At 36.0% G+C, this 58,789-nt stretch overlaps 1 protein-coding gene across 1 annotated transcript; it reads right to left on the bottom strand.

The window, feature by feature from the left end:
* Positions 1-12,228: 12,228 nt before the first annotated feature.
* Positions 12,229-50,483, bottom strand: LOC148954499 (inactive fucosyltransferase B-like). The gene is made up of 2 exons (XM_089086554.1): positions 50,380-50,483; positions 12,229-15,787 (listed from the first exon to the last, which is right to left on the bottom strand). Exon 2 carries the CDS (start codon positions 15,785-15,787, stop codon positions 14,399-14,401), a length of 1,389 nt encoding a protein of 462 aa, XP_088942680.1. The 5' UTR covers positions 50,380-50,483; the 3' UTR covers positions 12,229-14,398.
* Positions 50,484-58,789: the final 8,306 nt, after the last annotated feature.

Below are 58,789 nucleotides of genomic sequence, written 5' to 3'. Positions count from 1 at the left end.
CAACTGGTTGGCTGTGTTACATATTTTGTTCTGGCTCCAAATTTGCTTATAAAATAAAAATATACCATCAACAAATGAAAAGAAAATCACAATACAAGTTTACGAACTAAAGTGGAACCACTCCCCCCTTCAGACCCTCTAAAAGACAACTGTTACAAAAAATGATCAAACAGATCGTGGTATAACAATGCAGTTTTACAAATAAAAGTGGAGCCACCCCCGCCCCTCAAACTCAATAAATGGGTGTTGTTACTTACGTTTTACTGAAAGGTAAAGCATGAAGATCGTGGTGACGAACTACAAGTATGGAGCGACTCTGGCTTATAACCCCCCTAAAAAGGGAGAAAAACCCTAAATTGGCTTTTGATCTTGATGAAAATTCTACCATTCAGTTGTGCAAACCCAGGAACCCTATAGTGAAGGTTGAAGCTCCTATCAGCAAAAAAGTGGAATTTTACATTTTTTTTTCAGAAGAAAAATCACGGATGCGCGTTTATTTTTTTCCCAGGGGTAATTGTACAGTACCAATGGTCTGGAAAAACGGTAGAGTGGTCATTCAAATATATATATATATATATATATATATATATATATATATATATATATATATATATATATATATATATATATATATATATATATATATATATATATATATATATATATATATATATATATATATATATATATATATATATATATATATATATATATATATATATATATATATATATATATATATATATATATATATATATATACATATATACATATATATATATATAGGTATCCTTTTCTCAGACGACACTGCCTTTTTATGACGAACAAATAAACATCAAATGGGGATAAATCCAATTATTTAGAAGGTGGAAACAGGTACAAAAGTCTAGATATTTTGATCACATATGCAGCGATCGTCATCAGTAGAAATACTGAAGTATTAAAATAGAAACTAACATATTTATATAAAACAAAATAATTAACTTTCAGTTCATTCACAAAATAATGAATTCTCTTGTAAATGACCCGGTTGTTCAATTGCCCTCTAGGCATTATGAAACTAATTAAAACGCCTTTTGAAACTAGACTGATTACACTTGGCATTTTATACTTAGCTGTTTCTTTTGTAATTTCGCATGGGTGATAAATATAAAAACGATACTTTCACTCGCAGGGTGGGGGAAATGATGTAATTTTACTCTTGAAATGTACTCATAAATATGACGTCAATTATGATTTTTCTTTTTGTTATTAAGTCTCTTGTGTAATTTTGCCTGCTTCATAGACACTGAAAACGATACAACCCCTACTGAGGTAAATCTGACGTATGTATGCTTTTCGAATGTATTCATAGATATGAGGTCACCGACATAAGTCTTTTTTCCAAAATTAAGGCTCTTAACGAATTTTCTCAAACTTCTGACCTATATAGATCGTTTTTTAGGCCAGAAAATCCCAGGACGCCAATTTTCCTGAAAAAATATGGAATCATGTTCGAGAGAAAATCAATACATGCATACATAAATATATAATTGTTGCTCATTTTAAGAGATAGTGTAAACATATTCGAAAATGTATTAATAAGTTATTCTGAAACTTGGCACACAAACACTTCCTGGCCTGAAAAATAAAAGTCATGACGTAGATAGGTCAGGAATTTTGGAAAATTTGTTTATATGCTTAATTTTAAAAGAAAAAAAATTAATGACATCACAATCCTATTCATTTAAACAGCAACTTACATTATTTTTCCTATGGGTGATTGTTACGTTTTTGGCATTTATGACACCATCAAAATTATACAAGACGACGAACGGCTCCGATCAGCTAAAGCAATAGGTATGGAACAAGCAACAGCGAGAATCACATTAAATCACAAACGAATATGTCTCTACGACCAATTCTACGGTTAGAAGAAAAACCAAAATTACAATGGGCAAAGGAATATTTGATTTTAGTGCCACTAAAAAAAGAAGTGAGTAAAACTAAAGTTGAGATCGTCCATCGCCTCCCAGGAGAATATAAATCTTATGAAAGTTATGTGTTTGTAAAGGATCAACAGGAAGGAGGAATAGGGTTCACGCCAGAATCTCTTAATTCAACTGAAATCGCTTGTTTGCAAAGTATTGAGTTAAAACTAAAGAGTAATACGATAATTACGCCAACTCAGGATTTAGATATTTCAGAGTGTATGTGGAATGGAACAAGCCTGGTTGTTTCTGAATTTTATAACACTAATTAAAGGGGAAAATATAATTACTGACGAAAAGCTGGAAAGGAATTTTTTTGGTGTCTATGCTGCGATGCAAAATTTTACAAGATGACTAATGATCTGATTAGCTGAAGCAAAAGGTATCAAAGGAATGCCTGAGGTAATTATGAACGAAAACGAAGCATAACATTGTTGTTCCTCTAGCATAAGTTGGAAATCGAGAGATATGGGGTTAGAATACATGCGATGAGAACCACATTGAATTACAAACGAAAATGTTGTACAGCAAAATCCGATGTTAGAATGTAAATAAAAATTATAATGCAATAAAGGAACGTATCATTTAGCGCTGCTCAAAAAAGCAGTAAATAAAATTAATATTGAGATTGTCGATTGCCTCCCTGGGGAATAATCCTATTAATCATAGTAAAATCCTATAAGGTTATGTGTCAGTAAAGCATCAACAGGAAGGAGGAATGAGGAACTGAATACACCCCAGAATGTCTTAATTCAATTCAAGTTGCTGATTTATCACCCTATGACTTAAAACCAAAGAATAACAATTGTCTTCTAACCTAAGATTTTGTTGTGGTACATTTTTTTATGTATGAGAATTCAATTTCTCCATCTTGTTTATTCTTAACAAATATAACTTTTACATAATTTATCATTCTCCTAGGAGGTGATCGGCAACATCAGCATCAATGTCTCTTACTTGTTTTTTTCAGCGGCACTAGAATACCGTGTTCCTTCAGTCATTTGTAATTTTGACTTGTCTTCTGACCGTAGACTTCGCTGTGCATCATCATTGTTTGCACTTCGATGTAATTCTTGCTCTCGCTTGTTCCATGCCTTTTTCTTTAGCTGTTTCGAGTCATACATCATCTTGTATACTTTTGGATGCGTCATAGATACCACAAATGATAAAATCACCTCTGGCCAAAAATGATATAAGTTGCTCTTTAAATGCATATAAGTGTCACGTGTTTCAAATGAAAAAGGTTTTTTCCAAAGTTAATGCTCAAAATTAATTTTCCTAAAGTCGTGATCTATCTAGATTGGGTTCCGGTGAATTCCCCCCGAGAAAGTACTCCCCCCCGGAGATTTCTCCCCAGAAATTTTCCCCGTAGGCGATGCTCACCCCCATGGGAGATTCCCTCCCCGTCATTTTCCCCCCGCTGAACATTCCCCGCTTCTCAGAAATAATCGCCACCGGAGACTGCCCTTGCCTCGGACTTATTTGCATCGGATTTCGCATTCTTTATTAACATTCTTTATCGATATCACCTGTAGGATACGTCGGATAACATTGACAAAATGTATGTATTAGAAATTTAGAATGAATAAATTCTTTCTCAACATCTTTTGTCGTATGTGTCGAAATAAAACTGATAAAATCTAAGTATCAGAGCAAATAGATCCTGTATCAACATCCTTTTCCGGAAATTTCAGTTAAAATTATTAAAACCTAGGTGCCAGAGTGATTGAATTATGTAGCAACTTCTATTGTTGACACAACAACAGATACAAGGGGTAACATTGACAAAATCTAAGTCTCAGAGTGAATAAATTTTTTATCAACATCTTTGTCAGATACATTGGATAAAATTGACTAATTCTAAGTATCAGAATAAATAAATTCATAAATTCTATGTATCCGAGAAAAGGATGTTGATATAGCATTTAATCACTCTGATACTTAGATTTTGATAATGTTGTCCGAAGTATTTATCCGATGATTTTATCCGATGTATCTGCCAAAGATGTTGATAGAAAAAATTTATTCACTCTGATACTTAGATTTTGTCTCCCACATATCTGACAATAGATGTTGATACAGAATTCATCACTCTTACACTTAGGGTTTGATAATGTTAACCGACATATCTGTGTAAAGGATGTTGATTAAGAATCTATTCGCTCTGATACTTATATTTTATCAATTTTATCCTGACCTATCCGACAAAAGGTGTTGATAAAGAATTTATTCATTCTGATACTTAGATTTTCACCATGTAAACCTATCTATCCGACATATGATGTATGAAAATCATTTTCTTACATCTCCGATGTTCTAATAGACATTCTAAACGTTTGTTATGCTAGCATACTCTAAAAATATTGAACATATAACAATATAATGCATAATGTATTTTTAATGAAATAATGTCCTGTAGAATATTAATACAAAAAAATATATTATTATACATTATCAATATCAATGAACAACTTTGGACACTTTGAATCTGTTCCATAAAATAGTTCACCATGTTATCTCTTGATATTGTAGTTATTGTCTTCTCTTAGTTCGTAATCAGTAGAATAATCATTATTTCATTTTGAGTCATACACAATTTTTACTGATGTGTCACCGACAGGTTCAATATGCGTTTCGTTTTTGGTATTATTTGGTTCATTGACTGTTTGATTAATGATGGTAGTAACGTTTGCTGGCACTTTGTTTTTCATCGATTCATCTTTATATTCCTTAGTGATATTTTCTACCAATGCCCTTTTTATTTTCCCGGCAACTTCACTGTCTATTACAACATTATTTTTACATAGGTAACAGTTCCGGCATGTAGACAAGATATGGTTTATGATATTAGTAAAAGAGTAGGCCTTTCTTTTTCCCTTTGCATTCATTCGAATGCTAATACATAAAAGATAAGGTAGCACGTTACCATAACCATTAGCAAGAAGATGCCCCTCTTCATCAACTGTTATTTTTATGTTGGCATTCTCTTTGAGTGCAATCATCTCTGGAGATGATACTTTCGCATATCCAGAATTTGTATAATGGAAATTCTTGGGTACTCCAAAGATATCTAAACTCTTAATGCTACAATAACAGTATCATGTGAACACAGTTTTACTGGGGGGTCATCCACATGTTCAATATGCATTTCATCTTTGCTATTATTTGGTTCATTGACTGTTTGACCAATGGTAGTAACGTTTGTTGGCACTTTGTTTTTCATTGATTCATTTTTATATTCCTTAGTAATATTTTCTGCCAAGGCCCTTTTTATTTTTCTGGCAATTTCACTGTCTATTATCACATTATTTTTATACAGGTAACAGTTCCGGCACGTAGACAACATATGATTTATGATATTAGTAGGAGAGTAGGCCTTTCTTTTCCCCTTTGCTTTTGTTTGAATGCTAATACCTAAAGGATGACGATAGGTTCTATCAACAGGTAGCATGTTACGAGAAGCACTAGCAAGAAGATACCCCTCTTCATCAACTATTATTTTTATGTTGGCATTCTCTTTGAGTACTAACTTCTCTTGAAATGATATTTTCGCATATCCACCATTTGTACAATGGAATTTTCTTTGGTACTCCAAAGAGATTTAATTCTTTACTGTCATGACAACGCACGAATACGTTTCTGATAGTGCTATCACTTGTACTTGTTTCATAGTTCAAATACTTCTCCTTGTCAGGATCCGATGCTACAATAACACTATCATGTGAACACACTTTCTTAAAATGCTTCATCTTCACTTTTTTTAAAGATATGAATTATGTGTTTATACGTTATGTGTTTATACGTAAAAAAATTTGAATAATTTTTAAGTCCAAAAAAATTCAGTCCAAAAAAAAGTGCTACTACAAACATTATTTTTCCAATAGTAAAAGTCACGACTAAATTATCTATGTCATTTTCATTTTGAATTTGGAAAATATTAAATGTGAATTTTTTATGTTTTAAGTATGTTTTATCTCATTTGAAGACATGTAAAAAAAAGTTGAAAGAAAAAATATATCATGTTCAAAAAAAAGTTCAAAAAAACTTCAAAAAAATGTATGAATATTGGGGGGAGGGCCCGAAAAATTTGGGGAGAGGGGGCCCCTTGGGTGTTGGGGATAGGGGACCCTTGGAGGTTGAGGTCCTTCGTATTTATGGTCATTGATGCTTGCGATCCTTGATGGTTCATACTCATAATCATCTCAATAGCTGATTTCTAAGGATTTCAAAGGTTGTTCTGAATTTTCTATATTAAAATTCTTTTCTTAGCATCTATAACTATTAGTTTCAACTTTTCAGCATACTTCAATGCTAATGCATGTTTTATATTGACAACACTGCTCAAATGGTACTTGTGTATTATACGGAACACACCCGAGAAGTAAAACTAGGTCACGTCACAATGCCATCTTGGTGCCTGCATCTTTATTAGTTTCAACTTTTTAGTATACTACAATGTTAAAGCATATTTTATATTGACAACACTGCTCAAGGGGTACTTGTGTATTATACAGAACACAGTTGGGAAGTAAAAATAGGTCGAGTCACAAGGTCATCTTGACATCGTTTACCATTTCCATAGATTAATGCCAACGATGTTATTCCAAATTTATAATAAATTGCCTTAGAGTTACCACCCCTTCGGGCTTAGCTTAACTGGTAAGCAGTTTAACCCTTTTTACTACTTTCATACAATACAATTAAAATAATCGTTTCCGTATATTGACACCAATGATGTTATTCCAAATCTATATTAAATTGCATAAGAGTTAGCACCCCCTTCGGGCTTACCTTAACTGGTAAGTAGTTAACCCTTTTTACCACCTTCATACAATACAATTAAAAATTTTACCGAGCTCTGTTCCACCCCTATTATTCAATTACCAATTAAGAACATTCAGAGCAGAGTTATGCCAATGGAATATCTTTTTCGCAAATTGAGTTATTTTTATGCAAATGATACAACTTTTTATCATTATTAATTGCACCTTAATTTATACACAAAAAACACGATTATATGACCTCCGGCTGAAACTAGTATTTTTACAGAAAGCCCAATAAACCTTTGAAACGTTATATCATGGTCTTTAATTATGGGTATTGAAACCTATAGAAACCTGTTTGACAAGTCATGTCCCTTCTGTTGTACTAGATACCTGCCCATGGTAAGGCATGTACCGTTGAAACTGCACTGTATATTTAGTACCCTCCGTATCCGCTCTCTATGATTGGCCCAGAAAATGGGTGTCGACACAGAAACCTGTCTTGTAAGGCATGTCCCTTCTGTATTACTAGATGCCTGTCTGTGGTAAGGCATGTACCGTTGAAACTGCACTGTATATGGTGTAAATGGAGTATATCACCCCTGAAATAACCCCTGATATTGCGTACGTGCACACTACTTATGGGGATGAACTAACCCCCAGCAGCTTTGGAGAGGGATTCTGAACCTTCATAAAAGGTATCATTAATATCCAAGGAACGGTTGAGGGAATTAATTTGAAACTTTCAGGGGATCCTGAAGATCTATCGGAAGGTGACCAGCCCCCTTGTCTTTGTAAGATATCTCCTTCCCTCAGCACTGACCAAAATTCTGAACCAGGCACTATGATTAACTAATCAGAAATTCCAATAACTACGGCTATTAGGATGGTGCACCCCCAACAGCCCCTTGGAAAATGATTATAAATCATATAAATTTCTCCACAGGTTACATGCAGGATTTATCAATCAGGACGTGGTAACGAACTGTAAGTAAGGAGTGACTCGGCTCAATAGTAACCAAAAGTGTGAAAGAAATAACTTTAACAGCAATAGATACATTAGAAGAACCGGCCTATTATGCTGATTTCGCACATATAAGATTCATTAACTTTAGTGTTACCCATCAAAAGCTACGAGCCTGAGAAAATTTGTCTGATTCTAAAAAAAAGGTGGAAATACCCCCTGAAAGTCGAGGAATCTTAATTAAACTCACATCATCACATTTGACGTATCAGAGAACACTACTGTAGAAGTTTCAAGCTCCTATACTCTAAAATGGGGAATTTTGCACCTTTTGCTAGAAGAAAGATCACGGGTGCGTGTTTATTTATTTTTTTCTTTTTTCCAGTGATGATCGTATCAAACTAATGGTCCTAGAAGATTGGGAGACGGTGCATTCGAAAAGAAATTAAAAGTTCTAGTGCTCTTTTTAGCTAATCAAAAAGATTGGAGGGCGACTAGCACCCCTCTCACGCCCCCTTTTTCTCCAAGTTCGTCTGATCAAAAATTCGAAATAGCCATTTTGTTCAGCATAGTAGAAAAATCCAATAACTATGCCTTTAAGAATAAGATAACCCCCAGAACCCGTGGGAAAGGGCTGTAAGTTATGAAACTCTGCCATTACTTGCGTATAGTATTTGTTATTGGGAAGTACACAGAGCATTTGGGGGGGGGGGATTTTTGCTCTTAGGGTGGGTTTCTATGGGGAAAAGTTTCCACAGTGAGCAAAATTTCCAGGAATCGACTTCTCAGGAGAAATGTTACACTCAAGGGAGGGGGATTTGACAGAGTTCCTATACAAAATTCTGTTAGATAATTTAGGAGACCACACTGCCTTTCCATGACGATAAATAAAAGTTCAAATAGGGATAAAATCCTTTTAATAGACAGTGATGATGATAATAGTGATAGAAATTCACAAAAATACCAGATATATCTGGTATTTTTGTGAATTTCTATCACTGTTATCATCATCACTGTCTATTAAAAGGATTTTTTTCCCTATTTGAACTTTTATTTAAAATTCTGTTATTTTCTTACTTCCTCAATTTTGCATGTGAAGATGTTCTAGGACAATGTCCGGGGTAAATTTTCAGCGGGTTTGGATTTCTGAAAAAAAAATTCCACGGAAGGGGGTATTTCCGGAGTGATCAGAAAAACAATAAAAAATTAAAGTGTTTTTCAAATGAAAGTATGCTAATGAGAATTTTTCAGGCTGAATTGTCTGCAAGGAATCTTTAAGGGGGGGGGGATTTCCAGCAAGGGTGGAATCATCCTGAGGAGTTATATGGCAGGGGTGTATTTTACATGGGAGGAACTTTCCACGGAGGAATTTTAGTTGAAAAAACACAAGTTTTTTCAACTAACAGCAAGAAGCATCAACACTCAAAACAAACAGAAATTATTCCTTATATGAAGGGGTGCCCCGTCCTAAAGACCTTGCTGTTTGCCTAAAGTTTAACTGTTCGTCCCAATTTCTAAAGGCGCTGAAAACTTTAGCGTGAAGAGCAAGGTGTTGAGACCGGGGCCAACTTCTTCATATACGGAATAATTTATGTTCGTGTTGAGTTTCAATGTTGCTCATTCAAAAGAAAAGGGGAAATTGTTTTATCATGTGTATGTCACATGCACTTGAACCACACAAGCACTCACACACTAAAATTTTAGTAAAACTAACAAGTCTTTGTTAAAATTTTTCAACAAAAGCGTAAATGGCGATAGGTTTATAGAAGGCAGAGGAGTGAGTCCCCACCCTGGAGGTGAAGGTCCAAGCGTGTTCTTTCAACAGGGTATTACCAAGAGCCTTCGTCCTCCTTTGAAAGCCATCACTACGCCCCCTTCATATTGCTTTGGCTGAAAATTTCAGGACGATTTGAGAGAGATAATAACAAAATTAACACACGCTATGTACATCTATGTTGTCGGAATGGCAGAGGTATAATATCTCGGGAATGGCTAGGGACATTATGTTGAAACTTGCAAGGGACATTGAAGAAAATAGTTATCAGAGGCAACGCTATAGTGTTGCTTATAGAATAGAGTTTCAGTATTATATGTCATTAATTCTTTCCCGGAGACACTTCATATGAAAGGGTTGGTTGTATAAACTTAGGAGGCGGCTCATTCGTTTGGAAATCAGAAGTTCTAGTGCCCTTTTATTACCCTCGTTTTCTCTTCTATGCGATTTTTTCCTTTTAACTAAGCTAACCCCCACGCCCTCTTTCCCCCAAACGTATCTGAGCAAAACTTTGAGATGGCTATTTGTCCAAAATAGTTCAAAGATCAAATAGATATGCCTCCAGGGTTGAAAAAAAACAGCACAGGGGCAAGGTTTGTAAATTATGCAAGTTGTCCGTTGTTAACATATAGGAGAAAATCTACATGGCTGATAGTAGAGAAAATCTTCAGAAGGAATTAGATGCAATAAAAGATTAAAAATTTAGTGGTTAATACTAAGAAGTCAGTAGTATTAGTACTTAGGAGCAAAGAGGAGGTTGATTCTGAGGTTGATTTTAATTTTGGAGAAACGAGGTTAGAGGTTAAAGAGGCATTTGTTTATTTGGGTGTTAAGTTTAGCGCGTTAAATGGAATGTCTAAGCTTGTAGAAGATTGTAATTTAAGGAGTAATAGGTTAATAAAAGTGCTTTTGAGAAGTAATTTAGGTCAGCTATCTGACTTGAGGATCCATAAAAGTGTTCTAGACAAAAGTAGCTTCTAGTCTACATTGTTGGTCTGAGGTTTGGGGTTTCGCTATAGCAGCTAAGTTCAGCTAAAATATTTTATAGAATTTTAGGCTTGAAGGAACAATTTATTTCAGTGGTACTGAAAGGAGATTTGAGGTTTATTACTTTAAGGAGTGTTATATTGATAAGAATTGTGAAATTTTGGGTGAAAATAATTAGGCAACCTAGAGTTCAGCTTCTTAAGTCAGCTTATTTTCAGAGTCTGACGGACGGCAGACGTGATTCGTGGCCAAATTAAGCCAAGAAAATACTTGCCCTTTGTGGCCTTTCGGAGATGTGGAATGAAGGAAAAGGCCCAATGGAAGAAAGCGTGTCAGTATGGAATGAAGTTGAGTGAACCCTAAATGATCAAGAAATCCAAGAGTGGCAAGCTCATAAGGACCAATATATGTCTTTGAGGTTTTACTCCCAAGCTATGGAGTTTTGGGGGAGGAGGTTTATTTTAAATTTGGGTTGAATAGAGAGGATTTGAAGAATTCGTTTTTGGTAATAGGGGATGGTAGGTGAGAGAAGGAAATTCTTGGGAAAGTTGAGGCTGGCGGCTGGCCCCTACTTTTGCCGGGTTCTGGTGGTTCCCACCGAGAAAATCCCTCCGGTGATTTCCCCCCGTAGAAGATTTTCCCTCGGAAATTTCCCCCCGTAGGAGATTTTCCTCCCGGTGATTTCCTCCCTAGGAGATTTCCCTCCCTAGGAGATGTCCCCCCGTCATTTCCCTAATCTAAATAGAGCCTACTTTGTTTCTTGTCTAGGTTCCGAATATCGAAGATTGACAGCGAAAACCTCGTACTGGCGGTACTGTAACTTAATTATCTTAACACTTTCTTTCATGTACTACTGAAAATTCCCCCCCCCACCCTCTCGGAAATGATCGCCACCGGAGACAACCCTTGCCTCAGAGTTATTCGCATAGGATGTCACCCATGGCTCGAAAAACGTTGCAAAATTCTTTTCTTTCTCGGCGGCCTAAAATATAAAAGCGAGTGGAGTACACTTTTTAAATGTCCAGTAAATAGTTGGTTATACACAGTAATAAATCCACGGTTAAAACGTTACACTCTAAAACTAGTATTTCCTGCAATACGCCTCAGGTACTCCACTGTCCCGACGTTCACGTAGTTTCCCATCTGTCGTAGAATTGTGGCATTTAAATCCACATAGTTTTTCTTAATTGATTCACTGGATTATCCCAAATTTGCTTGACCCAGTATGGCACAGCTCGGGAACCTAAATAGCTTTCGAATGGAATAACCGGGGGGGGGGTTAACTGTTATGAAATATTAATCATGGGATTTAATTAAGAAGATTAAGAGATTAAATAGAAGATTAAGAGACATATTCAAACAAGTATGTGTCCAATAAGAGAGTCATGCAAGCTCCCGCTATTTACCCGTGCCCCAGCCATTTAAACATTTGCCTTTCAATTAATTGGACTATCTGTCTTGGCTTTTCTCTATCTACAATTAGCCATGTCTTGATGCCACCTATGCAACCTGCAAAATACTTGGTAACTTCAATTCAAAATCAACGGATTAAGAGATTTCAATTTCAGTCTCAAGGTCTCACGGACCTTGTGGAGGTCGGCATCTCCTATGGGGGGAATTTCCAGGAGGGGGGGGAAGAATCTCCTACGGGAGGAAATTTTCGGGGGAATCTCCTAAGGGGGGAATTTATGGGGGGGGGGAATCTCCTACGGGGTAAAATTTCCGGGGGAAGGGGGGAAATCTCCGGGGGGAGTTTTCTCGGGGAAATCTCCGGGGGGAGTTTTCTCGGGGAAATCTCCTAGACCTACTTTTTCCCTATGTGGGGATGTGTGAATGAGGATTTATTTCATTCTGTATCCGAGTGTGAAGAGCTGTCTAAGTTGCGGAATGACTGTTTTGGAAGAGTGTTTGAGAGTGAATGCTGGTTAATTGAGGGGATGGCTGAGAGGAACGCATGTACTACTAAACAGTTGTGTAAGTTTCTTCGTTTATAAATTAAACATAGGGAATCATGTTTGAGGGGATAGCTTGTTATGGTTTTTAGGAATTGAGCTCTATTACGATTGTTGTTTGTTGGTTAAAATGTTAGAGCTTGTTGTGTTTATGGTTTGTATTATTTAAAGCTGTGTTTTGTTCCTCAAGCTTTGTTTGTAGACTGTATCTTGTGTTGCTATGCCTCGCAGACTTTTTGCAATAAATCTTATCTTATCTATAAGGTTTTTTTTTATGGAAGGGGTAGTAACATAAAATTTAGAGGAGGCTCATTCGAATGGAAATTGAAAGCTCTAGTTCTTTTTTTAAGAGTCAAAAGTGATCAGAGGACAACGAGCTCTCCCTCCAACCCCCTTTTTCCCTGAATGTATACAATCAAAATTTTGAGATAGCCATTTTGTTCAAAATAGTATAAAAGCAAAATAACTGTGCCTCTGGGGATTAAGCCCCCCTTCCAAACTTCCGAGTCATGGCCTGTAAGTTCTGTTGGTTGCCCATTGTTAACATATAAGGTTTTATGGAAGGGGTGGTAGTATAAAATTTGTAGGGGGTTCATTCGATTGAAAATCAAAAGTTCTAGTGTCTTTTTAAGATTCAAAAGTGATCAAAGGACGAAATCCCCCCCCTTCCGGTCAAAGTCTTTTTCCCCAAAAATTTAACTAATCAAAATTTTGGTAGGCGGCAAAGGGCTGTAGCCAAACCCGTCTTTTTAGTAATTTTTTGTTCGTTTTAAGTTTGACTTGAACATTCAGTCTTATTTTTACTTTGTTTTAAGGCTTATTTATTCATCTATATTAGTATCCGTTATCTCTATTTCAATTAATTTAGTTAAGAACTAGATACATTTAAGATTTGTATTTTGATTTTTAGAATTTGCTTCAGGTTTTTGGCTCTGACATGTTGGACGATGTTGGTGACCAAGTTGTATCCATATGATTCGTAGTACAATTAAAATATTTTGTGTTACTTTCCATTCCACAGGCAACATACTAGATCAAATTGAAAGGCAGCAGCCTTTTATTTCAATATTTTCATCGCCTTTCAGATGTCAATTTTGAGTCCTGTTTCTCGCGTGATGATTAGTTTGAAACTCGCAAAGATTTCTATTTGTGTCTCGTCAATGAAAATAACTTTTATGTTGCTTAAATTTTTAAGACGTGACTTGAGGAGTTTCGAAAATTTGGATAAAATATAATTTGACCTGAGCGATCAACCCAGATGAACCGAAATGTACCAGAAAATTTTTGATTGAACCATAAAATGTTCAAATACACTTCATTGTACCAGGACTTCTAATTATGCAAAAACTGCACAATTGCGCCGCGTTGGTAACGCTGGCGACTATTCTATCCGACCTAAGTTATTGACATTCGAGTCTTGGTAGTTTTCCGTAGTCTTTGGTGGTCTTTTAACAATATCAGGTCTTGATATAAACACATTAAATTATTCAACTAATTCTTTGCCAACTTTATGTGGTATACGTGTTGAACTCTTATTAGGCTGTTGACCGAAGTATTGTCCTTCGTAGAACAGCCAAATTAAAATTACGCAAATGAGCCTTTAAACACTTGTAATTACTAGATTTAGTAGACTTTTAATTTATGAAAATGAATCCTACTGAATAAATTCTTCGTCATGATAGTTAACAGTAAACTTGACAACTACAACCTACGAACAACCATGCACCTTATGTATCCAACTCCATCCGAAATAGTTAAAGCCTGTTAAATAGCTTATATCAAGCACAGCAAGCAAAAACGGGTTGCAATAAATTTGGGATAGCTTATCAGAACATACAAGCTATTCGAATCTTCTTGGTAAACCATATTAATTGACCTAACTGCACCAAGCGTCAAAAATTCATCCAATTTTCAATCGTTTTGTTGATTATTTCTGGTTTGCTGTTAAATTCATTAATTATCTTTGTTCTTTGAATAATCCTTTGTATTTACTGCTTACAATTAGTCCTGTAGTCCCAAAACTCCTCGAGATTATCATAAACATGCGGTTCTTTACTGTTATAGTTCAGCGCTTCACAGATACGACAGTAGTGAAAATTGGGTATACCGAAGTAACCGTGCTCGTTTAATTGTTTAAACTTAGTTTTCCATTCGAAGAACGAATTATACAAAGAATTGTTATCATTAATTTTCAATAAATAATTTGCTAACTCTTTAGGGGACTCAAAATCATCAACATGAATAAAGGAATTTTCTGGAGCAAATAACGTATATTCTAATTTAGTAGGTCCCATCACAACGGGGATGATGTTCTTATCAAATGGATTAAACCAAAATTTTTCTGTTATATATCCATCACAATTGGCATTTTCAAATGCCAAATAAAATTTGTACTGTCTCAGTAAAGGACAGTCGGCACCAAACATCTTCGAACCAATGGTACAGTTCTTCGGACCGCAACGTCCTATGATATCCACCGGTATGAACTGCTTCAAGTCTTGAATATAATTCCATCTATCATTTTTACCGATACAATCTGAAGCGTAAATAGCGACTAACTTTTTCTTATTTTCTGTGTAGTCAGTTGGCAGTTCTAGTGCCATATTCTCATCTTCTGGTAGAGGTATAACTCTTCCGTAAGGTACAGGAATATCTGAATCATATCTATAAGTCATTGACCAATTGAAAATGGAGTTAAAGTCTCTCATCGTGTATGTTTTTGATAACAAAAATGTGTTAAATGGATTTTCATCAGTCATAAATATCCAACGCTGAGTAGCAGTTCTGTATTTCGGCAGTGATTCAACCCCTGCAGTTCTGTGCAGATGAAATAATACACCATCAGCATCTTTAAGCTTTGAATGGTCACTAGCGTATACTATCTCACAGTTGTTGACAGAGCAAGCATCAAATGGTGGATGTGATTCTGTGCTAAACCATTTCAAAAATCTTCGTTCAAGATAACTACCGAATTGCCAAACCGCAATCTTGAAAGTTCGATTATGCTGTATTTGATTATTAAAGTCTCCAAGGAACATTCTTCTTCCAAGGACTGACAATTTACGTTTCATAGTTCTGGGCCATGACTTTCTAAACTCCCACAGTTCTTCTACAGAAGGCATGAGGGTCGTTGTAGGGTTTGCTTTGACCTTTTGCTTTAAAATAGCTAGTGCATGGGACTCTTTCACTCCTTGTTTAAAAACATTAAGAGAAGTTTCTTGTTTTATATAAATCACTTGATTTTTGACTACAGATCTCACGAATATGTAATTTAATAATAATATTGCTAGAATAACTTGAAGGATAAATAAAATCCTGCACATTTTCTCATGCTTGTTCAAAAGTCTTACTATTTTAGTCTGTAGTACAGCGTTCATCTGAAATAAGAAAATAAATAAATTAACTAATTATTAAAAACCTTCTTATAAAAGTAAACCTAGGAACTACTATACAAGTAACAATTCATTACACCACAGAACCCTGAGTCAGCTCAGCAAATCAAAGCCGCGCCAGGTTCTGGACTACATTTAATCAGATACAAGAAGAGTATACCACTCTTCAAGGCAGAATCCCTTGCGGAAGAGAGGATTTAACCTCAGTCCTAAGAATTTTCGGCCACGACTTAATCCACTAAACTATCAAAAGGCATTTTTTTTCCAGCAGCCTACCCTGGCCTCACATATCATATAAAAACCGCAGCTCTTTAGTTTTTTGTCTGGTTTAATCCTTACGTCACGATACGTACCTGTGCCTATATTAAATAATTTAATCAGGCTGTTTTGCAATAAGCATCGAATTCAATTCTAAAGATTTCACTATCAGCAAATCAGAAAATCCTAATAAATTGTGGGTCTGATTTTGATACCCTTTATTTTCTATTTAGCGCCTAAATTCATAGATGAGTCACAGCACTTGCAAGCAGAAAGCATTCAGCCCCGTGTCAATTTTGCTGTTTTCCGAAAAACTCTGATTTTACTTAGTTCCCTCCCTGTAAAAATAACGCGAATTCCTGTGCACAGACCCAGGGACACATGTTTGAGAGAAGTACGAGCATCTTCATACATGAAAGAAAAACAGACCATTGATAGTTCAGAAAATCCTAAGAAATAGGTGACGGTATTAGGACCTGATGACCCATATGGCGGTCATCCATGATGACCCATATGGCGGTATGGTAGAATACCCACTTGATGTCTGGCTCAGGGTCCCTCCAGCATTCAAAAACGTGGACGACAGAAAACGACACCTGGCAGATGCCTAGAAAAGGATGCTACATTGGTGGAACGTCTTTGGGACATTTATGGCCGCAAGATCTTCAGAGGTCACCATAGAGAGGTACCATGGTCGCATTATGTGCCGACCGACGTGGAAGAAACTAAGTCTAAGTAAGTAACGGCGTTGGCATAATGAAATATTTAGCCAAAAAGGTGTACCCACTTGTACCCTGATATAAGGGTGAAAGTCATACTTTTGTTTTGGTGGGGGAAGTGAAGTGGGTGTAATCTCCCAAAGATCAGTTTCACGGAAAGAGATTAGATATTATTCCTCAGTTTGCTCGTGTGTTACACTTTCATGTCATGTCCAAAACGAAAGCAGGTATTCATTGTTTTTTTTAGTTCTGCAGAAAGAAAAAATTAGATTTTAAACTTCTTGTAGTAACAGCTTTTTGCTCAAGGATTTAAATAATAAGAATAATTAAAATTATAATCCGTAGCTAAATTAAAGTAAGAACCCATCAGAAGGCACTACGGGGCACCTCTGCTGCCATCTATAATCGAGTCTAACTGTACCTAACCGCATAGACAATGTTATAAATCGACGAAGGGGACAAGATCAAACTAAATTTCTGGGAAGTTGATTTGCAAAATCAACGGGGAATACTAATGTATCATGAAGGGAAGTAAGAAACTAAAATGCTTCATTTTCTTTGGTCTGAGAGATAAATATTAATATTCTTTCGAAGCCTTAATAGTGTAACTAGGAACAGCTTAGATATATTTTAAAAAATTTAAACGAGATCAAGACATATTGAATATATTTAACGTGAGAAATGGTTTCCTGGGAATTTTAAATGTGACAGCGCAGGGATGACGAAACAAAAGGAACATTCAGAAATTACGTTTAGGGGATTATTTGGGCGAAATCAAATTAATCTATATTTTAGGGATTATTTGGACGAAACAGATTGAGACATTTTAGTGGATAAATTTGGAAGAAGTAGATACGAAAAAGGTACTCAGGGAATGCTAACTCTATTAAGAGATACATATTATTTTTTATTTGAGCAGTTCTCGACGGTGTTCTGTATAATACACAATTAGCATTTGAAGTGTTGTAAGGTCCCCTGACCCAACCTCCAAGGGGCCCCCTCCCTCCAACTTTTTGTGCCCACTCGCCTCCATCCCATTTTTTTATACTTTTTTGAAGGTTATTTTTTAACATAATAATTTTATTTCAACTTTTTTTTACATGTCTTAGAATGAACAAGTACACAATATGGGATTAGTGAGACGATTATGCATTTGAACATCAAGGACCGCAACTCCCAATGGCCCTAGCCACCAAGGACCTCAACCTCCAAGGTCACCTCTCCCCAGCCTCCAGGGGGCCCCCTCCAACTTTTGGGCCCATCCCCCCGTTTGTATACTTTTTTTGAAGTTTATTTTTTTGAACTTTTTTTATTTTTTAACGGGATAATTTTATTTCAACTTTTTTTTACTTGTCTTAGAACAACATAAAACATATTTAAAGTATCAAAAAATTCAAATTTAAGCTAGATTTCTTAACGTATGTAGATTTGTGTTGTCTAAAACCTATGATTTGGGGTGCTTGGTTTACTATTTCGCACTTTTCTGACCAAGGTTTATTAGCATGTCGTAGGTGTGTGTTGTCTGAAATCTATGATTTGGGATGTATGGTTTACTATATAAGACTTTTCTTAGCTAAGTTTATTAACATTTTGTAGGTATGTGTTGCATGAAACTTTGGATTTGCGATGTATAGTTTGCTATTTGGACTTTTCTGAGCTAGCTTTTCTAACTTTTCGTAGGTGTATGTTGTCTGAAACCTATGATTAGGGATGCATGGTTTACTATTTCACAATTTTCTGAGCTAGGTTTTATAGCGTTTCATAGGTGCATGTTGTATGAAACACATGATTAACTTTAACATTTTTTGTGGGAGGTGGATGATAACCCCAGGCCTCATTGGCTATATTTTTGCATATTTTTTAATAAAGTTAGGTTTTAGTTTTCAGAAATATGAACATCCCCATTTAAAATACATGTGATTTTATGAATAACATTTGATTTTTTTTAATAAAGTTGGGTTTTAGTTTAAAGAAATACGAACATCCTGATTTAAAATACATATGATTTTATTAATAATATTTAATATTTTAATAAAGTAGGGTTTTATTTTTCGGAAAAAAGAACACCCACGTTTAAAATACATCTGGTTTTGTTAATAATATTTGATATTCTAATAAAATAATTTCTTTGTCGAAATTAACGATAGTTCTTTTCTTAATATTCCTCCTATACCAGCTTTACAAGTTAAAGTATTCATCTTTTTTCACTCCCAACATTACTTTACGGCTTTTTGTATACCCCAACACCAAGAAATACATTTCAAAAGGCTTTATTATATTATTTCAGATCAAGCTCTTCTCGTTATATTCCTCCTAAGCCCATTTTACAAGTTGAAGTACTCATCTTCATCTTTTTTCACTCCCAGCATTACTTTACGACTTTTTGCATACCCCAACACCAAGCAAATATTTTTCAAAAGGCTTTGTTATATTATTTCAGAACAAGTTGTTTTCTTAATATTCCTCCTAAATCCGTTTTACAAGTAGAAGAGCTCATCTTTTTCAATCCAAACATTACTTTACGACTTTTTTGCATAACCCTACACCAAGAAATACTTTTCAAACGACTTTATAATATTATTTCAGAACAAGTTCTTTTCTTAATATTCCTCCTGAACCCGTTTTACAAGTTGAAGTACTCATCTTTTTCACTCCCAACATTACTTTACGACTTTTTGCATACCCCAACACCAAGCATTTTCAAAAGGCTTTATTATTTTATTTCAGAACAACTTATTTTTTAATATTCCTCCTAAACCCATTTTACAAGTTGAAGTACTCATCTTCAATTTTTTTCACTCCCAACATTACTTTACGACTTTTTGCATACCCCAACACCAAGCAAATATTTTTCAAAAGGCTTTATTATATTATTTCAGAACAAGTTGTTTTCTTAATATTCCTCCTAAACTGGTTTTATAATTTGAAGAACTCGTCATTTTCACTCCCAACATTACTTTACGACTTTTAGCATACCCCAACACCAAGCAATATTTTTTAAAAGGATTTATTTTATTATTTCAGAACAAGTTCTTTTCGTAATATTACTCCTAAACCTGTTTTATAATTTGAAGTACTCGTCATTTTCACTCCCAACAATACTTTATGACTTTTTGCATACCCCAACACCAAGCAAATACTTTTCAAAAGGTTTTATTATATTATTTCAGAACAAGTTCTTTTCTTAATATTCCTCCTAAACTGGTTTTATGATTTGAAGAACTCGTCATTTTCACTCCCAACATTACTTTACGACTTTTTGCATACCCCAACACCAAGCAATACTTTTTAAAAGGCTTTATTATATTATTTCAAAACAAGTTCTCTTAATATTCCTCCTAAACCCATTTTAGAAGTTGAAGTACTCATCCTTTGCACCCCCAACATTACTTTACGACTTTTTGAATACCCCATCACCAAGCAATACTTTTCAAAATGCTTTATTTTATTATTTCAGAACAAGTTCTTTTCTTAATATTCCTCCTAAACCTCTTTTACAAGTTAAAGTACTCATCTTTTTTCACTCCCAACATTACTTTACGACTTTTTGCATACCCCAAAACCAAGAAATACATTTCAAAGGGCTTTATTATGTTATTTCAGAGCAAGTTCTTTTCTTAATCTTCCTCCTAAATCCATTTTACAAGTTGAAGTACTCATTTTTTTTCACTCCCAACATTACTTTACGACTTTTGCATACCCCAACGCCAAGCAAATACTTTTCAAAAGGCTTTATTATATTATTTCAGAACAAGTTCTTTTCGTAATATTCCTCCTAGACCTGTTTTACAAGTTGAAGTACTCATCTTTTTCACTCCCAACAATACTTTACGACTTTATGCATACCCCAACACAAAGCAATACTTTTCAAAAGGCATTATTATATCATTTCAGAACAATTTCTTTTCTTAATATTCCTCTTAAACCCGTTTTACAAGTTAAAGTACTCATCTTTTTTCACTCCCAACATTACTTTACGACTTTTAGCATTACCCAACATCAAGCAAATACTTTTCAAACGGCTTTATTATATTATTTCAGAACAAGTTCTTTTCGTAATATTTCTCCAATACCTGTTTTAAAAGTTGAACCAGTCATCTTTTTTCACTCCCAACATTACTCTACGACTTTTTGCATACCCCAAAACCAAGCAATACTTTTCAAAGGGCTTTATTATATCATTTCAGAACAGTTTCTTTTCTTAATATTCCTCCTAAACCCATTTTACAAGTTGAAGTACTCATCTTTTTTACTCCCAACATTACATTAACAACTTTTTGCATACCCCAACACCAAGCAATACTTTTCAAAACGCTATATTATATCATTTCAGAACAATTTCTCTTAATATTCCTCCTAAACCCACTTTACAAGTCGAAGTACTCATCCTTTTCGTTCCTAGCGTTACTTTACGACTTTTTGAATACCCCAACACCAAGCATTTTCCAAAGGCTTTATTATATTATTTCAGAACAAGTTCTTTTCTTAATATTCCTCCTAAACCCGTTTTACAAGTTGAAGTACTCATCTTTTTTCACTCCCAACAATACTTTATGACTTTTTGCATACCCCAACACCAAGCAAATACTTTTCAAAAGGCGTTATTATTTTATTTCAGAACAAGTTCTTTTATTAATATTCCTCCTAAACTGGTTTTATAATTTGAAGAACTCGTCATTTTCACTCCCAACATTACTTTACGACTTTTTGCATACCCCAACACCAAGCAATATTTTTTAAAAGGATTTATTTTATTATTTCAGAACAAGTTCTTTTCGTAATATTCCTCCTAAACCGGTTTTATAATTTGAAGAACTCGTCATTTTCACTCCCAACATTACTTTACGACTTTTTGCATACCCCAACACCAAGCAAATACTTTTAAAAAGGCTTTATTATATTATTTCAGAACAAGTTCTTTTCGTAATATTCCTCCTAAACCGGTTTTATGATTTGAAGAACTCGTCATTTTCACTCCCAACATTACTTTACGACTTTTTGCATACCCCAACACCAAGCAATACTTTTTAAAAGGCTTTATTATATTATTTCAAAACAAGTTCTCTTAATATTCCTCCTAAACCCATTTTAGAAGTTGAAGTACTCATCCTTTGCACTCCCAACATTACTTTACGACTTTTTGCATACCCTAACACCAAGCAATACTTATCAAAAGGCTTTATTATATTATTTCAGAACAACTTCTTTTCTTAATATTCCTCCTACACCTGTTTTACAAGTTATAGTACTCATCTTTTTTCACTCCCAACATTACATTACGACTTTTTGCATACCCCAACACCAAGAAATACATTTCAAAAGACTTTATTATATTATTTCAGAACAAATTCTTTTCTTAATATTACTCCTAAACCCATTTTACAATTTGAAGTACTCATCTTATTTTACTCCCAACATTACTTTACGACTTTTGGCATACCCCAAAACCAAGCAAATACTTTTCAAAAGCCTTTATTATATTATTTCAGAACAAGTTCTTTTCGTAATATTCCTCCTAGACCTGTTTTACAAGTTGAAGTACTCATCTTTTTTCACTCCCAACAATACTTTACGACTCTTTGCATACCCCAGCACCAATCAATATTTTCAAAACGCTTTATTATATCATTTCAGATCAAGTTCTTGTCTTAATATTCCTCTTAAACCCGTTTTACAAGTTAAAGTACTCATCTTTTTTCACTCCCAACATTACTTTACGACTTTTAGCATTACCCAACATCAAGCAAATACTTTTCAAAAGGCTTTATTATATTATTTCAGAACAAGTTCTTTTCGTAATATTTCTCCAATACCTGTTTTAAAAGTTGAACCAGTCATCTTTTTTCACTCCCAACATTACTCTACGACTTTTTGCATACCCCAAAACCAAGCAATACTTTTCAAAGGGCTTTATTATATCATTTCAGAACAGTTTCTTTTCTTAATATTCCTCCTAAACCCATTTTCCAAGTTGGAATACACATCTTTTTTAACTCCCAACCTTAATTAACGACTTTATGCATACCCCAACACCAAGCAATACTTTTCAAAACGCTATATTATATCATTTCAGAACAATTTCTCCTAATATTCCTCCTAAACCCAATTTACAAGTTGAAGTACTCATCCTTTTCTTTCCCAGCGTTACTTTACGACTTTTTGAATACCCCAACACCAAGCAATACTTTTCAAAAGGCTTTATTATATTATTTCAGAACAAGTTCTTTTCTTAATATTCCTCCTAAACCCGTTTTACAAGTTGAAGTACTCATCTTTTTTCACTCCCAACATTACTTTATGACTTTTTGTATACCCCAACACCAAGCAAATTATTTACAAAGGGTTTTATTATATTATTTCAGAACAAGTTATTTTCGTAAAATTCCTCCTAAACCTGTTTTACAAGTTAAAGTACTCATCTTTTTCACTCCCAACATTACTTTACGACTGCTTGCACACCATAAAACCAAGCAATACCTTTCAAAAGGCTTTATAATATTATTTTAGAAAAGTTCTTTTCTTAATATTCCTCCTAAACCTGTTTTACAAGTTGAAGTACTAATCTTTTTTCACTCCCAACATTACTTTACGACCTTTAGCATACCACAACACCAAGCAATACTCTTCAAAATGCTTTATTTTATTATTTCAGAACAAGTTCTTTTCGTAATATTTCTCCTACACTGTTCTATAAGTTAAAGCATTCATCTTTCTTCACTCCCAACAATACATTACTACTTTTTGCAGACCCCAACACCAAGAAATACTTTTCAAAAGGCTTTATTATATTATTCCAGAATAAGTTCTCTTCTTAATATTCCTCCTAAACCTGTTTTACAAGTTGCAGTATTCATCTTTTTTCAATCCCAACACCAAGCAAATATTTTTCAAAAGGCTCTATTTTTTTATTTCAGAACACGTTTTTTTCTTAATATTCCTCCTAAATCCATTTTACAATTTGAAGTACTCATCTTTTTTCACTCCCAACAATACTTTACGACTTTTTGCATACCCCAACACTAAGCAATACTTATCAAAAGGCTTTATTATATCATTTAACAATACATTTTTTTCTTGATGTTCCTCCTAAACCCATTTTCCAAGTTGGAATCCACATCTTTTTTCACTCCCAACAATACTTTACGACTTTATGCATACCCCAACACCAAGCAATACTTTTCAAAAGGCTTTATTATATCATTTAAGCACAAGTTTTCTTAATATTCCTATTAAACCCGTTTTACAAGTCGAAGTACTCATCTTTTTTACTCCCAATATTACATTACTCACTTTTTGCACACCCCAACACCAAGAAATACTTTTCAAAAGGTTTTATTATATCATTTCAGAACAATTTCTTTTCTTAACATTCCTCCAAAAACGGTTTTAAAAACTGAAGTACTCATCTTTTTTCACTCCCAACATTACTTTACGACTTTTTGCGTACCCCAACACCAAGCCATACATTTCAATAGGCTTCATTACATTATTTCAGAACAAGTTATTTTCTTAACATTCCTCTTAAACCCGTTTTACCAGTTGAAGTACTCATCTTCTTCACTCCCAACATTAGTTTACGACTTTTTACATACCCCAACACCAAAAGTCCAAAAAGACCTGAAAGTGTGTTCTCCGACATGCTGAATCGAAAAGTATAATTTTCATGGAGATTATTCAACTTTTTAAGGTTAATTTAAACTAGGTTACGTGCGCGCACGTAACCACACGTTCAGACAACAACACGTTAATATTGGGAGTTCAGACAACACACATCTACATAAGTTAAGAAATCTAGATTAAAAGTGATTTTTTTTGCTTTAAATGTGTTTTATGTCATTCTAAGACATGTAAAAAAAGTTGAAATAAAATTATCATGTTAAAAAAGAAAAGTTCAAATAAATAAACTTCAAAAAAACGTATACAAAAATGGGGGATGGGCCCAAAAAGTTATAGGGGTTCCCTTAGAGGTTGGGGAGAGGGGACCTTGGAGGTTGAGGTCCTTGGTGGCTAGGGTCATTGGGGGTTGCGGTCTTTGAAGTTCAAATGCATAATCGTATCACTAATCCCATATAGTGTATTTGTTTATTCTAAGACATGTAAAAAAGTTGAAATAAAATTATCATGTTAAAAAATAAACTTCAGAAAAGTATAAAAAAATCGGGTGAGGGCGAGTGGGCCCAAAAAGTTGGTGGGAGGGGGCCCCTTGTAGGTTGGGACAGGGGACCTTACAACATTTCAAATGCTACTTGTGTATTATACAGAACACCGTCGAGGATTGCTAAAAAATATGTATCTCTTAATAGAGTTAGCATTCCCTGAGATGCCTTACCTTTTTCGTTTCTACTTCTTCTAAATTTATCTCCCAAAATGTCTCAATCTGTTTCGCCCAAATAATCCCGAAAATTTCGCTAAATTTGCTTCGCCCAAATAATCCCCTAAACGTAATTTCTGAATGTTCCTTTTATTTTGGAATCCCTTCACTGTCACATTTAAAATTCCCAGGAAACCATTTCCCGCGTTAAATATATTCAATCTGTCTTGATCTCGTTTGAAGTTCTGAAAATATATCTAAGGTGTTCCTAGTTACACTATTAAGGCTTCGAAAGAATATTAATATTTATATTTCTCAGACCAAAGAAAATGAAGCCTTTTAGTTTCTTAATTCCCCTCATGATTCATTAGAATTCCCCGTCGATTATGCAAATCAATTTCCCAGAAATCTAGTCTGATCTAATCCCCTTCGTAGATCAATAACATTGTCTATGTGGTTAGGTACAGTTAGACTTGATTATAGATGGCAACAGAGGTGCCCCGTAGTGCCTTCTGATGGGTTCCTACTAATTAAGTTAAAATTATGTTTTTTTTCCTTGACAGTTAAATCAAAATGACTTGGAACTTGTCAATTTTTGTGCAAGATTTCCTTGAATAATTCCTTGAAATCCTTGAATAAATGAATCATTCATTAGAGGTACAATTCTTATTTTCCAAGCGAGTAAGAAAGATATTAGCATATATCTGTATCCAATGTAAAGTATCAAAAGTCAATAAATCAGAAACAAATTATCTCACATTTTCCATGGGACTAAAGACAATGTATTAGTCTTAGGGGATGTACAACCCATTTTGAAGGGTAGCCAAGGCATCAAGTTTCAAATGACAACCGACATACGATATTAACGGAATTAACGACGATAAAAAAAAGGTTAATTTTACCCTTGAAATGAGAACATGCTCCCCTATGAAGCATTCCGATCTTGAAGTAAATTAAATAATTTTTTTTTAACTGAAAGTAAGGAGAGACATTAAAACTTAAAACGAACAGAAATTATTCCGTATATGAAAGGGGCTCTCCCCTCCTTAACGCCTCGCTATTTACGCTAAAGTTAGACTCTTTCTCAAAACTCTCTTTTTTAAAACAATAAAAAAAACTTTAGCGTAAAGAGCGAGGCGTTGAGGTGGGGACAGCCCCTTTCATATACGGAATAATTTCTGTTCGTTTTAATTTTAATGTCGTTCCTTACTTTCAATTAAAAAAACTTTTTTTTTTATTTAATTTTGATCGTGTTTTTAAACAATTCTGGGAAATCCGACGCCCCCTTCATAGCAATATCCTTTCCCACATGAAAACTTCCTCCATGGAAAGATCCTCCTTCATAACCCCCGACCCATTGACTTGGGGCGAACATCCCAAGGGTATTGGTATTGAATTGGGGGCCAACCCCCTCATATATGTAATAATTTCTGTTCGTTTTAAGTTTTAATGTTGTTTCCTTACTTTCTGTTTAAAAAACTTGTTTTTTTTTCATTTAATTTCTGATCGTTTTTGAAATAATACTGAGAAATCCGGCACCCCCTTCATAGAAATGTCCCTTGCCGCAAGGAAGCATCCTCAACGGAAAGATTCTCCCACGTAATCCCCTCCTCCAGCCCCCCCATCATTAAAATCCTTCCTGAAAACGTCTGTATACTTCCCAATAACCAATACTATATGTAAACAATGGGCAAAGTTCATAACTTGTAGCCCTTCCCCCTGGAACTGTGGAGGATTAAGTCCTCCTCAAACACATATTTATTAGATTTTCGACTAAGCTGAACCAAATGGCTGTCTCAAAATTTTTATTGGGTGACTTCAGGAAAAAAAATGAGCGTTGGAGGGGGCCAAGTTGTCCTACAATTTTTTTAGTCACTTAAAAAGGGCACTAGAACTTTCGATCGATACAATCATCCCTGAGGAAATAAAAAAACAATTAAAATAAATAAATAAACACGCATCCGTAATCTTTCTTCTGACAAAAAAAATACAAAATTCCACATTTTTGCAGATAGGGGCTTGAAACTTCTACAGTAGGGTTCTCTGATACTCTGAATCCGATGGTGTGAGTTGAGTCTGAATCCGATGGTGTGTAAAGTTCTCTGACTTTTAAGGGGTGTTTCCCCCTTTTTTGAAAATAAGGCAAATTTTCTCAGGCGCGTAACTTTTGATGGATAAAATTAAACTTGATGAAACTTATATATTTGAAATCAGCATAAAAATTTGATTCTCTTGATATATTTATTGGCCGTTTTTAGGGTTTCGGTTACTATTGAGCCGTTTCGCTCCTTACTTACAGTTCGTTACCACGAACTGTTTGACTAATAATAATATTCGATAATCAAAAACTGTTGATTTTTCAATCTTCCCGGGGGACATTCCTCCTCATTCTTGAGATGACGAGGATGATTTCAAAATTTCAATTGTACCTACCTTCCTTCCTCGTCGCTTAAATAATTTGACTTCTATCTCGGGAGAAATTCCCTTTCCATCCCTATTACTTCTTGTAATTTCTGTACTTTTGAAAGCTTAATGTTCGGTTTTTTTCTTTATTAATCAAAAAAACTTTTTGTAAAAAATAAGTTTTTAAAAAACAGTAAAGAACTCAATTAAACCAAAAAATGAAAAAAAATAGAATCAAATAATCTACCAAGCATACAACTACCACAAATTAGTATTAATAAATAAATGAAAACCAAAACAAACAGAAATTAAAATAAGTCAAACTCAAAACGAGCAGAAATTAATCTGAGTATGGTTCTAAGCCCTATGATTTCTAAGAGCCAGAATATAAGTTTCAGTTTAATATACATATGCTGATATATATTCCTTAAAATCTTAATTAATTTTGATTTCTTAAAGTTATAAAAGTGAAAACATTTAAAAGAATTTTAAGTGTTAAAAAGGGCACTAGCCCTTTGAATTCCCAATCGAATGAGCTCTTTTTGAAGTTTCTACGACAACGCTTTCTATAAAAATCTTATATGCCCCAAGGGCATAACTTACAATCCATGCCCTGAGGGTTGTGGGGGAGTGTCCTCCTCAAAAACACAATTTCTATCTGGAAATCAACAGATCTGTAAATCTATCTGAACAAAATGGCTATCTCAAAATTTTGGTTGGATGTGTTTGGGGAAATGGTGGGCTTAGAAGGAATGTTAGTTGCCTTGCAACCACTTTCGACTATTAAAAAGGGACAAGCCAATCCAATTTCTAATCGAATGAGCTCTTTTCGAAGTTTCTACGACAACTCCTTCGATACGAAGTGCCCTGGTCTAAAGAAAAAAATAAATAAATAAAGAATTCATTGTGCCAACATCGTTCTTTACTTAGGCAGCGCTATTGCGCTGCCTATGATAAGAAAACAAAGTTACTCTTAATACAGTAAAATTATGAAAAATCCAACTTTGGCCATTCGCTGTAAATCAAACAATCAAACAATCAAAAATCAAACTTTGTCCAACTTATGCAACTACAAGCTAACTCAGTAGCCTATCTGCAGATCGCGAGCATTTCTAAGTTTTAAGACTTTGGACTTTTTCAATGTTCATTAACTTTAAGCTTGCTTCTGCAACTGCAGATCTAGTTCCACGAAGGAGTGTGAGGAGTGTTTGACAAAACTTTTTACCAATTTGCAATCTTTCAACAAGGGCACTAATTGGAGACAGGAGGGGGTGGCACTTGCCCCATCTAGATTCTAGAAATACTGTTTTCTTTGCATTTAGAACTCTTCAATAAATAAATCCAATACGTCCTCCCTAGATTTTGAAAGTACTTTTGTTTCTATCTACTACAACTACTACTAGTAACAACTCAGTGAAACACTAACCCACCTGAGGCCAACGCAGATACGTACGCTCTTCCTTCTCCATCCAAATCTATTCAAAACCTCCCTCGTTACACACTACCAAGAAGTTCCAGTATCCCTTGAATCCTTCCTTACGACCTGATTTTTTTTTTTTGACCTTTGATGGTTGGCTAAAATTGGATGATATTTTGGCAATCTCTCATCTTTCAGCTGCAGAAAACGTTATGCCCATTTTAACCTTTCTATCATTGCCCTAGAAAGGATAGAACCACATTTTTCGTACAGCTTATTTTGGAAATACGGCAAGTCAGACCGATACCCAAACAAATCCGTAGAAAATTCCTCTAGAAAACATCCAATAAATCTTCCTCCGTCTTTTGAGCACCCGCGTTTCAGAACTTGACCCCTACTTGACATTGACCTTGACATACTAGACCTTGGTTCTCAGACTCATCTTCCTATTATTCCAAACTTTTTCCAACTGTGAAAAAACCCCGTGGGTCTTCGTTACTCTACTTTTAACGTTTTCACTGCATCCACTAATAATGCTATCTAGGTAAGTAAAACCATCCATATAATCAATTTTCTCGTTATCTAACATTAGCTCTTCACGTTCACTTATACTCAGTGTAAGTGACTTAGTCTCGTTAAAAATAATTTTCAAGCCTACTCTTCCACCCTGAGCTTTTAAAACCTCTAAAAAAAACATTAATTTGGCTAATATTTTAATCTAGGACGCTCAAATCATGAGCATAATCTTTGTCTGGAAGAGTTTCACTTTCCCAATTGATTACACTCTGTCTCATAATCTTTGTTGTGTTCCATAGGCCAAGTTTCATCAAAATGACCCATATAAATGGGGATAGAACGCAACCCTACTTAACTTACTTACTTAGACTTAGGTATTCCTACGCCGGCGTCCACATACTTGGACAGCGGTGTCACTGCACAATGACCCTTGAGTGCTACAGACTAAAGATCTTCGATTGACGAATCGAACATTGCAGTATTCTTCCCCAGACGTCCTTCTACTATAGTTTTTGGTCGTCCAGCACAAAACATCGTAAGGGAAGTGACCATTTCCGATGTGCGTTATGTGACCCCAGTATCGCGATTGACTGTGATTTTATCGATCACAAGCGGATGTTTCGTTTTTTCAAGCATGAAAGCGAGTGCTATCTTGTTAGTTTGATGAAATGCAAGAATCCTCAGAGGTCCTTCTACTATAGTTTTTGTCGTCCACACCTTGTAATACCGGAAAAGATCCAGCACAATACATCGTGAGGGAAGTGACCATTGCCCATGTCCACTATGTGACCCCAGTATCGCGATTGACTGTGTCCAAGAATGTGTCTGAGACATTTGTTCGTAAGTCCATGTCGTAAGTCCAATCGCAAGAATTTGTTAGTAATCCATTCGTTTTTTTATTTAAATCCAGATTCAGCTCCATGGAGTAAGCCATATTCTACCACACGTTCCTGAGCTTATTGAAAGCGCTTCCATCTTCCGTTTTCCACGTATGTAATACGTGTGAAAATTTCACACTCAAAGCTTCCGTCAAATTCAATGAGGATTCTAAGGTACTTAAATTCTTTATTTTTCTTAAGTAGATCAGTTCCAAGTTGGAGTAGAGAGACAGGTAATTTATCTACACTCTTTACTGCATAATTATGTTTCCTTCGTACTTACTGACGGGCTCCGCTTTGTTTGCAGGTTTCCTAATGTTTTGCTGCAACTCTCCCTTCAAGATGAGATGAAAGGGCTGTGATGAGATAAAAGCATAAGCACCGTCACACAGGGTGCGTTTCTGGTTCAGTTGATTCCACCTGTGAAGTTGCCCTTTCGAAGTTTGCAATCTATTAGGATGGCAAGCAGAAGTGGTGACAAAATACATCTTTAATTGAAGTTATCAAGTATTTTGCAGTAGGTTGCATAGGTTGCATCAAGACATGGCTAATTGTAGACAGAGAAAAGCCAAGACAGATAGTCCAGGTAATTGAGAGGCAAATGTTTAAATGGCTGGGGCACAGGTATTCATGACTCTCTTATTGGACACATACTTGTTTGTTAGTTTTTGGAAAGACATGCCTGCCTAGAGTGTCAGGCATGCTGACCAAGAATTTGAAAATTAACATAAAACCGTTAGATTGCCTGTAATGAGGGGCAAACAAGGCACGCCCGCCTATGGTCTTAAGAAGGCTGACCAAGAATTTAGAATTGACATAGGATCATAAGTTTGCTTGAAATAACAGGCAGACAATCGTTTAAAGCCATCTTTATCTTTCAAATAGTACCTATTTGTTGCCTAAGCTCAGCCCCACATTCTGACAAAAATTGAATTTTTCATAAATTTTTCAAATTTTTGGGTCACTTGCCCGAGACTTTGGGCGGGTTGGCACCCCCAAATATTGTCCCAAGTTCCTCTCTCAATTTAGCACTTGTTCGAGGATGCCCAGCGTCTCCATTCCCTTTTCCAATAGTATCTATTCATTGCCTCAGTTCAGTTCAGCAATCTGAGCCAATTTCCACTTTATCAAGTTTAGAGTCACTTGCCTGAAACTCTGGGAAGGCGAGGTTGCCACCTCCAAAAATTGTCCTAACTTCCACTCTCGCCTTAGAACTTATTCACGGATACCTAAAACCGTCAACGGTTAGACTGTTTCCCTAGCGGTAACCATGCATGCACTACACACATACCAACAATATTTTTTTTTCATTTTCACATGGGGAGAGAACACTGAACCATTCAGTAGGGTTCCCGCCATCAGCCCATACGATTGAACAGCTGTTTGTTGCACAGTGCAACAAGCATAAGCACGAATTTTTTAGGGAATCCATAATAACGCAGTATTCTCCATAATGAGTCCATGTGGACTGAGTCAAATAGCTTTAGGAAGTCAACAAATGCTATTATAATGTCGATCTGCCAATGATTCGATTCATCAAAAAGCACTCTCTAACAAAAATTCTACCAATTCAAAAGCCATGTTGCTCATCTCTAAGTATTTTGTCGACTTTGGACTAAAACTGATTCAGTAGCTCTTGACAGAGGACTTTACTCCCTACGGATTGTAGTGTGATGACTTGCTAATTATTGAAATCAACTGTTTTACCTTTCATTAACAGCTTGAGAATTATTCCTTTTTTCAACTCACTATACTGTGAATTTCTGTGAACAGAAACTGTGAATACTCACAGTTCCCCATATCTGAGTAAAAATGTCATCCAAGGGTTTGGTAAATTCTTGGGGTCCATATTTCAAAAATCCGGATTCAAGACCTTCAACTCCAGCAGTTTTACTGCTCTTAAGCTTGTGTAGTTCTGTCTAAACTTCCAATAAGCATATAGTGTTTGTGCTAATATCAAGCTATAAGAGTGACAATTCATATGGAGGATCTACACGGTTCGGAGGGGAAGGAAAACTGAGTTGTTCGGTAAAGTACTCCTTCCTTCTTTTGTCGATGTCCTCTTTCTTAGTGAGTAGCTGTCCATCCGTACTTTGGATGGCAGTTCAGGCCTTTTTGAGTCTCCGATGATTTACATTGTAATGCGATAAACTTTCTGGGTATCACCCTTACTAGCTTTTGTCTCAGCTTCAGCAGCCTTTGTTTCAAGAAAAATGTTTACCGGCTCTTGTGGTTCGCTTTAAGGCCTTGTGGACTTTCCTCTGCTTCATTTTCAGATAGTCTTTATGCTCAATGGTAGCATCAGGACCGTAAACATCCACTGGAACTTTCACTTCTTTTCGATCTTCCATGAGTTTCCAAGAATCCTCACTGAACCATTGTTCCCTATTCTTTTTTGCATATCTTAAAGTACAAACCACAGTACTCCGCCCACACTCTACAATGTATATCCAACAGCCATTCCAAATATCTGGAAATTCAAAATCATAGGCAGCGCAATAGCGCTGCCTAAGTAAAGAACGACATTGGCAAAATGTATTATTTTTTTTCCATACTCGGGCACTTGGTATCGAAGGAGCTGTCGTAGAAACTTCGGAAAGGGTTCATTCGATTGGAAATTGGATTGCTAGTGTCCTTTTTAATAGTCGAAAGTGATTGGAGGAAAACTAGCCCCCCCCACGCACTTCCCCCAAACACATTCAATCGAAATTTTGAGATAGCCATTTTGTTCAGCGTAGTTGATTTCCATATAGAAAATATGTTTTTGTGGAGGACACTCCCCCAAAACCCTCGGGGCAAGGGTTCTAAGTTATGCCCTGAGGGCAGGTAAGAACGTCGTTGGCACAATGTATCATTTATTATTTTTTTCATTTAGAGCAGGGCACTTCGTGTCGAAGAAGTTGTCGTAGAAACTTCAAAAAGGGCTCATTCAATTGAAAATTGGAGTGGCTTGTGCCCTTTTTAATAGTCGAAAGTGATTGGAAGACAACTAACACCCCTTGCACGCCCACCATTTCCCGAAATACATACAATCAGAACTTTGAGATAGCCGTTTTGTTCAGCGTAGTTGATTTCCAGATAGAAATTATGTTTCTGAGGAGGACACTCCCCCGTAGCCTTCAGGCAAAGGGTTGTAAGTTATGCCCTGGGGGCATATAAGATTTTTACAGAAGGCGTTATCGTAGAAACTTCACAAAGGGCTAATTCAATGGAAAATTCAAAGGGCTAATACCCTTTTCAATACTCAACAGTGGTTAGACGGCAACTGACCCCCCTCTCACGCCCACAATTTCCCCAAATACATACAATCACAATTTTGAGATAGCCATTTTATTCAACGTAGTTTTAAGTTTGGTAAATTAGGCCTTTGAGGATGAAAATCCCCTCGCAGCCCTCAGGGCAAGGGTTGTAAGTTATTCCCTGGGGGCATATAAGGTTTTTATAGAACGCGTTGTCATAGAAACTTCAAAAAGGGCTCATTCGATTAGAAATTTAAATGGCTAGTGCCATTTTTAATAGTCGGAAGTAACTGGAAGGCAACTAACACCCCTTCCACGCCCACCATTTCCCCAAACACATTCAATCAAAATTTTGAGATAGCCATTTTGTTCCACGCAGTTTAAAGTTCAGGAAATTATACCTTTGAGCAGGACACTCCCCGAACAGTCTTCAGTGCAAGGGTTATAAGTTATGCCCTGGGGATATATACGTTTTTATTGAAATCTTTGGCGTAGAAACTTGAAAAATGGCTCATTCGATTGGAAATATAAAGGGCTAGTGCCCTTTTAAATAGTCGAAAGTGAATTGAGGGCAACTAACCTCTCTCGCCCACCTTTTCCCCAAAAACATCCAATCAAAATTTTTAGACAGCCATTTTGTTCAGCGTTGTTGATTTCCAGATAGAAATTATGTTTTTGAGGAGGACACTCCCCCACAGCCCTCAGGGCAAGGGTTGTAATTTATGCCTTTGGAATATGTAAGAATTTTATAGAACGCGTTGTCGTAGAAACTTCAAAAACGGCTCATTCGATTGGAAATTGAAATGACTAGTGCCCTTTTTAATATTCGAAAGGGATTGGAAGGCAATTAGTACCCCTTCCACGCCCACCATTTCCTCAAATATATACAATCAAAATTTTGAAATAGCCATTTTGTTCCAAGCAGTTTAAACTTCAGGAAATTATACCTTTGAGCAGGACACTCCCCCAAAGTCTTAAGGGCAAGGGTTTTAATTTATACTCTGGGGGCATATAAGGTGTTTATTGAAATCTTTGGCGTAGAAACTTGAAAAAGGGCTCATTCGATTGGAAATATAAAGGGCTAGTGCCCTTTTAAATAGTCGAAAGTGATTTGAGGGCAACTAACCTCTCTCGCCCACCTTTTCCCCAAAAACATCCAATCAAAATTTTTAGATAGCCATTTTGTTCCAAGTCGTTTAAAGTTCATGACATTATACCTTTGAGCAGGAATCTCCCCCCACAGTCTTAAGGGCAAGGGTTTTAAGTTATACTCTGGGGGCATATAAGGTGTTTATTGAAATCTTTGTCGTAGACACTTGAAAAAGAGCTCATAGGATTGGAAATTCAAAGGGCTAGTGCCCTTTTGAATAGTCGAAAGTAATTTGAGGACAACTAACCCCCTTCTCACGCCTAACTTTTCTCCAAACACATTTAATAAAAATTTTTAGATAGCCATTTTATTCAACGTAGTTGAAAGTTTTGGAAATTAGGTCTTCAAGGATGACAAACCAGCCCCCCATGACTCAGGGCAAGGGTTGTAAGTTTTGCCCTAGGGGCATGTAAGGTTTTTATAGAAAGCGATATTGTAAAAACATCAAAAAAGGCTCATTTAATTGAAAATTGAAATTGCTAGTGCCCTTTTAATAGTCGAAAGTGATTGAAGGGCAACTAACCCCCCTCTCACGCCCACCCTTTCCCAAAGCACATACGATCAAAATTTTGAGATATACATTTTGTTCAACGTAATGGTGGGCGTGAGAGGGGCGTTAGTCGTCCCCCAATCACTTTCAACTATTAAAAATGGCATTAGCCCTTTCATTTTCCAATAAACTGAGCCCTTTTGAAGTTTCTACGACAGCACTTTCAATAAAAACCTTATATGCCCCCAGGCTATAACTTACAACCCTTGCTCTGAGGGCTGCGAGGGGGTGCTATTCTCAAAGACCTAATTTCCGAACTTTCTACTACGTTGAACAAAATGGCTATCTGAAAATTTTGCTTGGATGTGTTTGGAGGAATGGTGGGCGTGAGAGGGGGGTTAGTTACCCTCCAATGACTTTCAACATTTAAAAAGGGCACTAGCCTTCTAAATTTCCAATTGAATGAGTCCCTTTTGAAATTTTACGGCAGCTCTATCTATAAAAACCTTATATGCCCCCAGGGCATAACTTACAACCTCTGCCCTGGGGGCTCTGGGGGGTTTGTCATCCTATAATACATAATTTCCAGAACTTTCAACTACGTTGAACAAAATGGCTATCTCTAACCTTTGATTGAATGTTTTTGGGGAAATGGTGGGCATGAGAGTGAGAAACTTCCCACTCACTTTCGACAATTAAAAAGGGCAATTTCAATTTCCGATCAAATGAGCCCTTTTTGAAATTTCTACAACAACTTTCTATATAAAGCTTATATTCCCCCAGGGCATAACTGAAAACCTTTGCACTGAGGGCTCTGAGGGGCTTATTCTCCTAAAAGACCTATTTCCAGAACTTTCAACTACAATGAACAAAATAGATTTCTCAAAATTTTGATTGGATGTGTTTGGGAAAATAATGGGCGTGAGAGGGGCGTTAGTCGCTCTCCAATCATTTTCAACTATTAAAAAAGGCACTAGCCCTTTCAATTTTTTATTGAATGAACCATTTTTAAGTTTTTACGACAACGATTTCTATAAAAACCTTATGTGCCCCCAGGGCATAACTTACATCCCTTTCCCTGAGAGCTGCTGGGGTTGTCATCCTCAAAGACCTAACTTCCAGAAATTAAAACTACGTTTAATAAAATGGGTATCTCAAAATTTAGATTGGATACGTTTGGGGAAAAGGTTGGCGTGAGAGGGGGGTTAGTTGCTCTTCAATCATTTTCGACTATTAAAAAGGGCGCTAGCCCTTTGAATTTCCAACTGAATGAGCCTTTTTTGAAGTTTCTACGACAACACCTTCTAAAAACCTTATATGCCCCCAGGGCATAACTTACAACCCTTGCCCTGAGGGCTGTGGGGGAGTGTCCATTTCAAAAACATAATTTCCAAAAACTTTCAACTATTAAAAAAGGGACTAGCTCTTTCAATTTCCAATTGAATGAGCCCTTTTGAAGTTACTACAACAACGCTTTCAATAAAATCCTTAAATGCCCACAGGGCAAAACTTACAACCCTTGCCTTGAGGGCTGTTGTCATCCTTAAAGACCTAATTTCCAGAACTTTCAAATACGTTGAATAAAATGGCAATCTAAAAATTTTGATTGGATGTGTTTGGGGAAAAGGTGGGCGTGAGAGGGGGGATAGTTGCCCTCAAATCACTTTCGACTAATAAAAAGGGCACTAGCCCTTTCAATTTCCAATCGAATGATCCCTTTTTAAAGTTTCTACGACAAATATTTCAATAAAAACCTTATATGCCCCCAGGATTCACTTATAACCCTCGCCCTGAAGACTGTGTGAGGAGTGTCCTGCTCAAAGGTATAATTTCCTGAACTTTAAACTGCGTGGAACAAAATGGCTATCTCAAACTTTTTATTAGATATGTTTGGAGATATCGTGGGTGTGGAAGGGATGTTAGCTGCCTCTCCCTCACTTTCGACTAATTAAAAGGGCTTTAGCCATTTCAATTTCCCATCGAATGAGCCCTTTTTGATGTTTCTACGACAACGCGTTATATAAAAACCTTATACGCCCCCAGGGCATAACTTAAAGCCTTTGCCCTGAGGGCTGTGGGGGAGGGGGTTGTCATCCTCAAAGACCTTAGTTCCAGAACTTAAAACTACGTTGAATAAAATGGATATCTCAAAATTTTTATTGGATGGGTTTTGGGAAAAGTTGGGCGTGAGAGGGGGATTAGTTGCCCTCCAATCACTTTTAATTATTAAAAATGGCACTAGCCCTTTGAATTTCCAATCGGATGAGACTTTTTTGAAGTTTCTACGACAAAGCCTTCTATAAAAACCTTATATGCCCCCAGGGCATAACTTACAACTCTTGCCCTGAGGGCTGTGGGGGATTGTCCTCCTCAAAAACATAATTTCTATGTGGAAATCAACTACGCTGAACAAAATGGCTGTCTCAAAATTTTGTTTGGATGCGTTTCGGGAAATTCTGGGCGTGGAAGGGGTGTTAGTTGCCTCCCCATCATTTTCGACTATTAAAAAGGGCACAAGCCATTCCAATTTCCAGTTGAATGAGCCCTTTTAGAAGTTTCTACGACAACTTCTTCAATACGAAGTGCCGTGCTCTAAAGGAAAAAAATAATAATACATTGTGGAACATCGTTCTTATATGCCCCTGGGGCATAACTTAAAACCCTTTCCCTGAGGGTTGTGGGGGATTTTCCTCCTCAACAAGATATTTTCTATATGGATATCAACTACTCTGAACAAAATGGCTATCTCAAAATTTTGATTGGATGTGTTTGGGGGAATGATGGGGGGGGGGGGGGGGCTAGTTGCCCACCAATCACTTTCGACTATTAAAAAGGGCACTAGCCATTCTAATTCCCAATTGAATGAGCCCTTTTCGAAGTTTTTACGACAACTTCTTCGATACGAAGTGTCCTGGTATGGGAAAAAAAATACATTTTGCCAACATCGTTCTTTACTTAGGCAGCGCGATTTCGCTGCCTAAGTAAAGATATATATATATATATATATATATATATATATATATATATATATATATATATATATATATATATATATATATATATATATATATATATATATATATATATATATATATATATATATATAAATATGCTAAATGGTTATCTTTTTTATCAGAATTGCATAAAATGACTCATTTTACTTGTAGATAGATATTTTATCATCCTTTCATCCTAGGGTAGAACTAACTTAAAAAGTAATATTTGTGGGAAGGGGGGGCGGGCAATTGCGGATGGGTCAATGTCTAAAGCGTAAAAAGTACTAAGCGTAAGAACTAACGTAAAAAGTAATATTTGTGGGGGGGGGCAATTGCAGGTGGGGGCAATTGCGGGTGGGTCAATGTCTAAAGCTATATATAAAGCTATAAGTTCAGTTTTAGTTCTCATTCAGTGAACATCTAAAAAGCGGATTATATATATGACTGAAATTGTGAAATACATGATCCAACATTCAATTAGTTTTACTTGTGAAATATATATCCCGCAGAATTTGTCGAGAAGTTTATTATCTTTGGATTTTGCTGAGAAGTTCACTCGGAATTGCTGTTAGCCGTGGCATTATTAACGGCGGCTTAGCTAATTGCACGCTTTGAGTCAGCGTGGATTAAATAATTGACTCTTAAACAGGTACGCCTTTCTTTATTAAGTAGCTAGTAATTACGATCAAGATGACGGAATCAACGGAAGTCCAGCTACAGATTTTAAAGAAATTAAATGAAATGTCAATAGAGCTTAAAAAACTGGGATCCCTTGTGCGAAAAGGTAGAAAAATGATTTATGGAAATTTCGTCAATTTCGGAATCTCTAAATAAGAAAATTTGTGAAGTGGGAAAAAAATCAGAAAATACATAGGCAGAAGTTCGTGAGCTCAAAAGGGAAATTGCAAAGAATAAAAAGATAATGGATAGAATCGAGTCGGATCAAAAAAGGTGTAGTGTGATACTCTACAATTTTGATCCAAAGATAAGGGGTTCTAGTCTAAAAGAGGACATTCTTAGATGCTTAAATGAAATAGTGAGAGGTGCCAGGTTTATGCAGACAGATATTAAAGATGTTTTTCGTTTACCTTCAAACCAGAAAGTCAAACCAGTCGTAATTAAATTAGCGTCTAGGGAATTAAAAAAATCAATATTTACTTCGGCTGCACTTTTCAAAAGGTTTCATTTGTCAGTTGCCCCAGATTATACTTCTTCAGATTTATTGGCACGGAGCAAGTTGATACCAATTTTGGAAGCCACGCGTACGGAAGGCCATTTGCGTCCAAAGCTGAGGGGTGTGAGACTTTTCGTGGGGGATAAGATTTTTGTACACGATAGTGAATGGGGTGAAGTGAAAGAAATGTATCGATAACAACGAAAGGTTATAGCAGTAGAGGAAATAAGAACCCATAATCATCAGAGTTCCGATTTAAATCGTAATATGCGCACGGGAAATGAAGTAATGGTCAATGCAAGTTCACTAAGTAACAAAGGATCAAAGTCAGTCACGCTAGGGATAGCGAATGAAGTTCAAAAAGAAAAACGTACGAGTGTTGAGGTGGTTAGCCCTAATGTTGATTCTAATGAACCTGGTACATTATACGCTCGTGCAAATCAGATTAATCAGATTATTTCGCGTGACAGAAGTGGATCGGTAAATTCGGCTGCTAGTTGCCAGAGCTTAGGAAGCGCTGCTTCTGTATTTAGTGTAGAAGATGGGGACTCGGCTGCTTTTATTTGTGGGCAGTATTATCACCCTTTTAGCCTAGAACCTGCGGTAGATTTAGCTCAGCAGGGTGTGAGACGGGGCAAAAGAAATAATAAGAACACTAGCCCTTTGGAGCAGGATAAAGGCGCAAAAAAAGCGATTGAGAAACGGAGACAATTCAGAATTACGAATCATTGGGGCCTTGCCAGATAGTGAAAGCTCCGGTTTTTTATCAGGGGCATCCTAGTTGGGAGGATATAGTAATGCCTGGGAACCAGTCAAAATTGCCAAAATAGGGAATACAGGGCCATAGTGAATCGTGCTTAAGTTTTGTAGTTTGGAATTTACAAGGTTATAGTAGGGAAAAGTTAGAAAATTTATTAGAGTCAAGTACATCAGCCGGTTGTGAAAGTTGGGATGTTGTTTGCCTTGTCGAGACGTGAAATTCTCTAGATGAATTTTCGTCGTATGAAGACTTTGATGTTTTTGAGTGTCGGAGAAAAGTCTCGGCAAATGGCAGATACTATGGAGGAGTATCAGTGCTTCTAAGGAAGGGTGTATTTAATTTATTTCGTAGGCTAGAAAGTGAGTCTGAAAATTTTTTTATGGTTATTATTATCAGTTAAAAACGTTCACCTTGTTGTGTGTGTTGTTTATTTGCCTCCGAATAATAGTTCTTACAGCCATGAAGATACATGGGGATTGGTTGAAAATGGAACTCAGTTGTATAAAAGAATGTACCCTTGCCGTAATTTTATTTTTCTAGGGGACTTCAATGCATATACTAGTGACGAGGACGAGTTGCAGGTTGGTGAGCTCCTTGTAAATGAATCAGGTCAGAATGCTGGCTTGGAGAGTGATAGCGAGTATGTTTTCCCTATTAGGAAAAGCAGGGATAGGTCTCGGAGAGTAAATAGATGGGGTAGGAATTTGATAAATTTTGTTAAAAAGGAAGGATTACTGATTATGAACGGAAGATTGGGGGAAAATTTTGGTATGGGTTATTTTACGTGTTATAATGGGTTTAGCCCGAGTTTAATTGATTATATTTTATGTAGTTTTTCTCTTTGGCCCCGGGCGGTCGACCTCAGGGTCCTAGAGTTGGTTGGATCTGACCATCTGCCAGTGAGTATTATGCTGAGAGCGTGTATTCGACAGTCCGAAAGGGGAAAGGAAAGGTCTACGTGCAAGGAAAGGATCCGTAAACCAGTTTGGATAGCCAAGGAGAAAGAAGATTTGGTTAAAATGGAACTAGCAAGTGAGGAATTTCAGAATGATTGCCATTCGATTTTGAATTTTTCAGAACTAGCTGAACTGGATCAAACTATTTCGGTAATTACAGATAGAATTTATGGGTGCATCAAGCCTCTATCTCAGGATAAAAAATATCCGGGCAGAAAAGATGAGGGTTTCTTATGAAGAATATAGGCCGACAAAGGAAGAGATAATTAGGGTTTTCGGGCTACTTAAAGCTACAGACCCGTTGGATCAGGAAACGAATTTGCGCAAGCTAGCTGAGTATAGGAAACTAAGGTCAGATTATAATAGGGTTAAAAGAGTTAAAAAGAGAGAGAGGCATAAGAAAATTAATGAGGAAATTAAGAGAGCTTATAGTGTGAATAATTCAAGAGAGTTTTGGTCGGTTGTTAAATGTTCAATCCAGGGCACGGGAATAAGAGGTGACGTCCCAGCAGTTGAGACGTGGCCAGATTATTTTGAGAATAGAGAGTCAGAATATGTTAGGGCGAATGAGTCGAATGGTTCAGAGGTTAGAGAGCCAGGTCTAGGGATGGCAACATATCCTTTAAGGCAGAATGATTATGATTTAATTAGGCCTGTATCTCAACAAGAAATTTGGGATCAGTTGAAAAGGATGAATGGAAATTCGTGTCCAGGAACAAATGGTATATCTACAAAGGTTCTGAAGTTAGGAAGGACAAATTTAATACCCATGTTGGCTGCAATTTTCTCGTTCGTAATAGAAAAAGCTTGTTGGCCTCGCTCATGGGACATTTCTGTAGCAGTGCCTCTTTTTAAGAACGGTAATAGGAAGTTACATGAAAACTTTAGGTCTATCTTTATGGGGAATGTTTTAAGTAAATTTTTTTGTAAGGTTCTGGAATTTAGGCTAAGAGATTGTTTAAATAAGGAGGAAATACTTAGCCCGGTACAAGCGGGATTCAGATCGACATTCAGCACTATTGACCATATTTTTACTTTGGATACATTGAGAAGGAAATATGCTAGAGGAAAAACTGGTCGGCTATTCGTAGCCTTTTTAGACCTGAAAAGCGCTTTTGATTCGGTAAATAGGAGGTTATTAATTGAAAGTCTGTTAGAAATAGGCTTGCCGTCTTGTTTTGTAGCAATAATAGCAGATATGTATCGGAGGGTGAAATTTTCTATGAAGGATATGGGAAATTTGTCTAGGGTGGTTACGTCTCATGTGGGTGTGAAACAAGGATGTACATTATCTCCTAAGATCTTCTCCTGGTTTGTTAATGATTTAGATAGGTTTATGAAAAATAATGGAGCCCCTTATGTATCTTTGGATTGGTTTAGGCTATCATGCATGTTATTCGCGGATGATATAGCTCTAGTGGCGGATAGCAGAGAGAACCTTCAGAAGCAATTAGATATAATAAAAAATTATTTAGAAAAGAAGGAGTTAGAGTTGAACGCTAAGAAATCAGTAGTATTAGTATTTAGGAGTAAAGGAGATGTTGATTGAGAGGTTCATTTTAATTTTGGAGGAAAGTTTTTAGAGGTTAAAGAGGAGTTTGTTTTTTTGGGTGTTAAGTTTAGCGCCTGAAAGGAGATTTAAAGACTCGTAGAAGATTGTAATTTAAGGGGTAATAGGCTAATAAATATGGTTTTAAGAGGTAATTTAAATCAGCTAGCTTACATGAGGATCCAGAAAAGAGTTTTTCAGACAAAGGTAGCTTCTAGTCTACATTGGGGCTCTGAGGTTTGGGGTTTTGCTAAAGGAGCTAAGCTAGAAGTAGTTCAGCTAAGATATTTTAAGAGAATTCTAGGCTTGAAGGATTCATTTAGTTCAGTGGTACTGAAAGGAGATTTGGGGCTTTTTTCTTTAAGGAGTGTTAGATTGGTTAGAATGGTAGAATTCTGGGAGAAGATAATTAGGCTACCTAGAGTTCGGCTTCTTAAGGCATCTTATTTGGAGAGCTTGAAGGATGGTAGACGAGATTCATGGTCAAATCCGGTTAAGAAAATACTGGACCTTTGTGGACTTTCAGAGATGTGGAATGAAGGAAAAGGCCCTATGGATGTAACCGTGTCAGTATGGAAGGAAGTCCAGCAAACCCTAAAGGTCCAAGAAAACAAAGGGTGACAAGCACATAAGAAAAAATCTATGGCTTTTAGTTTTTACTCCCAAGCCAAAGACGATTGGGAGGAGGATGTTTATTTTGAATTTGGGTTGAATAAAGAGAATTTGAAGAATTTGTTGTTGGTAAGAGGGGATAGTTTGGATTTAGGTGAGAGAAGGAAATTTTTGGGAAAGTTTAGGTTGGCGGCTGGCCCTTATTTCTGCCCAATGTGTGGATTGGTGAACGAAAACTTATTTCATTTTGTATCCGAGTGTGAAGAGCTGTCTGAGTTGCGGAATGAATGTATCGGACGAGTGTTTGGGAGCGAATGCTGGTTAATAGAGTGGATGGCTGAGAGGAACGCATGTGCTATTAAACAGTTGTGTAAGTTTCTTCGTTTAGGGACTAAATATAGGGAATCATGTTTGAGGGGATAGCTTGATACTATTTTTATGATTTGAATTTTATTATATGGTGTTTGTTGGTTAAAAGTCGAACCTTGGTGTGTTTCTTTTTTGTCGTTTTGTTGTTCTTTTTCTTTTTTCCTTTTTGATTTTTACTATCTAAAGTTGTATTTTGTTCCTGAGTGTTTGTTTATAGATTGTATTATGTGTTGCTATGGCCCACAGGCTTTTTGCAATAAATCATCTTATCTTATCTATAGATTTGATACATTAATAAACATATTTTGTTGTCAGATATTAAATAATCGTCCCATTGTTTATATTTGAGTCTCTTAACTAAAATGGCTGCTGACCGCTGTGTTAGGTGAATGCTGTGAAGTTGAGTCCCTCTTCTTTATTCTGAATGAGATGACGTATGGTTTCAGTCTGCATTTGATATACTCAGATTCCGCAACAGGAAAGGTGTCCTATTTCAGGCAAATTGCCGACTCATGTAAATATTGTGCTGTACCTGTATCAGTAATTAAATATAAAAACAAACAAGTTTTTTCAGCTGAAAGTAAGGAGCAACATTAAAACTTAAAACGAACAGAAATTATCATAGGCAGCGCAATTGCCTGCCAAAGTAAAGAACGATGTTGGCACAATGTAATATTTTTTTCTTTATACCAGGGCAATCGTATCCAAAGAGTTGTCGTAGAAACTTGGAAAAGGGCTCATTCGATTGGAAATTGGAATGGCTAATGCCCCTTTTAATAGTGGAAAGTCATTTGGAGGCAACTAATCCCCCAACCACGCCCACCCTCTCGTTTGCCCATTATGTTTAAAAACTAAATGTTGCCTTAAGATTAAATCAAAATGAACTGGGTTAATGTTAATTCCCAATAAGGCATCTCTGCAATATCCCAAGAACGACTGAGGGTATTATGTTCAAACTTTCGGGGCTACTTCTGCTCTTAAAATTTAACCAAATCAAAATAGCGTAAGTGTATCCAAGCTATCAGAGAAAGTAAACAGATTTTTTTTGCGAATGGTATCAAGTTTTCTTTTTCAGGTCAACTAGAGGAGGTATGAAACTAAATTAAAACCTACTATTTGCGTCCAGATTTTTAAAAGGGTGTATGTTGTTAAAAATTGCAGAACATTTTTCTCCGGCATTCAAATAGCAGACCAAACCATAAAGTCTTAAAAAATCGAAAAGATTTAAACTACTATTTTCTTTTTCCCTGAAAAAACTATGTCAATATAATACGAACAGAAATTAATTAAAAAACATTTTCCACAAAATAAGTTTTTCAAAGAAAAGTAAAGAACTCCATTAAACCAAAAATGAGCAAAAATAAAGTCAAATAATCTACTAAGCGTGAAACTACCACAAATCAGCATCGATAAATAAATGAAACCCAAAACGAACCGAAATTACAATAAATAACCGAGTCAAACTCAAAACGAGCAGAAATTATCATGAGTAGGGCTCAGAACCCCTATGCCCTCCCAAGGTCAGAACATAATTTACACTTAACTGAAAAAAAAACAAATGAATGTGCATTGTCAGTTTAATATACATATACTGATATTTAGTAATCAAAATGTTAAAAATATTTGATTTATTAAAGTTATTAAAGTAAAAGCATTTATATTTTTCAGTAAAGTGCAAGTTATGTTCTGACCTTGGGAAGGCATAGGGGTTTTGAGCCCTAATCATGTTAATTTCTGCTCGTTTTGAGTTTGAAAAAGTTTGCCAAGTTTATAAATGGACGTAAATGGCCGAAAAACAACGACTTTCGTTGGCCTGTGGTAAAATCTTACTTTAGCAAGATGTCTTATTTGGAACAATTTCTGCAAGTATGATCAAGAATAATGTACTGCTCTAGAAGAGAAAGAAAAACACCAAACCGGAGAGGGAATGCGAATAAACATGGTCAGCACAAAATTTTCATTAATTATGCTGTATATAACCAGTATCCGCATGTTACGCGAAGCGTAACACATGGAAAAAAATTTTTGATATGGTACATTTTTTTTTGTCTTTGGTACATTTTTCATGCAATTTGTGGTACATTTTGTTTTGAGGTGTTGGTAACACTGGATGGGATTCAGTTGCACGTGGAGTCAGTTAAACGAAGGTTCAGGTGCATGAGAGCTCAGTTACAGGGGGACTTAGTTACACGGGGGCACAGTTAATTGGGTTCCAGCTGCACGGGGTTTCAGTTGCTCGGTGGTTCGGTTAAATAGGATTCAGTTGCACGCGGAGTCAGTTACACGAGGGTTCAGTTGCATGGGGGATCAGTTGCAAGGGGATTCATTTCCATGGGTGTTCACAATAATTAACGACGTCAAACCCAAAACGAGTATAAGCAACCAAAAGAGGTGTAGGGCTAACGAGCCTTGTGTGTTTTAAAGACCAAAACGTAATTTGCACATTTTCTATAAAATATATTTTTTAAACGTTTATATTTTATGACTTTCGTAAGTAAAAAATTGTTGAGACTTTCAGGAATGAATATCAGTGCTTATTGAACAGTCAATCCTCATTTAGTTTTTCTTTTCAGTAATCTTGGTTATGTTGGTAGTTTGTTTCTGTTTTTTTATGTTAAGAGAAATAAAAATGCATGGCTCTAAACAAAAAGTTTTCAGTAAAATGCAAATTCTGCCCTAGTCTTTAGAAGGCACAGGGGGCGTTAGCCCGACTCCTCTTTATGGTAATTTACGCTCATTTCGAGTTTGACGTAGTTATTTGTTTTAATTTTTGTTCGTTTTAGTGTTCATTTATATATTAACAGTGATTTGCTGTAGTTTTATGCTTTAAAAATTAATTGACTTTATTTGTGCTCATCTTTGGTTTAACGTAGCTCTTTACTTTGCTTTTAAAAACTTCGTTTGTGGATTTTTTTTAATTAATCTTTTATATTAGCTTGCCAATAGCTTTCAATGTTGTAATGGGTGCCATAATACAATCATCGCAGATTATTATTTTCAATCTCCTGATCACTTGTGCATATTAATATTCTTTCTACAGGCGTAAGAGAATTTTATATGGAAGTTATTTTTGGTGTATTCAATTATACTTTGTACAATACTTTACACATACAATACTTTATATATACAAACTTAAAAATACCTTTTTTAATTACCTGTACCAGTGGCGGATCCACGGGACGAGGGGGCGGACGCCCGCCCCCCTAAAGTAGACTAAAGTAGCGTAATTTACTTACTTTAACGCAAGTTTGCGTTAATTAAACTTGCTCCTAACGCAAGTTTATCGGATCAACCTATTTTGCCCCTCCCCTAAAAAAAATCCTGGATCTGCCCCTGGTCTGTGCTTGACTATGTAAAAAGTACTCTAAGCATTGTTTCTATAGGCCTAAAACAGAAACTCCAAAGAGAATTGAGGCGATGACTTAAAATCCTATCTGAACCGTTGAAGCTGAAAAAGCATACACTACAAAATTACCTAAGCATTTAGCCTACTGTCTATTACAAGACAGTTTGAAATTACCAGTAATATCAGATTCTCACAGACATAGCAATTTTCTAGGTGATTGAATCTCTGATCGAATCAATAAATGTTTTAATTTCATCAATATTCGAAGCATTCTCTTGTTATACCAAATTTGCAAAATCGTCACTTTGGTAAACATGTTCAAGCAGATATTTCACACCCTTTACAGATGCACAACTCTGAACTTGAATAGTTTTATATTAAAGCATTGGGGGTTCTTGTAAAAGACGATGTGGCCTCTATATGATTTTTTACTTTTTACCTTCTGACAACTTCATGTAAAAGATGACAAGAGAAACACAGGAAAGGGGTCGATCAAATGGAAATACAGTGGCTTTTCTTAACAGCCAAAGGAACTAGTTTAAAGTAAGGTGCAATTTTTGACGAACAGCTGCTTGTTATTATTTACGTACTTTAAAGAGGATCAACATGTCGGGGAAATGAAATTCTAAGGTACCCGATCAATTATTTTTGTTCCAAAATCTTAACCAGAAGGATTAGAGCCCCCCCCCCTCTCATTAAAAAATAGCTCTACACTATGTGGAACAAACTGTTATACAATGTGGATACCACGGTCAGATTGGTGTTAGTTTGTAAACCTTAAGCTGATAATGACATGAATGCTTCAGGGATTAGCAATATCATTTATAATTAAATAGCATAATAACTGAGCTATCAACTGTACTTTTCAGTAAAATAACAGACAAATCATCACTGCTGAACCCCACTGAAAATAAGAGAAGACATTGTCAAACACAAGAACGAAAATAGAAAAAAAGGAGCTTGAGACCGAAGCAACACAGGAAGGAAGGGGTAAAGGAAGGAACTAAAAAAAGGAAAAGAGGCACAAACACAGCAGCGGACACGTCTGGTCATCATTCTAAAATCCTAGTAAATCAATCTTTATGGGATTTGGAGTTACTAAAGCAGTATGTCGAAACCGGGTAGTACAGAAGTACTATCAGTTTTAGGAATTAGCCTACCCAAAGTAGCCTACATGACATCAAAATGATGCCATCTGTAAAAACTGATGCTCACACATAACCATCAGAAAAATTGATGCTGTACAAAAGATCAGGACCAGGACAGAGGCAGGTCCAGAGAAGGAGGAATGCCATTCCACTTGTGGGTTTTGATGTTATAATATAAGAGCCTAGAAACGGCCTTAGATTCTCTTCAGATTTGGTAGGCAGGCTCCTACAACCAATAATGACTTGATAAGTGGAGCAAAACCTTTACAAAACCATAATAAAGAGCATGAGGCTCCACATTCTTTTTATCATCATAAGGTGTCCCGAATAGGAGGCACCAACAACTGTTCTCGGGTGGGGACACTTAATATTTTTTTTTTTTTATGTTTTTGTTTCATGTATTAAGAATGATATGCCATCTATATGGTTTTTTTTCGACCCCTTCTTATCGAAAGGGGGGTTACACAGGTTTAGGAGAAAATTCAATCAACTGGGAATTGAAAGTCATTTAATACAGAAAGTAAAACTGAAAAACATAGGAGCATGAGAACGTAGCAACACAGGAAGGAGGAACAAAACAGTGAACCCAGGATTGAACACAGCAACATAAACCGGAAAAGAGGCACAGACACAGCATCAGTTTTGTACAAAAAATTGCGTGGATAGAGGGATGGTAGGGGTAATAAAAGGGCCGTGAGCCGACTCTGCACCTTTGATAATACGAATTGAAAATATTTGTTTAGTTGTGTTTGCTGACCCACTTGTCAAACAGTTATTTGGACAAGATAAGGGGAGATGTTGTGTCTACGAGACCAGTTAGGTCCTCTAACTTATTTTCGCTTCTAATCAGGACTTAGGCGCAGTCCTTTGGCGCAAAAATTCATTGGCTTCTAGGATTAAATGGCAGCACTTTTTAATCCGCTGTACACTGCTCCTTTTTGGGTATGTAAAGCTCTCTATTTATCTTCCGGTTTAACTGCATCTCAGCCCATCCCCCTGATGTTTGGACATAGCCCTAATCTACATACAAAGTTTTACTGCTTTTGCAGGTTAGCTTTATTTTTTTGCTTCTTTCTTATCCAGAACTTATTCATAAGGTCAAATAACACCAACGAAAAAAAAAAAAAAGATTACTCGCAAATAGATAGAGGGGGAGAATCAAACCCTTGATTTAGGGGATGGGAGATAGTTTTGCAGTTAAAGTTTGAAGCTACCGTAAAATTCAAATCAACAGAAGATTTCTGGATGTAATGAAGCAAAAAGTTTAGTGTTTAGTTTAAAAGAGATGATAAATTGTAATGTCACCTGCTCTTTAACACAAAGGGAACGGCGTTTCCTTGTCTCTCATAAAAAGCGAGTACAACTATGTTCAAACGTAATCAATGAGCTTTTTTTGCCAAAGCATGAAGGGCACCAACGTTATCATTGTACTAGCATCATAAATTTAATCGGCCAAGGATACTTGAGGCAAAGCTGGGTAAGATTTAGTGTCTCCCTAGGTATCAATTTAGCCTTCCCATTCTCCAGAAGGATACACAGAAACAATTTTGAGAACTACTTTTGAAATTCTAAAATACTAATATAATTTCTTAAGGCGTACCATTAAACTTTACCTACCACCCTAATGGGCAAAATATACAGCCCAAATTATGCATACTTTATGAATTTCCCGTAGGCCAACTCTTCTCTTCATGTAAATTTAACGTCTAATAAGCAAGACAACGGCAACAAGTTACGAGAAGTTGGCCTATTGGGATTTCATTGAGTATATATAATAAGAGCAAATATTTGTTCATCAGGGGGGGGGGCAGTTTATTGGCGCGCCTTAAAGAATGATGTAAATAGGTGTTTTATAATTTTTTATTGTAGTTTTCATAATTTTACAGTGTTACCTTTTGGAGAGTGTTAATTCTAAACTAATATCCCCCCAATTTTGCCAATCCAGACTAATGGCCTGTTTCTTCTTGATGCATACGCATACAAAGTCCATACGCATAGGGTTTTGGAAAAATTCTTTATTGACTTTATCACTATTTTCAACTTCAAGTTTTTTTTAACATATTCTACCGAGTAAGTTTATTTTGAGAAGCTTTAAAGGATATTTTTTGCTTACCGCACTAAAATAAACTAAAGGGATTCGTCAAAACCTTATGAGTCTGTATTTAGGATTATACTAGTTACAACTTTTCCGAACTGGAGATATAAATCGAACATTTGCTTAGCTGTAAGTTTTTATTGGACATATATTTTGCTTTAAATGCTAAAGTATAAATTCTAAATGTTTACCTCAAGTGTTTATGAAACCTCGATGAGTAAATTTTGAAACACTTGTAAATAGCTTATTAAACAAACTTGATTATTTAGAAGCCTCAGAGAAACCGGAGTTTAAATATATTGGATCGGGTACAGAATGATGAATGGTCACGCTGTTGCATAATAACCCTGAAGATATTAGCTTCTCAGGTTTCAATTTTAGCAAAAAATCTCGAACATGATATTGAATAATGATGGTTGCAGTGCAGCATCTGTCGCAATCTAGTAAAGAGCAAACTCGGTCTTTTGCTGTATTCCCACTCTCCAGGAGGAACTCTTATGTATTTGTTAAGGGAAAAGGACAATATAGACGGTATTTTTCACAAAAAATCAAGAATGAAATGAGTACTTATATATCTATATAAATATATATATATATATATATATATATATATATATATATATATATATATATATATATATATATATATATATATATATATATATATATATATATATATATATATATATATATATATATATATATATATATATATATATATATATATATATATATATATATATATATATATATATATATATATATATATATATATATATATATATATATATATATATATATATATATATATATATATATATATATATATATATATATATATATATATATATATATATACATGTATATATATTTATACATGTATATATGTATGTATATATATATATATATATATATATATATATATATATATATATATATATATATATATATATATATATATATATATATATATATATATATATATATATATATATATATATATATATATATATATATATATATATATATATATATATATATATATATATATATATATGGCATCTTTTAGGGGACAAGGACGGCGGCTGCTGCCCTTCTCCCTCAATAAATTGGAAAATATTGTAAGTTATTAAGTAAGCCTAAAAATAATACAAACAATGTCCATTGCAGGACACTTTTTATAGTATAAAGGTAAAGCATTTAGGGACATTTCATGTTTTTATGTGACCGAAATATCCGGAATTTTGTACCTGTTTTTTTTTTCAGTCAAGGAGGCACACTTGTGCCTCTTTAAAGAGGCGACCCACCACAATGTTCAGCAATTTCCGGTCCTAGCGGTTGCAGAGAGACGGCGGTGATCGCATTTTGTAGCCTAAGCTCAAACTAAGACACAAGCAAAATTTCACCCCCCCCCCCTCCGACTTTATCGTCATGGGGGAAAGTGGACCGGAAGTTTCGACCCTCCCACCAAAGCCCCCATGTAACGGTTGTCTGATTGGGCTGAAATTTAGAGGTTAAGCTTTCCTAAGGCCCGGGAGCTTATCCTCGAAATTTCAGCTCATTCTGATCACTCCTTTCCTGTTTTCCAACAACCGAATATACCAATTTAATGTTCATCAAATTATTTTTTTTTAGCCACGCCTACAGGCCACAGTTGGCAACAGATCCGGGTGAATGAGGACTCATTCGAAGCGGAATTCGACCTGTTAGGGCCTTTTGATATTTTCAGACCGAAAACATTATCCCCCTAATTTACATTTACGAAAAACCTCGTTTTTCTATGAGGGCCCAGGTTTATTCTTGAAATTCCTAAAAGCATAATATTTCATTATTAAATTAGATCAAAATAGTCCTCTTAACCTGATAAGCCCGACTGCAAGCTTCCAAAAATTCCAGATCTTTCCCAGAAGTTTTTTTTTTGTCGAAAAACGAAAATCTTACTTTCTATTTGCTTGCGTCGAAAATAGATTGCAGAGACTAAAAATATTTTATCAACAGTCTTTGATGGTACAGTGTTCACTATTGATGGGTCGCCGGGTCTTCCGAACCTGGAAGACCCGGGCTCGATTCCCCATAGGAGTAAATTTTTTATATATAGAATTTAAAGTAGTATCTCTTAAATTTAAAGTTTAAAAAATAAACTCAGTTTCTTTTTTAAATCCAATCTATTAAATACTTCGGCTCAACAGGCGTCTCCAGAAGAATATCGCGGTCGGCCTTTAGCTTACAGGCAAGTGTTCACTGCGTTGATAACACGTCGTATACCTGCATGCTTGAATAAATTTTTAAAAAAGAAAATGTTACTGTGCATTTAATTTAAGCATTCAGGAATTAAAAGCCTAGACAAGAGCTTAATCAAAAGCGGGGGGTGTGGGGGGGGGAAGCTCCCCCACTTTAACTCCTGACACGATCAGCTAACAGTTAGTCAAGCAATAATAAGTAATATACTGTACAAAAACGTGCATAAATTATTTGAAAAAAACTACGTTTTCTAAAGAGTTAAAGAGGCTGAGTCACAAGTTCGAACCTTAAAAAATACAGGGATTAGGAGGTACAGTTGGGGGGCTGCCGCCCCCAAACCCCCCGCTTTTGCAGCCTGTTTTGTTAAGGTTTATATCTTGGGGGTCTTCCGCCCCCTTTTTCCCTTGCAAAGAAATGCTTTGAACCCGAACGAAGTCTGCTTGAATTTTTACTGTAAGAACATCCTATTGCATCTTTTTGATTAGAAGCAGTTCTGAGCCTGATTGCTGGATTTTTTACAGGAGATTTTTCCCTAACCGATAACAAGCTATAATGTGATGAACTTGGTACGACCAACTGATTGCAGGCTACAGGACTTAAAAAACCTTAACAAAAGAGGCTGCAAAAGCGGGGGGTTTGGGGGGTGGCAGCCCCCCAACTGTACCGCCTAATCCCTGTACGTTTTAAGATTCGAACTTGTGACTCAGCCTCTTTAACTCTTTAGAAAACGTAGTTTTTTTTTCAAATAATGTCTAAATAAATCGATTTATTCCAACTTGAGGATTTATTTGTTCGTCTTAGAACGGCAGTGCGGTCTAAGAAAAGAGTACCTAATTTCACGTGTTACGTCGAAAATGTTTTTTTTTAAATTAATCTTTGCCCGTTTTTAATTAAAAACGTTGCTAATTAGAAATCTCAGTCACCCACTCGCTTGCAAATCCTGTGGACACGGTCGGTCATTAATGTTTGAATCCTTTTTGGTCTCCAATTAACTAAAAAACAAGTTTTAACTGAAAGTAAGGAGCGACATTAAAACTTAAAACGAACATAAATTATTCCGTAAATGAAAGGGGTTTTCCCCTCCTCAACACCTTGCTCTTTACGCTCTTTAAGTTTTTTATTGTTTTAAAAATTAGAGTTGTGAGAAAGAGTCAAACTTTAGCGTAAAGAGCGAGGCGTTGAGGAGGGAAAAGCCCCTTTCATATACGGAATAATTTCTGTTGGTCTTAAATGTTTATGGTGATTGAATGTTTTTGTGGAAATGGTGGGCCTGAAAGGGGGGGGGGTAATTACTCTCGACTCACTTTCGACTATTAAAAAGCGCAATTTCAATTTCCAATCAAATGAGCCCTTTTTGAAATTTCTACAACAAATTTCTATATAAGCCTTATATGCCCCCATGGCAAAACTTACAACCCTGGCACTGAGGGCTGTGAGGGGGTTATTATCCTCAAAGACTTAATTTCCAGAATTTTCAACTACGTTGAACAAAATGGATATCTCAAATTTTGATTGGATGTGTTTGGGGAAAAGGTTGGCGTGAGAGGGGGGTTAGTTACCGTCCAATCACTTTCGACTATTAAAAAGGGCACTATCCCTTTGAATTTTCAATCGAATGAGCCTTTTTTGAAGTTTCTACGACAACACCTTCTATAAAAAGCTTATATGCCCCCAGGGCCCTTGCCTTGAAGGCTGTGGGGGAGTGTCCTCCTCAAAAACATAATTTCTATCCAGAAATCAACTACGCTGAACAAAATGGCTATCTCAATATTTTGATTGAATGTGTTTCGGGAAATGGTGGGCGTGGACGGGGTGTTATATGCCTTCCAATCACTTTTGACTATTAAAAAGGGCACAAGCCACTCCAATTTCCAATTGAATGAGCACTTTTCGAAGTTTCTTAGACAACTTCTTTAATGCGAATTGCTCTGCTCTGAAGGGAAAAAACAATACATGACACATAGTGCCAAAATCGTTTTTATATGCCCTCAGGACATAGTTTTAACCCCTTGCCCTGATGGTTCAGGGGAAATATCTTCCTCAAAACATACTTTCTATGCGAAAATAAGCTACGCTGACCAAAATGGCCATCTCAAAATTTTTAGTGTATATTTTTTGGGGAATGATTGGCGTGGGGGGGGGGGGCTAGATGCCCTCAAATCACTTACGACTATTAAAAAGGGTACTAGCCGCTCCAATATCCAATCGAATGAGCCGTTTTCGAAGTTTCTACGACAACTCCTTCGATACGAAGCGCCCGGGTATGGAAATCAAAATAACACATGTGCCAGCATCGTTCTTTACTTAGGCAGCGCTATTGCGCTGCCTATGATATTGTCTGATATTACGAAACATCTCGCACTACTTTATCAAATCTCGACTGGTTTAATAAGAATCCTCTGTGACAATAATAATAATAATAATGATTTATTTACTCACCATTTACAAAAGATTATAGTAGAGCAAGGAAAAATAAAGGAAGAAACTAAATACACCAATAAAAATGAAGCACTTAAGTTATTATTGGAGAAAAACGCCCTCTGTTCAGTATCACTTTTATCACAGACTTCTCACAAATTCTAGGCCATTCTTTGACAGGATTCATAATTCCAAATTTTTCAAGACGGGAATTGCGGTGCCGCTTGGGAATAAACAATAGAAATTTTACGTATCTAAAATAACACTTACTATTTTTGTCTATGTCACTTTCGGTAAGTACATGAGCCGCACCGGCGAGGTAAATAACGTGAGGCTGGCAAACTAAGCGATAAATATAAGCAAGTGATGTCCTGGAGTATCACCCTCGATTTAGAACAACAGTACCGTAAGCACGTTTAATGATGATGGTTGTGTGCTTCACAATGGATTTCCTGGTTTTGTGGAGCGATTAGGAAATCATTAACCCGAGATATTTCAACTCTGACACATCAGGGACTGAATGATTTACAAGGGAAACACTATCACTCTTAGCCGTGTTCAAAGGTAGAAACTCGCACTTTTCAATATTAATAGAAAGTCCGATTGACTGAAATTCGTTTTGCAGTCTGTTTAAGTTGTCTTGCAAGTCTGTCTTCGATCTGCTGAGAAGAAGAACCTCATTGGTGTAGGCTATATAGGATAAGTCGGTACCGTGAAGTAGAAAAGATGAAGAGATATGGTTCAGAATCTGAGAAATTGCATGTTTAAATATGACAGGACTAAGAACAGTGCCTTGCCTCACGCCTCTTTTGACTTTAATTGGTTCTGAAACTGTATCTCTCCCTTTGACAGATACTGTTGAATTGGCATACTAAAATTTATAGTTTTGACGATACTCACACTTACGCTGCTGTGCAATAGAGCGTCAAGAGATTGCATGTGATTAATACTATAAAACGCTTTCGATAGAACAACGGTGCACACATAAAGAGGTGACCTTTTACTCTCTGAATGCAGTAGCATGTTTGCTAATAATCTATATGCCTCTGGGCAACCAACCCCTTTTTGGAATCCAAGCTGGTTATCTCCAAAAAGTCCGGTATCTAGCTCAGGAAAAATAGCATATTCAAATATTTTACTCAAAATGCACGATACACTGATAGGTCTGTAAGATTTACCATCATTGGTATTTTTCCCTTTCTTCGCAACCGATGTTATAATTCCTTTTAGGAAACTATCGTGAACAATGTCTATAGTGACGCACATTTGGAACAAAAGTTGGAGATGAGAATAAAAGCTATCACGTAAGTTTTTAAAGTGCATTATTGAAAAGCCGTCAGCGTCTATCCTGTTCTTGCCTTCAGACAGAGCTTTTCTTACGGCGGTTTTAACCTGTTTCAGGGATATAGCGACAACACAATCCTGTCCTGAAAAACGTCCAAGCCAGCTAGTAACCTTCTCCTCATAATATTTGCTTATGGTAAGATTTTCGATCCCGTAAGCTGACGTGGAATAAGAATTCCAATCATCCATAATCAGAAAAGAACTAGATGAACTTCCATCAGTTCGGATTATATTTTGCCATGATGTCCTATTTCCGGTGAAATGTTGTCCGATAATAAGGTTTTTTTCAGCTCAGCTTTATAGCTCCGTTTAGTTTTCCGTTTCAACTCAAAAACCTTCCCATATACGGGTCTGCCACAAGCAATGCAACTGCTCAGCCACATTTTTGCTCGTTGCTTTGCTGTCTGAAGCTCAACAGACTTGGACCATCTTGGTTTTTCTCTGCCAATCTTGACACTCCTAGTAGGGACTGCTGTTAATTTGGTCACTTTCATAGCATGAGCAATCTGATAGTAGTAAGTGTTACGATCAAACATGGCAGATGCTTCAGGAAGACTGGAGCATAGTAAGTGCATTGGCATATCCCAATTTAATTCTGCTAGAGATTGCCAAGTTCAATGACTACCTATTCTTGAAAGTCAATTTGACAGTTTCGGTTTGGCCAAAGCGCAAGGCTTCCTCTATGAGGTCCAGATTGTGCACTGCCAGTAAACTTGCACTAATGTCAGTAGAAAGATCTCGTTTAACTAAATTGTTTTTCTTCTCTAAGTTTACATTTGATATTGTTTGGGCTACCGTTCGGTAATTTTGTAGAGAGAGCGATAGGGGCTTCCTTGCAAAAAGCCTTAGTTTTAACAGTCTCACTAAATTTGACTTGTAATTTGTAATTTCTTAATTGTTTGGCCTCTTGTATCCCATCTTCGGACTACAGTTGACTAAATGCCTGCTGTCTAGACAAAGGGTCCATGCAAGCAGCATCTTCTATGATTACATAGCAAGTTGGGGTTTCGCTCGTTTTAGGTATAGCAGTGGCTGTTGATCGAAAATATGCCAGGTTGACACCTGTAGTGTACTGTTTCATCACCGACATTGAGCTTTTGAGATCCCTTATTTCTCTTAGTAAAATAGAGAAATTTGTTTCAGGAATCTGTGGGACGCTCGAAAGTTGGGGGATTACAAACGTTGGAAGCTGAATGTTTTTCCTGTCACAATCAGCTAGAACTTCCAAAAACTCTGAGATTGCTGAATCTTTTGTTTGTTTTTTTGTATCTTGAGGTACTCATGCAGGAAATATTAATTCAAGGAGTGCCATTTTTGCTTCGCGTAATGCAGCTAGCTCGAAAAAGTCGAGTGCCATTTTCGACAGCAAAGCTAAATCCAACACTCTATTTGACTGGAGGAAGTTCGAAATAGGTTTTAAGTGTAGAGCCATTAAAATAAAGGATATACGACAGATGGCATCAAAAGACCAGACAAGGGTATATTCGACTACCGATATCTGCTATGAAACAGTTAACAAAACCTGGGGGAAGTGCCAGTAACCAAATCACCTTTCCCCAGCAGTTTGAGGGTCAATATCCGGCCGGTACCGATACGGCTCTTGTGTTTGTTCCCGCTTTCTTCTGCACAGGCTGTAACTGTTTTAGCAAAAAATTGATGACACTTGGCTAATTATTTTTTTTTATATAAAATTCGAACTAAAAAATAGTCGAAGACACAGAAATGCCGTACCTGTTGGTGCTACCGTATTATTAAATCCAAACAAAGCTATCCATAATTAGTCCATAACAATAAGGTCAATTTAGATTTTAATCCGTAGCAGAATATTGTGAAACTTCTATAATCACTCTAGGTCACTGAATATATTAAGGTTCGAGGCACTGAATTAATACGCAGGTTTTAAAATTCAATAAATACAAAAAGATGCTATCACTCTGGAGACTAAACTAAGACTCAATATCAAAACCATGCGTGGTATTATCAAAATCATGCAAGTTATTAACAAAATCTTACATAATATTATCATTTAATCTCGAAAGTTATTAACAAAACATTTTCAGCTACAATCAAAACGTGGATGCTATTACTAAAGTCCAATACGGTGCTATCAGAAGCATTTTGACTATCAACCAAATTTAACATACCGCTATCAAAATTGTGTCTGTTATTATCAAGATTATCAAAATCATGTGAAATATTGTGAAAATTTTATACTTTCAGCGAGTTTTACATTTAAAAGTCAACATCCTACTGTTGCCATCAACACATTTACACTCATAGATGGCAAAATGTTTTACTACCCAAAGTCCTGCAATCTATTTCATTATAGTTATAGATGGCAGCAAATGTGATTTTAAGATGGGTTACATTATGTTAACTGATTTGAATTTAGGTTCGCTTTGACTTTTAAATGTAAAACTCGCTGAAAGTATCAAGTTTCCATAATTTTTAACAACAGCAGACACGATTTCATATCACTACGTTTAACTTTTGTAATAGCAGACATGATTTTGATGACACCATTTTAGATTTTGACAATATAAGACACATTTTGATAGTACCTGAAAATCTTTTGTTTTTGCTAGGTAAGATTTTGAT

This window comes from Artemia sp. Qi Xiang Cuo, chromosome 3, assembly GCF_049724085.1.
Source record: "Artemia sp. Qi Xiang Cuo chromosome 3, ASM4972408v1, whole genome shotgun sequence".
Taxonomy (NCBI): Eukaryota; Metazoa; Arthropoda; class Branchiopoda; order Anostraca; family Artemiidae; genus Artemia; species Artemia sp. Qi Xiang Cuo.
The sequence above is the reverse complement of the archived record's forward strand: the minus strand, read 5'-3'. Positions and strand labels throughout refer to the sequence as shown.

Coding starts and splice junctions, on each gene's coding strand:
- LOC148954499 (XM_089086554.1), bottom strand. CDS start 15,787: ATGAACGCTGTACTACAGACTAAAATAGTAAGACTTTTGAACAAGCAT.